We start from the raw sequence: 72,089 nt of genomic DNA, 5'->3' as shown, positions 1-72,089 counted from the left end.
AATTGGCACCCTATTTATTCGGGCGACCGGACTGAGCTTAACGATGACCGTGCTTGCTTATAGGGCCAGGCCTAAGACAATCTCAGACTTTGTGACCTAACTCGCACATCCAAAACACATATCATGGCCAGAACTACATATACCCTTATGATGCTTACCGTACTCTTCGCAAAGTGGATGAGTAAAAACCTTTCCCTTACCACCATGGTCCTTGGAGCCTGGTACCCCATCTCTATAGTCATTTCTTAACTTTGGTACTGGTGCACTAGCTGAAGATGGAACTGGGTTGGAAACTTCTATCTATGCTGAGAGCGGTTACCACCCTATAGCCCTAGCTGAAAAAAACTATAACTACCAGTTCTGGATCTCTTATTTTCCCTCTCCTTATTCTGAAGCTTTTGCTCATCAATTTGTTGTGCAAGGACCATAATCCTAGATATGTCCATCTCCTTAATCAACATCATAGTCTTGCACTCCTTAACCACTCTACCTAATATCCCAAACACAAACTTAGTCATTCTAGATCTACTGTCTGCTACTACATGGGGAGTGTACCTGGCTAACTGAGTGAACTTGAGGGAGTATTTTTGTACACTCATGCTACCTTGTCTGAGGTTGATGAACTCTAACACTTTGGCTTTTTTCTACTCTAGGTAAAATAATCTGCGTAAGAAGGCCATAGCAAACTTGTCCCACTCTATGGGCTTTACATCTGCACCCCTATCTATCTTTCACTACTTAAACTATGTATTGGATACATCTTGTAGCTGATGGGCGGTTAAATCTGCACTCTCACTAGAAGTCACTCCCATAATATCTATGACTTTCTGAACTTGATCGAGAAACTCCTGTGGATCCTCTTTGAACTTAGAACCTGAGAATAAAGGAGGATTCATTCGGGTGAAGTCCCAAATCCTGGTTGCAGCAAATTGACCACCGAGTTAGCCGGAACAGCAGCTGGATGGTCATTCTAAGCTGTGACTAAATTCGTTAGAGTAGTGAATGCAGTCCTGACTTCAGCATGAGAGACATATTCACCTAAAGGGTTAGGCTGATCGGGCTGAGGGGCTGGCTGATCTCCCGTTCTTCTTTCCTGAGTCCTCTTTGGAGGCATGTTCTATAAATGGAGGAGAAGAAGGGATTAAACTGAGAGTTTGGTTGGAGCTCATGCTCACTTGCACGACATGAATACTGAAACAAGGGAAATTATTCCTAAACCATCTCATAGCCTCCTGCACGAAAGTGTGGTGCACAACACATCCATGTACAAGACTCTACTAGATGTGACTTTTCAGAATTTCTAGGACGCTGTTGAACCTTAGGCTCTAATACCAAGTTTGTAACGCCCCAAATCTGGTACCCAGAATACTACACGGTGCTCATAATCTGGAAGGACCATAAGCTAACCCATGACTCATATCTATAACTGAGCACTGAATAATAATAATAATATAGTAAATGTGAAAACATAAGCTGAAAGGACATAAGGTTAAATACTGATACATAACTGAAAATATGGTGAAACAATACCAAAACAACTGAAATAAATGTCTAAACCTACTATAGTCTGAAAGCCTCTAAAACTGAACTGTCTGAATAAAGAGTTGATGGGATAATCCCCCAACTTCTGCTGAAATAAACTAAGTAATGAAAAAATGGAATAATCAAATAATAACATCCTCAAATGATAAGGACTCACTGCTGACTTTGACTGCTAAAACTGGAATGCTACTAATACTCTGGAGCGCGTGCTTCTGAACCATGGTATAAGACACCAAAGCGCAAATGCATTAGTACGATTGAATGTACTAGTATGAAAGTGAGGTAGGCTAAATAAAATGGTTCATATACATGAACAATACTAACTGACTAAATAATATGAATGTGAGAATACATGCATGAATACGTAACTGCAACTGAGATCGTGATAATACTGCCTCATGAATTCTGATAATATGGATTTATTGATATCTGAGTACTAATACTGGGATACTGAATGAATAAGTGAATTGAGTACCAAGGAACTGATGTCATATTAATGATAAAGGAATGACTGTTTCTGATAGTTCTTATTATGAAGAACTGGTCTGATTGACTGTATCTGACAGTCCTGAAATCTGAATACTGGTAATATAAATTTTGTATAACCAATATATTATTAAATGGGTGACTATGTTTGACAATCCTGATTCTGATGAAACTAGCTGAGTTCCGCAATGAGCTGAGCAACTGTATCTGACAGTCCTGAAACAATAGAACTGAACTGAGTTTTACTACTGAGACTGGATCCAAAACTAAGAATATGGGAGGTAGTCATCTAACGACATGCCCCGAAACTAAACTGGTGGGGTCCAACTTGTAACCCCAGCTAGAAGGGTATCAGTACCGTGCCACGGGTAAAGACAAGCTATCAGTAAACCCTCTCTGACAGGAAGCTCTTCCGTTAACCCCTCCTCATAGGAAAACTCGGATGAGGTTTATAATCCCTAAACTCATCGAATATATCTCAACCTATGCTGGCTATATAGTTTTGTAATGCAAGGATTGCTTCTGAGGATTACACCCTCTACTGGCTTATAGATGAGTCCCGATCGTTCGGTTTACTCGGTGTTGAATCCTACTCCAACTTAAGAGACACTGAACTAAATTAAAATGAACTGAACTGTTACTGATAGTATTGTTTAGTTTATTTGAATAGAGTTCACTAAATTTTCAATGAATGTGGAATACTACTAAGATTAGATAATTGACTGAGATTACTGAGATTACTGAGGTTACTAAGATTATCGAAGACACTGAGATTACCGAGTTTTCCTGAGTCATGTAACTAAATGAATTCTAATGATCATGGCTTGACTCAGAGTATCATGAAAACTGATACTGGCTTTAGGCACACAGCTAAATTATCAGGTACAAGTACCCCCAGGAATCAATATCATAAAACGGACAGGACTTGACACTTCTTGAACACGTGACCAATATCAACAATTCATAATACAATAAGTTAGGGATTTCATGAAGCACATGGTTATCATAATGTTGTACATGGATGGAATTACATATAGACATGTCATACTTTCATCAACCTAATCTCATGAACATTCCATCAAATACTCATAATGCACACAATATTATGGAAGTCATTCTTGGTCATAAGGGTAAAGCTAACATTTATGATTTGAGTCACAATTGAGCTATAATACATAATTTCTATCCTCTTAGGCATTTTGTCAAAAACCTTACATGCACAACTTAGGGTATTGGTGCAATCATCAACTTACACATTATAAACAACTCAATTAATGAATTTCAACTTGCATGCTAACGTAGTTTCATAAAAAAAAAGATATAGATTCCAACTTGGGAATCATACAACAAGATAAACATGGTTACAAATAACCCACAACATAAATATCATGTTTTATAATTTGAAAGTTGGACTTCATGGATGAAAGGAATTCAAAAAGCAACACTTGACATAACTTAGTTCTTGATTTTACGAAGATTAATGGAGACATTCTTTAATTTGAGTATTGAATTTGAATCCTTAATTGAAAACCCTAACTTGTTCTTGAGAGAACTTGAGAGGGACACTATATTTTGTTTGAATTGGGGCTAAATCTCATGTTTTAGTCATATATAGGGGTTGAAAATTGACCCTTCTTCCCTTAAAAATACGGATATTTAATGACTAAAATTAGGCATCAATGCTATTATTGAGGTGGCGCGGTGATGACATCGACACAATAGTCGAGCGTCGCACCATCATCATGTCGAGTCTCAGTACTTTGATCCTAACAACCTGCAATAATACCAACCAACGCGATTGGCGATGCGGCATGCTAAAATAGTATCAGTCCACTATTTTAGGCTTCCAAACGTGGTCTAAACGTGGTTCGGAAAACCCAAAACTTGTTCGGGACCACCTATGGATCTCTTTGATCATGAATTAAGAAAAATACAGACCATTAAAGGATGTTAAGGTGGAAAAATAAGATTGCCAACTTTCGAAGGCCAATAATAGGCTAAGTCTGGAAACTTAGTTAGAACCTTCTAAGTATGGGACCCCCTCTTAACTAGCATAAATGGACTAAATTAAGCTTAGATTTTGCAGGGTCTTACAATATATCCCCCTCGGGAATTTATCCTCCAATGAGACTGGCTTAGATGGGGGAAATGATAAGTTGAAGTAAATGTTGAACATGAACAACTGAAATATAAGTACATGACTGACATCACTGATTTGCTGAGATTTGTTCTGAGCATGCATATCTGATGCATGATTTCATGACTAGCATGATTGATAAGCTAAATATATTATACTGAACATGCATATCTGATGCATAAATACATGACTGATCTGACACATGAATGCATGACTGAATATGCAATGGAAATTAATACAAAGTTTATCTTAGAAATTTTAGCATGAAATTGGATAAGTTCAAGGGAGACTATTTCCTTAAACTTAAAATGCTAATGAGCCTAAAATTAATTACTAGATATACATGAGCAGAAATGCGTGAACGTAACTAAGTCTAGAACGTGATAGATGAGCTAGATATCGTGATCTAAACTGAGTACCTTGAATACGTGGCTTACGGCTGAGATTGGAGTTTGAGGGTCAACACATAAGTACCCCCTTACTCCAAACTGGATTTATTATAAGAAGAGATAATGGCATGTTTTATGTCATAAAAGTTTGGGGAGTTATCGTGTATCTCCCTCCTAGGACATTATGTCCCTAGAAGAATATTGACTTGACTGAGATACTAAGGAAAGCTGGGATAATGCACAGGGCACCTATGAACTAAATCGCGGATTAATATCTGGGATCTGAAGCTAAGACATAACATATAAACTGAACTGATCTTGCAACTACTGGTACTTTCTATCTTGGAATAGGTACATTGCAGAGATTTTTTATGTTAGGACTAGGTGGAAAGATGGGAAACTACACCATAAGGATTTGTTGTCTGATTGCTAAACTGAATTACTGGCTTTGCGGACTAACTCATATTGTAAATTTTTACTCGACTATAGCATTTCTATGAAATTCTTTCTATAGAGTTCTAGTGACGATAAGGAGAAAATGAATCTTGGTCTGCCTGAGTAGGACATCTTAATTAGAGATCGCTACATGGCTGGGATTTTTTTGTATTAGGAGGAAAGGCCTATGAAACATCATCTAAGATAAGGTGACTAAACCTTATGCACTGCAACTGAGACTACTAAAGAGATTTACATAGGCGCTGAGCACGAATGCATGGATATACTAATTTATCTGATTAACCGAATGACTGATAGCTGAATACTGGACATGTAAAACTGAACTGCACTTGATTTGGGATAGCTGGACTAAAACTATAGAGTGTTATGCATAGAAGGTAATGACTGACTGGGTAACATACGGTAACCAAACAAGAGTAAGGGAAAATCGTATTACCTTAGGAATGCAAGACGAGGCATCTAACATAATTTGGGAACATTCTGTAAACTGAGGTACTAACATACTAATATTGGAGTAACTGATGGCCATATGCTATGGTCAGGAAATCTTGAAACAAGACTGAGTTTCTGATCTGATTGGACTAGGGTTGGGATTGATATTGTAGTTAAAATGGTAATTGAACCTGTAACCGTAAATAAGACTATAACTGAGACTGAATGCTGGTTTTCTATAACTGAGGGTTATACTAGTATGGGAGTACTAAATTCTTATGACTAAGTAATTGATAACTAAAAGCCATGGTTCTGTAGGACTATCTGAGTCCTTTACTGAATATTAATTACTGAACTGACACTATAACTGAGGCTTGCGGGATGGAACATGAACAGTACGAATTCACTGAGGGATCTAAACTGAGGGTATACGTGGAATAATCTTTATTTGATTGAGCACTAGGAGTGAAGTCATGAATTGTGTGGGATAAGTATACTGTAAAGCATGACATGAGTACACGAGTCATGAGTTGCACAAACTGGGCTTGGAATTTCTAAATTCATGGAACATGATCCACAACATTGGATGAACTTGGACTCCTTATACGAGTAACTTGAACAAATACTATTCCACGAAAAATGCATGGATATAAGTTGTATTCATGGGACTGAAACGTAAAGCATACGTAAGTATTAAGAAGGTTGAAGTACAAAACTTTGCACTAAGGTAGGAATAGGTCAAGAATTATCTTTCCTTATTGATTTTCTACACATACTGGCATTACTACTAGAATCTGAAGGCCTGACTTTCTGAGATATCATAATCGAACAGTTACTGAATACTTTTCGATCTGTGTTAGATTGACTCACTGGGGTAGAGACTATAAAAGGTCCTATTAACATTTGGTCTGACCTTAAAGTTGACTGCTATGAAAAGAGTTACAAAAGAAAAAGAAAGCTCCTGAATCTGAAGAAATGTGAACATGTAAATGAGGGACCTGTACATACCAGTGGCTGCACTAGGAGGACTTTCCTGATCCTGTCAGGACTAAAGTGCATAGAGTCTATTTGGGCATTGTCTAGTAATAGCACTATAACTGGCACCCTACTAATTCGGGCGACCAGACTAAGCTGAAGGACGATCGTGCTTGCTTATAGGGCTAGGCCTAGGATAATATCAGACCTTGTGAGACCTGACTCGCCACATCCGAAACACACATCCACTACCGACTCTACATATAACCTTATGATACTTACCGAACTCTTCCCAAAGCGGATGAGTAAAAAACCATCTCTTACCACCATGGGCCGTGGAGCCTAGTACCCCATCTCTACAGTCATTTCTAAACTTTGGTGCTAGTGAACTAGCTGAAAATAGCACTGGGGTTGGAAACTTCTATCTATGCTAAGAACGGTTACCACCCTGCGGCTCTGGCTAAGAAAAACTATAACTACCAGTACTGGCTCTTTTATTTTCCCTCTTCTTCTTCTTAAGTCTCTACTCCTCAATATGTTGAGCATGGACCATAATCCTAGAAATGTCCATCTCGTTAATCAAGATCACAGTCTTGCATACTTAACCACTCTACCTGATATCCCAGACACAAACTTAGTGATTCTAGATCTACTGTCTGCTACTACATGAGAAGCGTACTGGGCTAACTGAGTGAACTTAAGGGAGTAATTTTTTACACTCATGCTACCTTGTTTGAGGTTGATAAACTCTAACACTTTGTCTTTATCTACTCTCGGGGAAATAATCTACCTAAGAAGGCCGTAGCAAACTATTCCCACTCTATGAGCTCTGTATATGTACCCCTATCTACCCTCCTTTTCTTAAACGTATGGGATATATCTTGTAGCTGATAGGTGGCTAACTCTGCACTCTCACTAAAAGTCACTCCTATGATATCTGTGATTTTCTGAACTTGATTGAGGAACTCCTATGGATCCTCTTCAGACTTAGAACTTGAGAATAAAGGAGGATTCATTCGAGCGAAGTCCCAAATCCTGGTTGCAGCAGATTGGCCACTGGGTTGGCTGGAATAGCAGCTGGCTTGTCATTCTGAGTTGTGACTGAATTGGGTATAGTAGTGAGTGCAGTCTTGAATTCTGCGTGAGAGACATGTTTTCCTAAAGGGTTAGGCTGATCGGGCTGAGGGGCTGGCTGATCTCCCATTCCTCTTTCCTGGGTCCTCTTTGGAGGCATATTCTATTAACGGAGAAGAAGTGATTAAACTGAGATTTTTGTTAGAGCTCATGATCACTCGCACAACATGAATACTGAAAGAAGGGAAAGTGTTCCTAAAACATCTCATAGCCTCTTGCACATAAGTGTGGTGCACAACACACCCATGTATAAGACTCTACTAGATGTGGCTTTCCATACTTTCTAGGACGTTGTTGAACCTTAGGCTCTAATACCAAGTTTGTAATGCCCCAAATTTGGTACCCAGAACGCTACACAGTGCTCATAATCCCAAAGGACCATAAGCTAACCCTTAACTGATATCTGTAACTAAGCAGTGAATAATAATAATAATATCATAAATATGAAAACATGAACTGAAAGACCATAAGGTTCAATATTGATACATAACTGAAAATAGGTATAATAATACCAAAATAACTGAAATAAATATCTGAACATGCTGTAGGCTGAAAGCCTCTAAAACTGAACTGTCTGAATAAAGAGTTGATGGGACAATCCCCCTACTAACTCCATCTGCTGAAATAAACTAAGTACTAAAAAATAGAATAATCAAATAATAACATCCTCGAATGATAAGGACTCCTTACTGACTCTGACTGTTAAAACTGGAATACTACTAATACACTAAAGTGTGTGCTTTTGAACCTATGGTATAAGAAACCATAGTGCAAATGCGTCAGTATAATTGAATATACCGGTATGCAAGTGAGGTAGGCTGAATGCAATGGTTCATATGTATGAAAAATACCAACTGACTGAATAATATAAATATGACAGTACATGCATAAATACGTAACTGTACCTCAGATCATGATAATACTGCCTCATAAATTCTGATAACGTGGATTTACTGATATCTGAGTACTAATACTGGGATAATGAATGACTAAGTCTATTGAGTACCGAGGAGATAATGTTATATTACTGATAAAGGAATGACTATTTTTAACAGTTTAGATTATGAAGAATTGGTCTGATTGACTGTATTTGACAGTCCTAAAATCTGAATACTGGTAACATGAATTTTATATAATTAATACTATTAACTGGGTAACTGTGTCTGACAATCCTAATTCTGATGGAGCTAGATGAGTTCCGTACTAAGCTGAGCTACTGTATCTGACAGTCTTGAAACTGTAGAATTGAACTGAGTTCTATTACTAAGACTAGATCCAAAACTGAGACTATGGGAGGTAATCATCTAACCGACATTCCCCAAAACTGAACTAGTGGGGTCAAACTTATAACCTCAATTGAAAGGGTGTTAGTACCGTGCCATGGGTAAAGACAAATTGTGCGTAAACCCTCTCTAACAGGGAGCCCTTTCGTCAACTCCTCCTAGTAGGAAAACTCGGATGAGGTGTATAATCCCTAAACTAGTAGGGTACATCTCAACCTAAGATAGCTAAGTAGTTCTGGAATGAAAGGATTGTTTTTAAGGATCACACCCTCTACTGGCTAACAGGTGAGTCCCCATCCTTGGGTTCACTTGGTACTGAAACCTACTCCTAAATGAAGAGACACTGAACTAATTAAACTGAACTAAACTATTACTGATAGTATTGTTTAGTTGATTTGAATAGAGCTCACTAAATTTCCATTGACTGATAAAATACTACTCAGATCTGATAACTAACTGAGATTACTGAGATTATTGAGGTTACTGAGATTACCGAGGGTACTGAGATTACTGAGTTTTCCTGAGTCATGTAACTGGCTAAATTCTAATAATCATGTCTTGACTAAGAGTATCGTGAAAACTGACACTGAATCTAGGCACACAGCTAAATTGTTGGGTATAAGTACCCCCAGGACTCGATAGCATGAAAATGACAAGACTTGACACTTCTTGAGCACATGACCAAGATCAACAATTCATAATAAAATAAGTTGGGGATTTCATGAAGTACATGGTTATCATAATATTGTACATGGATGGAATTGCTTAAAGACATGTCATACTTTCATCAACCTAATCTCAAGAACATTCTATCAAATACTCATAATGCACATAATATTATGGAAGTCACTCTTAGTCATAAGGGTAAAGCATGCATTTATTATTTGAGTCACAATTGAGCTATAATACACAATTTCTATCCTCTTAGGCATTTTGTCAAACACCTTACATGCACAACTTAGGGTATAGGTGCAATCATCAACTTACTCATCATAAACAACTCAATTCATGAATTTCAACTTGCATGCTAACGTAATTTCATAAAAAAAAAACATAAAGATTCCAACTTGGGAATCATACAACAAGATAAACATGTTTACAAATAACCCACAACATAAATATCATGTTTAATAATTTAAAAGAGGGTTCTTGGACTTCATGGATGAAAGGAATCCATAAATCAACACTTGACATACCTTAGTTCTTGATTTTACGAAGATTGATGGAGAGATTCTTGAATTTGAGTATTGAATTTGAATCCTTAATTGAAAACCCTAACTTGTTCTTGAGAGAAACTTGAAAGAGACACTATATTTTGGTTGAATTGGGGCTAAATCCCGTGTTTTAGACTTATATAGAGGTGGGAAATTGACCCTTCTGCCCTTAAAAAGGCAGATATTTAATTACTAAAATTGGGCATCGATGCTATTATCGACGCAGTGCGGCAATTGCATCAATGCGATAGTCAATGCGTCATGCCATCATCGTGTTGAGTCTCAGTACTTTGACTCTGGCAACCTGCAATAATATCAACCAATGCAATTGGCGATGCAGCACGCCAAGATCGCACTAGTCCACTATTTTGGGCTTCCAAACGAGGTTTAAACGTGGTCCGAAAAACCCAAAACTTGTCTGGGACCACCTATGGACCTCGCTGATCATGAATTGACAAAAATACGGACCATTAAAGGACATTAAGGTGGCAAAATAAGATTTCCAACTTTCAAAGGCCAATAATAGGCTAAGTCTGGGAAGTTAGTTAGAACCTTCTAAGTATGGGACCCCCTACCTTAACAAGCATAAATGGACTGAATTAACCTTAGGATTTTGCAGGGTCTTACATAACCCATGGCTCTATAACTCCATAGGTTTATCGTGCTCCGTTGAACTAACTCAATATCTTGCATTATGTATCACTAACTGTCTTGTGAACACCTGTGGTGAATTTAACTCTTTAAATTTTGAGTCTCAGAGTGTCTCCTTACTAACCCTTATCTTAGATCCTAAATTAAATATTACCTTTTGAGTGTTAAGTTAATTAGATGCGATAGTGTAATGATAAGGTGGGGTGATGAATCTTAAATTACTATCATGATCTCTTTTTATAATCTCTACCTCTCTTTTGAAGTAAGTGGCGAAAACAAGTAGGTTGTTAATATTTGCAACCATTAAGAAAGCAATTAAAGCAAAGCAAACCACAAAACATGAAAGAATATTGGTTTGGAACACCATTGCACTTTCCCTACTTTGTTATTTTACAAGGGTTGCCACAACCCTAGCTAAGCGAATTAGCCGCTAATAGTAGTGAAACAATCCATGGAACTCAATGAAGAAGACATAGAATTAGTCTCACAATAATAGATGAAGAAAACCAAAAGTTTCAAATTGATAAATCAACCAAAAGCCAAGAACATGAGAATCCCAAGATCAAAAGTCAATACTGGAATCAAAATATGTTTGTAAATAGGATGAGTGCATAAACTAACCAAAAAATGTCAAAAGAGTATTTATATATTACATGGAAACCCTTTGAATCCTCTCCAAAACAAAAAAGGTAAACTTAAGTTGGTTACCTATGGTACCACTTACGGGCCATAGATAGCCATATGTAGGTGACATGGTCTTTAACTTTGCATTATCTCTCTGAATATACAACTTTTTGCACTTACGTTGTGACCTACAGGCCATAGGTGGTACCTACGTGTCGTAGGTGCCCCATCTTAGGTAGCAAGGAAAAAATCTCAACTTATAATTCTCTAAACTTCAAACTTATGACACCTACTCTATTACCTATGCGACATAGGTAGCACCTATGCCATGTAGGTGCCATTGCAGGTGGGCCCAAATCCACCTTTCAACTTTTTTTCTTCTGTTTGGCTCCCAAAACCTGGTTCTCTACAAAACACAACACAAAACACATCACATCTAACAAAATGGCCTAAGTTACTACATATTTTTGTAGTTTTAAGTGTCGAAAGTGCTATGAAACCATAGAACATCAACACTCTCAACTTAGAACATTGCTATGTCCTCATATAGAAAAACACAATAAAATAACACAATGATACTTAACCCAGGAGAAACCTAAGTCACCTATGGCAGTCAATTTAAAATTTAAGCATAAGAATATTACCTCTTCTAGATTTAACTTTTCAAAACCAACTGTATGTATCAATATAGTACAACAATATGACACAAGGGAATCAAGATATGACATTACATTACCAACAAACAATCATGCATATATACAAGCTATACAACCCAAACAAATAAGAAGCTAACAACACAACCCATGTGCCCTTACATCAAAGAAGACCCACTCACTAAATAGAATCATGCATGTTAATGCAGGGATGATCACGAGACATAAACTCTCAAAGAAGTTCCAACATTGTGCATACAATACTATAGGCTTGCACTTATTTTTTATACCTTAGTTTACAAACAGTCAGGTTAGGATCACTATAGGACTTTACTCGACTTGTAATGTAGGCTTGGGTGCTAGTATGGTACATTTGGGATTTTAGTGACTAAGCCTCTTTGACACTACAATTACGTGAGGCGGTCGACTTATTAAAAAACTTTTTCTTTTATTCCACCCTTATTTATCCCTTTTGATTCTTTTATAGATCATTTAAGTTGGATGCGATTACTTTTATTCTTTGATTTTTTATTTCTTTTATTTTCTTTTTCATTTTGCTCTTTTTTTTCTTACTCTGCTTTTTCTACCACACCCAAACCTACTTTATTTTCTCCTATTTACATCCTTCTTCACAACTATTTCTCATCATGCACCCCTAAGATAGCCACACTCAACTTAGGTGATTTGCTTGAGTTAAAGTGCACAATGTCTAAGAGGACTAGGGCAAAAATAGGTTCATTGTAACTAAAATGGGAAGGTGAAAGGTATAATAAGAAAAATGGTCTATCAGGATCTAAATAGGGATAAAAGGATACTTATTCACAGTTGGAAGGTCGTCAGGCCAAAAGTGGACTAATTTTAAGAACGGTCTATGATTCTTTCATAATCGACTATCCTACAACCTAGGCAAGACTAACTGGGAGATTTTTGGATTCAACACACAAAGAGAACAAATTAAGCATCTCACACACACATGGCACAAGGTCGCATCACAGACTACTACCTATCCAGTTCATGCAAATATTAGCTATGTTTATTATGTCCCTAATCCTAATGCCATAACGAGATTCACAATGGTCACATATATATAAATATCACACAGTTCAGAAATATTTTTTTTAAAGGGGTATCAATTTTCCCATTCAATCAAATTCAAATACATCAATTGCTGTAGATACTTATTTTTCCCCTATTTAAACCAAAACACAACACAATACAACACAATATTTCTTAGACATGTTAGTTTTATAACCATACTACAACTGATAAGAAAAGAAACACAATAATTAAAACCTGTGGTAGTTGTGGTATACACCACCTAAAACTAAAAGACTACACACTATCCCTAATATAAGACAATAATATAAAGCAAGGAAATAAGGACATACCTTAGATGCACTAGGCATCCATGTCATGCTCATCTTTATTCAGGGATATCCCGAATGACAGTAGTGGTAGGGAAGTGACTACAAGGAGATGCATATGTCGCAATATCAGCTCGTCGCACTGTAACATCTATGGTGGCTGCCCTAGAATCATGGGTTGCCCATTTTAGGGCCTGATCAAATGGAATAGAGAGTCCTATGGATCCTTCATCCTAGCACTCTTGGTTCTAACAGTTGGGACTGTCTTCTGCTCATTCGCAAAGAAATTAAAATGTCTAGGGCCATGCGGAGGTACCAAATGAGAAAATAAAGGGATAACTAAAGAAATAGTTGGAATCTAACTCTCAATAAGAGAGCGTGCATTTGTTCTCAATGTGGCCATCTCTTCCTGAATCCCACCTAGGTCAGGAGCCTCTATATTATTGAACCAAGCTAATATCCGTCCCTCAAAAGCATCAATGTAAGCATGCAAACTAGCAGTGAACTCCAACATCTCAGCACAGAGTGCAACCCACATCCTAGTCTCAGCAATCTCTAATGTCGTCTAGATCTAAGGTAGGATCTACTCATACAATGATTCCATCTAGATCTCAATATTCTCAAGCTTGGAAATAGTCATATCCTAGTGCTCTACCAAGAGCTATTAAAACTCTCGTGGCACCACTATTAAACCTGTGGTTGTGGATGTGGCAGTAGCGCGAGGGGGCATAGAAGATTACCCAATTGGCTCAAAAGTGGAGGCCAAGGCTATAGTAGAAGTAACTGGGGCCCCCTTTCTCTATGTATCAGTCTTGAGTATATCTCTATGCTTGTCCTTATCAAAATCGATACTAGTGTCAAAATCCACATCCAGCCTATCACCATGCACTGCTAGAATTGAAGGCCCATCAAACTAGGTTGGGATCTCTGTCAAAGGTGCACAAGCTCTTTGGGAAATGACAGAGTTTGCCAGATTCTTTATCATACTTATTTGTACAATGCTCGACATATCTAACTCTTACCAATATTTGGGATCTCAGGAACTCCTACCTCATCTCATAATTTCTAAATAAGGAGAGGGAAAGAAAAAGTGGTCAAGTCCCCAAATGCTCTCTCATGAAACTCATACCAGATAAAAGTTACAATTTCAATCTCATATCCCTCTACTAAACTCGTAATCTATATAGCTCAGTCCTATGTCAATATATTATCTGCAACAGTCGACCATAACAAAAAATGAACCATGGTACGCCTTCTTATTCTCCCTCTTTCCCTCGATCTAGAGGGCATCATTTTTTAAATAAAAAATATGGTTAGCGATAAATCTAGATAAATCTATCCTCTATTTCCTATAATTTGGATCTATCATTACATATTTTTCCTGCATAAGTTGCAATTTATGATCATATTTAACGTTAGATGACAAAGCTACATAATTAGTCCAAGAAAGAACCCTATAGATTGCCATTGCTGAAAGGTCAACTTGAACCCCTCTCACCAAAGTGGACTCTAGATGGGGCTTTGTTATGCCTCTATCGCCTCTAGGTATGGTCAAAAGAACTGTGGCAGTATAAGATGCATAGAACTCACAGATTAAAACCTAAAGAAACCCTGGGGTTTAGTCATCTACCCCAATTGGTATCCAATAATATACGGTTTGTATGTTCGGTGACCCTACTATACCTTCTAACTCAATTATTCTCTCATCCTGAATAAATCTCATGGGTCGACCCACCTCAGTAATAAAGTTATCTTGCTCATAAATTACCTGTATCCCTACTACATACCATCTCAGGTTTACGTCAGCTATTGGTAAAACTGAGGTATGTGTCGACTCAAAAGTTGGGTCAGCCTGTGGTGAGTTGGGTGGTTGAGGGTCTTATGTAAAGAGTTCAATGGATAGTGCTAAAGATGATGACACCTGATGTGATGCTTGAGTTAAACCCTTCTCATATTGGGGTACTACGGATGCTAACTCAGTAGCTAATGTTGCGGACTCTTCCTACGACCCTTCCTCGAAATGAGGGTCCTGCGTAGCCTCCTCTCCCTTCTTAGTTTGTGAGAGTATGGGGGAGAAATCCTTGCCAATTTCATCCTCGGCCTAGGAACTGGTATAGTTGCGGCTATCTGGGCCCTAGCTTGTGTAGATATGGGAAGAGTGCCCCACTGTGTCCGTGCTGCTAGCTACATACCCAGGGTGGCTGAAATAATGTATTTGGCTGTAGCCTATCTCTGGCCCCTATTCCGTAGGGCTATTGGTTTTTTTGAGATGATCGGGTACTCCTTTACTGAGCCACTATGCTCAGGAACTCGTCCCAACATCTCAACCTTTCTGCCATGTTTATTGAAGCCTTTGGTTCCATAGTACTTGAAAAATTAAGTGTGAATGACTAAAAGAAGATAAGGGACTGCAAAATTTGAAGAAAAATAAAAAAATTATTAAAATTCATACTGCCCCAAAATTTTACATCCCTAAATAGCGTAGAAAACCCATCCCTATCCAATTTTACGCACACAACTTGTATCAATTTTTCAAAACATAGGTAAGGCACACTAGATTTTTGGATTTCAACAAGATTTTCAACTTTTACTTCCATTTAAGGCTTGATCATAGAGTTTTAATTCAAGAATAGTGCACCAATTTCACTTTTTGATTATTCTAGGCTCCTACAATTAAGATTTTGAGTTTCACATAATTTTCAGGCATATTCAAGTACCAACTCATTTATCCCTTGTCAGTATCACACTTTAATACTCATAGGAGTCGAGTAATTACCTTGATTTTGAAAGATGGACGTAGAAACTTGAAGAAGTGTTGAAACCTTAGCCTTAGAAGATGTTTACGCATGCAGGTGATGAACTGAGGGATGAGTCTTGCCTTTTATAACTTTGGAGAGGAAGTTGGAGAGTTTGAATTTTAAAGGGAGTTGGAAATTTGGAGATTATGGGGCTAATAAATTAGTTTCTAATCTTTTAAAAATGTTGGTAGGCCGGTTTTGGGTCGGGTCCCCTTAGGGTGGGCCTAAAATTTTTTTATAAATTAGGCCCATAAAACTACCACCTACGAAGCCACTTATGGCCAGTAAGTGCTACCTACGGCCCATAGGTGGCATGGCATAGGTAGCAGACAATTTTTTGTCTCTTTGATCTTTATGTTCTAACACCTAAGACACCATTTACTAGGTCATAAGTGGTACTTAAGACACCATAAGTAGGTTCGTAGGTAAAAGTTAGAAGACCCCTAAATCCTCCAAATTTCCCTTTAACATTTATTGCATTACTTACCTAGCTTAAGTGGGACTTATGACCCCCTTAAGTGGGTCAATAAGTCCCCTTACCTGGAATATACTGAATAGAGCAGTTTTTACCATGTTCTACGTGGTTCCTCATGTTGTATACCTAAAAAAATAAAACAATGTAAACTCTAAAATAGAGGGTTTCCCCCACCCAGTGCTTTATTAAACATCACATCATGACGTGGCTATGTTGGTTACTCAGACTTCACCAACGAGCCTATTGATTTCCTCCCATGCAGATCTTGATTTTATGTCGCGGCATGACATGGGTACCTTGATTAATTAGAATTCATCAAGGTAACCATAGAAGTGTCCTCCAGGGTTATCAACATAGTTTATTACCGAAACCACCCTCATGTCAGTCGGCTGCTTTGTGGTTTTACGAACATTGAATGTGACCTCCTCATTATTTAGCTTGAACTTAAGCTCCCCTTTCTCCATATCCACCAATGCTCTACCCGTGGCCAAAATTGGTCTCCCCAACGTTATGGGCACCTCAAAGTCTACTTCAAAATCTAAGACAACAAGGTCAACTGGAAAGATGAAGTTGTCTACCTTGACCAAAACATCAAACGATATGTCCACGGGCTTCAACACCATATGATCCGTCATCAATAACTGCATCGATGTTAGCTTAGGAGGTCTCAAGCATAACTATTTTAACACTGCAAGTGTCATCAAGTTAATTCTAACACACTAGTCACACAACTCTCCGACGAACCTACATGCTCTAATGGTGTAAGGAATCGTGAAAGCTTCGGGATCACCTTTCTTTTGTGACAGAGATTGCAAAGTGATTTCACTACAATGATGAAATCCACCGATGTACTCATAATTTATAGCTCTCTTCTTTTTTATCAAATACTATAAAATTTTCACATACCTAAGCATCTGCTTAAGAGCTTCAAGAAGAGAGGCACTCAAACACAACTCTTTCAACATAACAATGAACTTCTTGAACTTCCCTTCTTATTTCTTCTTCTTCTTCAACCTCTAAAGAAAATTTGGGTGGGTGGGGGGTCATGGAATAATATTCATAACTAGCTTATCTACCTTTTCCTTACCTTTATCCTTCTCAACACTATAATTAACACCTGTCAATTTTTCTGACTCCACTTTAGGTGCCTCACCAATATCAACACTTCAATCCTTGACTCATCAACTGTGGGCATGGGGGGATCAATGGTATCCTTACCACTGGTAGTGGTGATGGCTAAACAATGACCGTCGTTCTTAGGATTTTGGATTGTCTTGCTTGGAAGGGTGGTCTATGTCGTTGATTCAAGGTGGATGACATCTGGCCAAATAGCTGCTCTAATTTCTTGATCGTAGTATCATGCGATTCTACCTTATAGGTTAACCTTGAAATGTCTACCCTAACCTCGTTAAGGCAATTTTCTTGACTTTCCTGACCCTTTACCAGCTTGGACAAAATCTCCTCCATCCTTGATTCGCTGTCATGGCTGCCTAGTGGAACATTTGCACCACCCTTCTCTTTATACTCATCCTTCCTTCTCCAGTTACCGTCCCTCTCTCTGCTCTAATCTCTGTACCTATTCCCATAATAGTTTTAACCTTAATTCTCTTGCCTAGAGTTCCAATTGTCTTGAGCAGATGATTGGCCCTTGGCTTAGAAACCCACCACTTCCCTATCAGATATTTAGCCTTTTCATTCACATATGAATCATACGCTTTAAAGGCCCTACCTTGAGTACTCACTGCATTCACCTTCTTAGAATTCTTCCTCACGAACTACTTTGTCAGTAACCTAACCTCCATCCTTAGCTCAGCAACCTCTTGGACACTATGTTATCAGTAACTTTGTGCTTGCTATATTTCCCAAAAATAAATACCAACGTCTATCTCTACCTCTTGAGTATGACACGCTCGATTAGTGAGAGAGATCTAATGTAATATCTCTGATATTGCCTCCCAATGTAGGTGAATAAATGCTCTACTAGTAATAGTGTCTACCATAGCTTTCTAACTAGTGTTAAGGGCTCAATAGAATATTTCAAGCAACTTGTTTCCTGTAATTCTTTGATTTGGCTCCATCATCAACTTCATCTTAAACCAAAACAATGCCTCATGCATTGATTCATATTGAAACTGCCTAAACTTATATATCTTTATCTTCAAATATAGACTTTGAGACAGAGGGAAGAAACGGTCTAAAAATTACCTCAGCAACTTATTCCAAGTATTAATTGATCCTTCCGAAAAAGCTTTACCAATTAGAAAGAAAAAGAATTATCTGAGTCTCAGAGCTTCCTGTTCTACCCCAAGTATAGTGTATGATGTGCCAATCCTAATAAAATTAATAAGGTGTATTTTTTCCCGATCAGTGGGAAAACGCACAAACATTCAATAGCTGGATCATAACACTAGTAATATCAAGCTTCACACCTGATGAAAATGCAGGAGAATGAAATTTTCTTGCTTGGTAGGATCAACATATACTGATAAGCTGGGAGTACTTCAGCTCTAAACCTTCTACTTCTACTTGGTTTTCATCGATTTCTGCTCAACGATCATCTGTCAGTCTCTGTGTCGCTCTCTATATCTTGAGTTGTACGCTGGGCAACCTCAATTTCTCTCCTTTACTTTTCCTATATTAGTAACCGTGCAATGGTTTTCTCTACTGTTTCCTTAAAAGGTGGGTTAGGCAAGACCTATGGATTATCTTAAGGAAACTTATGATGAGCTTCACGATCGTGCTGTGAAATCCTATGATTCTACTATAGGAATCTTTCCGGTTCAGGATCAAGTGGGAGTAAGGGATTGTCATGACTCCTCGTGCTAGGCATAAATCGTGTATGCCTCAAGAAGAATAGAAAAATAAAACCCAAAAACTTCAACAACTTCAATTAATAACATGCAACCATATTCCCCAAAAACAGCGCAAAAATTTTAATGTCACCCAAAACTGCACCTCTAAAAAGTATAAAGTGGTCGATGTCAAAATACAGTAACCCAACTAGGTTGGGATCGAACCAAAAGGGAATAGGCCAACTATATCTCTTGAACTTGTTGAAATCACCGGGCAGTACAAGAAATTATATGGGGGGGATTTGTAGTAATTAGTAAAAATTAACAAACTTGAATGCTTTTGGTTGTAAACTATCTGAAACAAGAACTAGGACTATGTTTCCCATGGCTTCCTAACATAGTAGGTTTATCGTGCTCCATTGAACTAACCCAATATCTTGCATGAAGAATCTGATAAGTTATGTTTCTCTAACCATTTTGTGAACACCTTTAGTTAATTTTACTCTTTGACTTTTCAGTCTCAGAGTATCGCCTTACTAACCCATATCCTAGATCCCAGATTAAATATTACCTTTTTAGTGTCAAGTTAATTAGATGAGATAGTGGAATAATGAGATGGGGTGCTAAATCTCAAATTGCAGTCGTGATCTCATTTAATTATCTCTACCTCTCTTTTGCAGTAAATAGTGAAGAAAGAAACTAAAGCAAGGAAAACCACAATACATGTAAGAATATTGGTTTGGAAAAATATTGCACTTCACCTAATTTGTTATTTTGCTAGGGTTTCCACAACACTAGCTAAGGGAATTAGCCTCTCATAGTTGTGAAATAGTCCGTGGAACTCAATAAAGAAGACATAAAATCAATCTGACAATAATAGATGAAGAAAACCCAAAGTATCAAATCGATAAATAAACCAAAAACCAAGAATACGAGAACCCAAAGATTAAGTCTATCTTGGAATCAAAATATGTTTTTAAATAGTACGAGTGCTTTAAAAACTAAAATGCATTAAAAGAGTATTTATAGATTGCATGAAAACCCTAGGAATCTTTTTCAGAACAAAATTAGAAAACTTGAGGCAGTGTCCAATCACGGCGTAACTTATGAGCTATAGGAGGCACCTACGAGCCGTAGGTCGCCCCACATAGGTTACAGGGTCCTCAACTTTTCAGTATCTCTCTGAATCTTCAACTTCTACTATATACTTGGGCACCTACGGGCTGTAGGTGGTACCTACGAGAAATAGGTGCCACCTCCAGAAAAACTACCTATTAGGAAGGGAAATCTGGTCCCAAAAAGTCCGTATCTTGTCCCAAGTAGTCATTTAGAACAGGAATAAACTAGTCGCATCCCGTCCTACCAAGATCCGCCGCAAATGGTCAACTGTGGTGACTCTAATAAGTTGGTCCTTAAAAGTCATTTGAGACGGTAAAAAATCCGATCACAATTATCTTTTAGCGATGGTATATCTTGTCCCAAATACACTAACTACCTTTCCGTAATTAGCTTTTAGCAACGGTATATCTTGTCCCAAATACACTAACTACCTGTCTTAATTAGCTTTTAGCGATGGTATATCTTATCCCAAATAGACTAACTACCTAGTCTTAATTAGCTTTTAGCGATGGTATATCTGATCCCAAATAAGCTAATTACTAGGTCGTTACCTTTCTTTTCGACCAATGATTAATTGGTTCTAGATTATCCTTCAGGGATGAGAAATACTTGTTCCTAAATTATCTATTAGAGACGAGCAACATCCTGATCCTAGATCAACTTTTAAGGACGACGAACACTCTAGTCCTAGATCAACCTTTAAAGACGAGCTACATCTTTGGTCCTAGACAAACATTTAAAGACGAGAAATATTTCTAGTCTCTAATTGAGACCACACATGAGCCTAATATCATAAAATAATAAATTTCATAAAATAAATATCACATTGCTATCAAGAATCTCGATACAAAAATAGAATATAATTAGAGACCAGAAAACTTAGTTAACATCCCATGATATTATTTAATTTCAATATTTGTCTCACGAAAAACCTATAATTTATCATACCGGTCGAGCTAGAGTATGATATCAATTTTTCATAACATTTGAATACATAACAAAATAATAATGAGTTTGTGCATCTCCAAAGCTTGCATCTTGACTTGTCTTCAGTAATCTTCAGAATCTGTAAGTGTAAGATTTTGAAAAAAGATAAATAACTAATGTTACAATAGAATAATCTATGTAAAGTTTACACTAGAATTAGTTAAACCTCTCACCACAAAAGTCAACGAACGCTGCAACTAAATTAAAAAAAAAACTAATTAGAAAAGCGATGAGATACATTACATCATTTATAGTTTAAAAAGGCATTCTAAATGAGTAAGTAGAGTCAGCCTATGCCAAACTCTAATAGCATTATTCAGTCCTCGCTTTCGAGTTTTCAAACACTTCTAATTGAAAGAGGTAAGTGTTTCCTGCAAAGAACTAAATTTTCTGGTTTGATAAGGCTACTGACTCTGGGATTTCAGCTGTGAGGCTATTGAAAGAAAGATCAATTGTAGCATTTGGTGGTATTTTCTTGGAAAATTGTGATGACACTAAACCAGACAAGCTTGTTTGAAAAGAGGTTAAGTATTTCAAGCTATCGCCACCAAACTCAGCAGGCAATGTTCCATTCAAAAAGTTGGAAGAAAGATCCAACACTTCAATAAACTGAAATCCACTTGGTACTATGCCAGAAAAATGGTTGTTCCTTAAAGAAACAACTGCTAAATTCTGCAAAGAACTCTTTTGTGGAAGATTTCCAACAAAGGCAGATTTCCAACAAATGCACTGACAGAAAGATTTAGAACCTTTAGGCTCTTTAACCCCCCCAACAGACTCTGGAAGTACTCCATTAACATCATTGTTTGATAGCGAAAGAACTTGAATTATCATGTCTGGTGCATAAGTGACACCATTCCACAAACACGGGGTTGCATCATTATATTCCCAATTATCAAGAACTGATAAAGGATCATCAAGAATAGAGTATTTGAAAGACAATAAAAGAGTACCATCTATGTTGAGACCAAATGAAGGACACCAAAGAAGAAAGAAAAAGACCCCAAATGAAAGGACGCAGAGAGTAAAGTTGTCTACATTGTGGCAGAGGTGGCATTGAACTGGAGAATGGATGAACCAATTTTTTTGGAGTCGTAGTACCAATTTTTTCTCTATCGGCTGCATCTGACATTCATTCCTGAAGCATTGGAAGCTCTGGACCCTGTAGTGGATTTTGGCAAACAAAAGTGGAGGAACGGTCCATCCAGAAAACTTAGAAATTCCAGGAAAAAAAAGTTGACTTAAAAAGTTTTTTGAGAACATTCTTTTACTTGTATAGTAGTAGGCAAAGGAAGTGTAAAATAAACTCGTGATCCTAAGAGATACTGACTTTGACTTGAGTAAATTGGACTCATATTGTTTTTTTTTTAACTGAAAATTGGACTCATATTGTAAGATATGCAAGTTATAAATTGAATAAATTTATGGTGCCGATGCAAAGATACCATGCCCCTTCTGGTTTTGGCATTCTGTCAAATGTTCAGAATCTGCAATCAAACCTGCTATCTCTAGCCCCCAAACTTTCAAGAATAAGGAACTAGAACAAAGATAATATAAATGAGCAAACATAGCAGCTCCGGGTACATATGCTTTTGGCTCAGACAAGAGAACCTATAGAGACTCATCATCATCATCACAAGCACTATAAATCAACCTATAGAAAGATCATACAGACTATCAAGATGTGTCTTATTTATTAGAACTTTTGTAACAAAGAGCTATTTAATTACATACCAAAATAATGATATAAAGAGGAGAAGGATGATATAGCCTAGTTTGAAAAGTCTCTATTTCTTTTCCCAATTAAGCAGATTAAAAATCTCTGTCACGTCTACAAGGTGCTGCCTTTTTATGTACCTAGAGCATGAAGCAAACATAAGAAATTTTGTTTGATGATACATATCACAAATATTAGAGAGGTTTGATATCTAATTATATCTCAAGCACTAACAAGTTCCCTCAAATAAATAAATACAATAAATGAGGCATTTTTAATGCATTGGAAGAGAGGGTAATGGGAGGATGAAAGGGGATGGTTTCAGTTTCACTTTCAACTGTAGTACAGATCCTTTAACCACTTAGTATTGGTTATATATTATATATAAATAATGTCAGCATATAAGTGCCAGCATTTTTGTGGACATCCACTGTTCTGCCAAACAACGATTCAAGCCAGCCTTTAAGACTACCTTTCTGGTCCACCCTAACAAAAACTTTAAGTGTCTTTCCTCTAGTTTCATATAACAAATATCCCCTGGACTTTCTTTCATCATTAAACTGTATGCAATAATAAAAGACACTAGCAATACTTTAAGCAACTTTACCATTTGTTTTGCCAACTTGTGAAAGGCTGAATGGAAACCTTTTATTAAAGAGATAGACAAAGAAACGAAAGAAATTATCAACAAATTCAGCCAAGCACATGAAAACTTGCTAGTTTAATCTATGAATTAATCAATTTAAGTGGTATCACTAAAAAATCCTCCATTTTCAAATAAGAAACTGACTTCTCTATATCCATTTCCCTCCATTTGGACCCATTCCATTTAAATACTCAATAATTTTGTTAGCTTTCTAGAACTAGAGGTTCTCTAAGTCGTAAATTCTAGCAAATAGGGGTGCACACTCAGTAATTGGGTTTGATTTTTAAGAGCTTCAGTTCATTTCTTTGATTTTCAATTTTTAATGGTATATATCAAACACTGAACTGGACAATAACCATAAATTACTGGAGCATGTTCCACTGTATTTTTGGTTTAAAATAGGCTATTCAACAGACCGCAAAAGAGGCACACATAAGCTGGAGCTTGTGGATAGTTGATAAAGCCATCAAAAGGATATGAAGGATGATCCCTGCTGCTATCTTCTGGTCCATATGGAATGAGACGAACATGAGGTGCTTTGATGGAATCTCAACTCCAAACCACTCCCTCAATACATAGTGATCTTTTTTGTTGGACTAATATGACTACTGTAATTAGCATAGATCAGTCGTTGCAAATTTATTTTGACAATTAAAAAAATCCAACAACTGATGAGTTGTTGGATTTTGTTAGTTTCCTTTTCTTAGATCGACAATGAAAAGGGGATTTTATTAGTTCTTTTGTTTATGACTATTCCTTTCCTTGTAACTATGCATCTACTTGATGCTCTTTTGTGAATGAAACATTTTACTCATAAAAAAAGACTAAAGTTAGTTCGGTTCTATTCAGTTTTTCTATTTCTGTTTTGGTTCAGCCCTTCAGTATGTGCTTGGTACGTTAGACTATTTTTCTGCTTAAAAGATAAATGTATTTTCTACCTAAAATGGACTTTACTTAAATGTGCATCAACTTTTTATTCAAGAGATCTATGGAGATTAATAATTTAACTAAAGGCTGCCAGTTAAAGAAATTAGTAAAATAGATACCAAGTGTCTATTAGTTATCCTAAGAGATCTATAATGTATCAACAACTAAGGAACACACACAATATGCATAGCAGCAGTAGTTTTCAGCAAAGCAGCATCTGTAAGCTTGGAAAACACACTTATTTGAAAACGAACATTAGATATTCCATATATTTACTGGAGTAATAATTCTCAAGACATTCAAAAAGCTAAACATCTCAATAATGGTTTCCTCCACATTTCCAATGCATTCCAGCTCCATTGATATAATGTTAATCCCGTTGGACTATAAAACTCAACTACATTTTTCAACTAAAGCAGCAGTAATAGTTTGGTAATTCGGTTAAACTGAATACCGAAATACCAACACTTTATAACACAAAAACTGAACAGAAGACTAAACTTTTCAAAAATCAAAACAAAAAACCGACCAAAGAACTGAATTAATTTGGTTTGGTCTAGTTTTGCATTTTTATGCCACCCCTACTAGAAAACACCCCACCTAATGTAAGTATGTCAATGATGAATAAACCATAACCATTGATATCACATAGTCTGTAAGGTATATAAGTCATTTGTTTCCATTATTTTATTGTTCCTATCTAAGTTCGTATGAATTTCAAGAAACAGGCTTTTGGGATCACCAACGGTGTGCGATAAAATTTGAGACTTACTTTTCCTAACATTTACAGAATCTCGCACTAAAAGAGATGATAGTCCAACACGGAGGATACAAGATAATTTTGGTGATTTGAGTTTTAGGAGGAACTTGCAAGATTGGAAAGAGCTACTGGACAAAAGCCCAATTGTTTGTTGCATTTTCTCAAGCACCTGCAGCACAGAGACTTAGAAAACCTGCTAGCTTATACTTGAACAAATAGTAGTAATAGTAAAATTGTAAGAACAAATCAAGTCAGCGAAGAACATCTTCATACACCTACTGGACAAAAGCCCAGTTGTCTAAAGCATTTTCTCAAGAACCTGCAGGACCGATGATAAAACCTATGTTGCTCACACTCCTTGCTCACACCTCTTCAAAAATTTCTATGGGTGCATGTGAGATTCTCTAAAAGTATTGAACTTTTGAAGAATCCGACACTAATGTAGCATTGACAATGAAGAGTTTGTGCAACTTAGGTTAAAATAGAACACCAACAGAAAGCATAGGAAAATTAATCATTCACCTGTTACGGAAACACTATAATGTATATGTTAGGATATGTTACGATACCTCAGGAAAATTAAGCATTCACTGATTTGGGCAACACTATGTTAAGCATTCACTGATTAGGAAAATTAAACAAAACACCAACAGAAAGCGTTGAAATCATACCTCAGTTGTTAGGATGGAAACATTATAATGTAGTAATTTCTTCGTTATTTGATGAAGCTGCGATGGAAAACAATGAGATTAGGGCAAAACGAAATTGAGCATTCACTAAGAAAAAAACATGGAAAACTAATTATGTTGGAGCAACAATTGGGTGTGAATGACCTAATTTTAGAGAATACGCATAGTTTTAATTTTCTTGCGCCTTATGTTTTATTAATTACTAATTAGCATTTTTTATTAAAATTTTTATTAGACTAATTTGGCGGTACTTTTCTCAAGGTTCTAAATTATTAATAGGGACCAATTAATAATTTACTTAGGATTAGATTTTGTACCTTCACAATAAAATACACAATTAGAGAACAGAATATAATCTCGTCCTAATAAGTATACTTTTAGAGACGAAATTATTGACTCATCCCTGAATGTTGGTCTTAAATAGACTTTTTTGTTGTATTGTGCCCCATCATAGGTAGTAGGGCCAAAATCTTAACTTTTGATTCTCTAAACTTTAACCTTCGGATACCTACTCTATTACCTATACCATATAGGTGTCATCGTAGATGGGTCCAAATCCATCTTTCAAGTTCTTTTCTTTTGTTTAGCTCCCAAAACCTAGTTTCTTAAAAAATACAACACAAAAACACATCATGTCTAACAAAATGGGCTAAGTAATTTCTTATTTTCTTAGTTTAAAGATTTAAAAGTCTTATGAAACCATAGCACATCAGCGAACATGAGGATCTTCCTGTAACGCCTCGATTCCCGAGAACCGGAACGCGACAAGGTGCTTATGATCCCGAAGGACCACAAGCTAACCCCTTTTCTGATGTCTGTACCTGTTCACTGCATAATATAATAAAATGCATACGAAAACTGGCTAACACTTGCCATAAGGTTCAAACATCTACAAATATACAATACCTTAAACCACACTCTAATACATCTGTCTGAAAAGCCTCTACACTGCCTGAACTGTGGAGTTGAAAGGACAATTTTCCCAACTAACTCCGTCTACTAAAATCAAATACTGTAATAACAACATCCTCGAATGATGAGGACTCACTGTTGCACCCACTGCTGCTATACAAGTGACTTCTAAGATGCTCCAAGTTTCACTCCTCTAAACCTATGGTGCCCCAAAATAAAAGAACACCATAGCGCGAATGCGTCATTACTAAGATGTACTGAGTATGTAAGCAGGGAAGGCTAAATGCAAGGGCTTATGCATGAACATTTAATCAACAGAATAATCATGAGAATAACGAACGAGTACACATAAATGAATGCACAGTTCACAACCACTATAACAATTATAACGACTCCAGATACCACAGCTCGGATACTACTTTACTGTCCTCAAAACTCACTACTGTACTGGGATACTGCATTACTGAATCACAGGATATCAACATTGATCAATCGAATACACTCACACCCCTGACTCCTGAAGATTTATATTGACACAGAAACTGTGGGAAATAGTTACATAACTCACCATGACTCCTCATAAGCAACTGAATATGTGGGGGTGCACGAAATAATTTGAATAGTATCTTTGATTTCATAAAAAATGCGTACGGAAAATGAAGACTCACATGGCTTGAATTTCATTATCCATACTTCTCATAATATTATAGAGAGGAAAACATAAGTAAAATCCCATAAATCATCATAAAATCATCAATATTCATCATAAATTCTCATGACTCATCATAGACAACCAAACTCATCAACTCAAGACTCGGAGCGACTCGATAGTTCAAGAAACATACTCTTATGGACAGGGAAGTTTTCTATAACTGACAACCCTACGTGAACCATGTGAAATACCAACGTTTTCCCTCCTAGGGAGAGCACTCCCATTGGCGGGAGTGTTGTACTCTTGCCAGGGAGTACAACTTTAAAGCTTTCATAATCACAATTCGGCTCTCTGGCCAACGATATCATCATCAACAACCCTACGGTAGAACATAAGTTTGGAGAAATACCAAATTTCCCTCTCGGTGCTAAGTAATACTCTCCGACTAGCTCAGAACGCGTTAGGAAATCCACCACAACATCACAAGGGTCTATTATAAAGACCAAATCAAATCTCTTTGGAAATCTACCACAACATCGCAAGGGTCTATCATAAAGACCATATCAAATCTCTTTCTCATTTATCAAATCATATCAATTTGTGGATTCCTAACTCAACACATTTTAGCTCAAAATATTTTAATTTTCCTCAACATCAACATTGTATCAATAACACAGCATTTCATCTCTGCGAGCTTAAAATCAATATAAATCATCCCGACTCTGCGGATGCAAATCAATATTCTCAAATGATTATTCTTTTATTCCAATATTCAAATCATAACAATAGCTTTTGAAAAGCTTTTAAGATCTTCAAATCATAGTAAGATTTTGTATGTCGTAATGTAACTCAAATCATGGCTCTTATATCAAGAATCCTCAAAAAAATAATTTCATAGTGGTGGTATGCAATTTATGGTATAAAATCTTAATTCAAGAAAATAAGATAATAAGGTTATTATGTATACCAATATTGGACGATTCAAAGGTCCATAAATCATATCTTGAAAACACTTGAAATATCAACTCATGGTAGAAATATGAAATTCACCATATCAAATCATAACTTGGGAATAATAAAGTAATTATGTACATCAAAGCTTAAACAATTTATATTTTTCATATCCTCATAATTCGTCATTAAAACATCTTGGGTATTTACCCACTTTACAAAATCATGAAATTCCGATGATAAAATCAATTCTTTGGGCACAAGAATGAAAAGATATTCTTGTTCAAGACCCCACATACTAAGTTCTCACGAAATTCATGTTAAGTTCTCAAATCATCAAAAATTTATCGATCGTAGTACGACTAAGATTATCGCGGAACTGACTCAGCTCTAAACCAACAGACTATTTCGGGCATACGTACCCCCAGCAATCAATAACAAAAGTAATACATAGTATACAACAATGTATACTCATATGCCCAAGGACCATCATACACCATGCATTCATTAACACCTCACACCAATCATTTGAAGATCATGTTCATATACAAGTATTGGGATCTCATGCCATTACATCGTAGATCATTCAACAAGGATGCATATGATTAAGGAAGAATACAACATAACATAGTTCATCCAATCGGGATACACACAAATAACATACATTCAACACATCATGGTTCACTTCTCAAGGTTCTTTCCTTTAAGATCTTGATATATGCAATTCGACCCATAATTAGAAATTTCACACTTAGCGTGGCCTAATGGCCTTACCATTTACCTCAAGGATCATAGTAAATATGTAGCATGCAAGTATGGTATGAACTCATCACTTTAATCACAAGGGGTCATACAATCCATTCTTCTTCAACTAGGCATTTCTATAATTACCTTGCATGCACCATTTAGGCATAGGTCAGTATGAACAATTAGATGTGCTGCAACACCAACATTCATCTTAATTCCACCAACTAAATCCCTCGTCCGCACTTACAACCATATCATAAGCCTTCCACACAACATCCCCAATTTTAGATAATAACATGGAGTTCATGTTGAACGTATACATAGAAAGTAATCTAGTCATTTAGAACTTATTATATCCTAAGAATGTAAATTTATAGCCTCTTAGACAATTCACAAACACCTTACATGCACTTTCAGGCATTGGTGAATTCGTCAAATTCTCATGTTTTCCGCCACCCTTTATATCTCATCCAACACACATAATCATCACATGCATGTATCAACCAACATACACCATCACCGCACACATATATATATCAACCAACATGCATAATCATCATATATATATATATATCAAGTAACATACATAATCCTCATATATATCTCAACTATCAAATGTCAATCAACATATATATATATATACACACACACATCATCAAAGTCTAGAATATATATATATATATATATATATATATATATATATACACGTAACTTGAGCTTTCAAAAAGGGATTCGTGGACTCTATGGACGAAAGGAGTCCATAGATAAACACTTGCATACCTTAGATTTCATGTCTAGAAGAGATTGACGGAAGGAATTCTTGAATCAAAGCCTCGAATTAATTTCCCCCAATTCAAAACCAGGACCTTAACTGGATATATATATATATATATATATATATATATATATACATATAAGAGAAATGAGAGGAAAATAATACAAGTTCTAAGCTGAATGGGGTATTTATAGAGGTTTAAAAGAGTGGTTAAAGACCAAAATACCCCTAAGAAATAAATAAAACTCGAATCTGTCCTTCCGTGATCTATCCGATAGGCTGAAGTAAATTGGTCATAACTTTTTAGTCCAATGTCCAAATTGGATGAAACCAATTTTATTGGAAATAAGACTCTCAGGGCTTTCCGTTAATATATAGCAGCTCACACAGTTCATTATGTACAAGGATTTATGATATTTTGAAGTTGACCAAAAAAATTGCCTGGCTGCAGTATTTTTTTTCCTGCACATTTTACTATTCACAGTTCGATCGGAATGGTCGTAGTTTGATCGGAATGATCGTAACTCATCGCTTGAGTGTTCATTTTGGTTTATCCACATATCGTTGGAAAGATTATTCGATGCTCTATGAAATGGTGGGTCAAATCCAAGAAATGACACACAGAAAAATTATAAATCATTCTCGAAGATAGGATCCAATACGTTTACGCATAAAATTTCGACGAAAAATTTTCTCGGGTATTACACTTCCCCTTCCAAAGATATTATTTTGGGGATCTCCCCTAAGCCTCAGGTGGAGTTTTCTGGAAATATGAAGCCTACTCGGATTCCACAGAGTTTTTCTACCCCAATTTTGGTGGGTGCAATGATTGGTTTGCCGACTCATTTTGAGAGTGATCCTTTAAGTGCATTCGATGTCCCTCTGATTCTAGGTATAGCTCCTCCAATTGTACCTCCATCTACTTATGGTACTTCATAGACTATGAGCATGTTTCCTCCAGTTCCTAGATCTAATATAGTATTATGAGATCTGGAGTTCATTATTCATCTGTGTTACCTCCTCAGGTAGGATCTCATCCAATCAGATTTATTGCCTTCTATTATTGCGAGTATAGTTATTTCATATGTTTATTAGAATAGGTTTGAGAGATTTACTTATTTGGTTTGTCATAGGTTCAATGGTTTTATAGGCAAGGACACCTATGAATTCTTTAATGATTGTCGTGAGAAGATGAATAATCTTGGATCACTTGAGTGACATGAGGTTACTTACACTTTTTACCAGTTGAGATATACATCCAGGGATTTATGAGGTCACTTGTTAGTTACAAATCATTTAGTTCTCCAAAGATGACTCGGATCAATTTGTTGACCCCTTTTTTGATAGGTTTATGCCATACAATTTAAGGGATTAGATAAAAGATGAGTTTTATCATTTAAAGTAGAGCTCCATGACTGTTTTAGAGTATGAATAACATTGACATACTTTATTTAGATATTTAATGAGTATTGCCACTATGTCTGAGAAAATTTAAAAGTATTTAAAGAGGATGAACATTTTTCTTCAGCTAGCTACTTCCCAGAAGTAGTGTCAGGGGCATCATTTTAGAGTATAGTAGATCATGCTTAGATGGTTGAGTCTATTCATTGAGCATCTCATAGAGGCACCAAAAGAGTTCATCGTCAGAAAAAGTTTAGAGGTCATACTTCTTGAGGTAGAGAAGGCTTCTGTGGGTATCACAGTAAGTTCGTGTAGGTTGCCTTGTAAGGTTCAGGTAGTGAGTCTTCTAGTTCATAAGCTTTAGGTGGTCGTTCTATCTCAATCGTACCTCCATATTTTTAGTCGAGTTGTAGCAACTACTTTGCGTTTGATGTGGTTGGCCATTTGGCTAAAGATTGTCCCCATTGTATTTTTAGGCCTACTTCTATATCGGTAGTAAGAGATGAAGATTATACTAGAGATGCACAAGGCAGAGGTAGTGGTGCCTGTAGTGGTGGTTATGGGGCTACTCCGTCGAGTGGTGGTCGTGGACAATGCTATGCTATATGCACCAGATTAAAAACAGAGGCTTTTGATGCTAGTATCATAGGTATCTTCCCTTTTTGTTTTAGGTCTGCATCTATGTTATTTAACCCCAAATCAACTTTTTCCTATATGTTTTTGTATTTTCTTTTGGGTTTTGAATATGCTAGTGAGCCTCTTACCATGCCTATCTATGTATCTACCCCTGTAGGAGACACTTTAGTGGTTTGGGTTTACCGATCTTACGTTATGATCTTTTTTCAACGTGGGACTTGGGTAGATCTTATTATCCTAGATATGGTAGATATTGATTTCAGCTTAGTTATGGATTGGTTAACTTCTTATAATGCTTTCCTATAATTTTATACTATGACTATGACTTTATCTTCGCTGGGTGTGCGAACGATAGCTTGGAAGGGTGTGCTTCATACTGGTCCAAAGAGAGTTATATCTTTTCTTTAGTCTGGTCACTTAGTTGAGAGGGGATGTTTGTCTCATATTCGTGATAATAGTGTTTCTTTGCCAACTCTTTTGGATTCTATCCATATTGTTCGTGAGTTCATGGATATGAGACCTATTAATTTTCCTTTTATACCTCTGGATCGTGATTTTTATTTTGCTATTGATGTTGAGCCGGGAACCAAGCCAATTTCTATTCCTCCTTATAGGATACCCTCGATAGAGTTGAAAAAATTAAAGAAGTTGTTGCATATGTTATTAGATAATGGATTTATTTAACCTAGTTTATCATGTTGGGGTATGCCTATCTTGTTTGTGAAGAAAAAGGATGGGTCTATGTATAATATGTATTGATTATCGATAGTTAATAAGGTTATATTTAAGAATAAGTATCCTCATTCTCATATTGAAGATATATTTGATCAGCTTTAGGGTGTTTTGATGTTTTTGAGGATTGATTTGAGATTTGGGTATCACCAGTCAAGGATTAGAGCTTTGGATATTCGAAAAATTGCTTTTCAAACTTGGTACAATCATTATGAGTTCTTGGTCATGTTTTTCAGGTTGACGAATGCTCTGTTGTGTTCATGGAGTCAATGACTAGGTATTTCTACTGTATCTTAGCTCTTTTTTCATTGTATTTATAAATAATAATTTTTTTAATTCCAAGAGTGAGCCCGACCATGAGGAACATTAATGAATTTTGCTTTAGAGATTGAGCATAAGAAATTTTATGCCAAATTCACCAAGTGTGAGTTTTGGTTGTAGTCTATATTTTTCTTGTGTCATATGGCGAGTAAGGATGGTATTATGGTCAATCCGACCAAGATAGCAGTTGTTCGTGATTGGGCTAGGCCTATTTCTCCTACTGAGAATCAAAATTTCATTGGTTTGGAAAGTTACTATCAACACTTTGTTGAGGTTTTTTCCATCTATTGTGGCTTCTTTGACTAGTTTGACTAAGAAGAAGATTTTTTTAGTGGTTTGATGCTTTAGTGGTGACTTTCAAAAGCTCAAGGATATTTTAACATCAGCTCATATCTTGACCTTGGGGTTTACCGTCTTTTGTGATTCTTTAGGTGTTGGGTTAAGTCTTGTGTTGATGCAGAAGGGTAAGGTAATTGCATGTGTTTCTTGTAAGTTAAAGCCCCATGAGAGGAATTACCTTAACCGTGATTTGGAGTTTTGCCTGATTGTATTTGCTTTGAGTTATGAAGGAACTACTTGTATAGAGTTCGTTGTGAGATTTTGTCAGATCATTGTAGCTTCAATATTTCTTCACACATCAAGATATTAATATAAGGCAGTGCCGTTGGCTAAAATATCTTAAGGATTATGATTTTACTATCCTCTATTATCAAGGTATGGCTAATATAGTTGCGGATGCCTTGAGCAGAAAGTCGACTAGTATGGGTAGCTTGGCACATCTTTTGACCCAAGAGAGGCCCTTGGCTTTAGAGTTTTAGTCTTTGGCTAACTAGATAGTTAGTCTTGATATTTTGACACCTGGGTGTGTTTTGGCATTTTTTGATGCCATATCCTCCTTGATGGAATAGATTCAGACTCATCAGTTCGATGATATTGGTTTTAGAGTGATTCAGGATAAGGTGTTGAGTGGAGCAGCTAATGAAGTCTCACTTTATTTAGGATGTATTTTGATGATTGGAGGCCGGTTTGTGTGCTGAGACTGGGAGATTAGATTAGATTGATTTCGGAGGAGGCTCATTGATTAATGTATTCTATCCATTCGAGAGTTACCAAGCAACCATTACCAAGCAACCAACCAATCGATTAACCATTTATTAACCAAGGCCATTAGTAGTGGTATTGTCATACCAACTATACTTGCAAGTACTATCCATAGACAACCACGTATAGGTTTAAGGGATTCCATTTACCCTTCCATTAACTATATTAAACCACTTGGGGGACTCTCATGTACCCCATAAGCATAACTAATTTCATAGCCACCAAGGCTTTACCATTTAATCCTAACAAACCATGTAAACCATTTATACTATTTAAAACCATTCCAAACCATTTATGACCATGCCAAACATTTAAAGCATTTATATTATTTAAACCTTGCATAACAATCCAAATCCATTTAGGGTTTTATAACGAAACCAAACCATGCAAGAAATTCAATGAAAGTTCAACAAAAGACAGAAAACATTCTTTTAGGCATTTTATCAAACACGTTTACCGCATACCTTTACAAAGACCAAAACCAACGCATAAACCACCATAATTAGGGTTACTCAAGACCCATATGTTAAACCATAGCAAAAAAGTACCAACAAATGCAAACCATTACCAAAAATATGTAAAAACATAGTCTAAATCAATACCAAAACATATGTATCAAGACACTAAACATATATTTCAAAAATCACCATTCATGATTCATAAACCATTATTTAAAACACAATACCCATGTATTTAGTTGGAACAAATAATGAGGGCAGGAGTACATTCCTTATACAAGAAGATTCCTAAGCAAAACACGACTCTTAAGTCCTTTGAAGAACATATGAAGAAACCCTAGCCTCCAATCTTCAATAGTAAGTTTGAGAGAGTATTAAAAGTGCTTCCATCCTTTAATAAGTGCTATGAGAGGCCACCAAGGGTAATATAACGTGATAACATAAGGGCTATGAAGTAGGAAATGTTCGAAATACCCTTAACTTTAAATTAAAATAAGCCAGGATTTAGGGTATGACTCATCTTACCATCTATATCCTAGGATACGAGTGGTACCCCAACTAGTACCCAAGACCATGACAAGACCATACACACTAGTTACTATATGACTCACACCTCCTTAACTCTAAGGGTATGAGTGGTACACTTAATTTTACCCACCAACCATACCATGGGAAGACTCCATAAGACAACTTAATCAAGCACCATACGACTTGCCTTGCACCACTCATATCTTTAGATATGACTCGTACCTTGATGAGTCATATCTTAGGCAGTAACTAAGACAAGCCCACTGCCTAAAATATGATTGAACCCTCAATCCATCCCACAAGTCATATTCAACGGCCTGATTGGTACCCTTGAGTCGTACCAAGTCCAGTAAGTCCATAACCAAGGAAGTTTTTCAAGGGTCAAAAACTTAGGGCGTTTTACCCCATTGGCGAATAACTGAAACCTTCTATCCAATCACTAGGAAAACCTTTATTCTTTGATCTAGCTTGCAATGCTCAAAATATACATCGCTACCGTCTATACACTCACCCTTGTGGCTCTTACTATACCTCACGCAGAATGGGTTAGTACGGAAATTATTCACACTACACTAGGACTTAGAACTTGGTTCTCTATCCCAATTATCCTATTTGAATTTAGGCACTAGAGAACTGGTAGAAGATGGGACTGGGGCTAAAGATTTTTGGAAGAATTGAGAACTGTTCCTGCTATCTAGCCCTCTTATTCTCCCTTTTCTAAAACATTTCATAGCCTCTCACCCACAAGTATGGCGTGTTTCACACCCATGAACAAGACTCTAATTAACATGAATTTCATACATACTAATATACTTTAAACCTTGTGCATTAATACCAATTTTTTCATGACCCGAGACTACACCCTAGTCGCAACATGGTACCTAGAGTCATAAGTGACCCAAAGATAATCCATGATCTAGCACAAGCTATAAATAGATAAAAGAAGGTAAAAAAATTACTATGTTAAAGACATTTAAAAGTATCTAAAAATAAAAACAATATTGATGAAGTCTGAGATACATCAATTGCAAAACATGTCTAACTAGCTAACTAGTTGAAAGTATCTAACCATGATGAGTTGTTGGGATAGGTCTCCAACTAACTCTGACCAACTTAAGTAGCATGCAATAAAATACTAAGATGAATAACTATAATATAACTAGTCCTCAACTGATGAGGACTCACCAATGATGAAGCAGACTGGTATAGGAACATACTAGAAGCAAACTAGGAATTGAGTGTTTGAACCTATGTTATAAGACAACACAACATAGGAGGAGAGAATGTGATCAGTAGTTTGAATATAATGGTATTTGAGATAGGAACTAGCTGATATACATATAGGTATTGAGCATGAATGTATGAACATGTAAAATAAATGCAAGACTAAGCATAAACATGTACGTAAATGATTAGAATAACTAAATAAATAGTTTATGGACATTTGGTCATGCAAACCTAAACTTATATGTTCTGAATAATGATCTAAATCTGTAGATCTAATAATTAACTAACATTCCCCATTCTAAGCTAATTGGGGTTCAACTTGTAACCTGAGTTGAAAGGGTGTCAGTACCTTGCAAAGGGTACCAATACTAACTGTGTGGATTCACTAAACTAATGTCCCGAAGGACTAGGGTGTCCACCCTACACTGGCATGTGACCCCTAAGAGAGTTTCAGTCCTCCATTGGCTGGTGATTCAAACTCAAAAAAATTGAGAGGAGATTTATAAACTTCATGGTTAACTTGGAACCTCGTAAAAGAGAAAAGAGTTTTACACTTGAAAGCTTAAACTGTTCTTTGAACTCAATGGGTTGAAGGGAACCACTGATTAATATTTCACCTACCTGAAGTAAAATATTCTGGTGAAATCCTTGAAGATGATCTTATTCTTAAGAAAGCCTAATTTGCTCTTTAAGGAGAAGAGAATCGCTTTTATTTTGTGTAGGAGAATTGATTTTGATATTATGAGGGATTAGTGTAATGTTTATCCTTGATAACTGAAATTTTTTAGAGCTCAAATGACATATGTTTATGTTAATAAGGGGTGGAAATTATAAAAAATCCCATGTTAAAATATTCAAAGATTCTGGGTCCCCAGTTATTACAACTCATAATGTCAGGTTGTGAGTCATAGTCTAAGTTTTAACCTGGGGTCCTGGGACCTTGGGTTCTTTCTATTTGTACTATAACTCCCCCTTATTACTCATCATAAATTCCCATGAGTCATCGGGTGATGTTGTAGTCTAAATAGTGGCTTTTGGTCGTATACTATTATGACTACGACTGTCGTCGTAATGACTCATATAGTCTAACCAAGAGTTATATGTAGGACTCGTGATCAAAGGACTGGGTTCCTTGATGGACACTAGAGTGACTAAGACTCACTTGCGATGAATCATCACATATGTTAATGACTCCCTACTTGAGTCGTTGTAACGGCAGTGTGTCCAGCCCTAAAAGGAAATTTTCCACAACTTTTTGCCACGACATTGGACTAAGGTGAGACTTGAAACATTGTAAAGCCGACTTAGTGGTCTATATTAGAGCTTGAAAATTTGGAGTATTACAATATATCTCCCTTGGGATCATTCATCCCCGAATGAATACTTTTTGAGCTAAGATACTAGGAAAAACCTGAGATCATGCACTAAACACTTTTTGAGCTAGGATACTAGGGAAAACCTGAGATCATGCACTTAAAACTTATGAGTTTAATCATGACTTAATATCTGAACCTGAAACATGATACATGGACTCAATTGAATTCATGATTGAATTCTATGACATTAGGATGGTTTGATAGTAGAGATAGAAAGTGAGAGAATTAATTTAAGAAAACCATTTCCTCAAGATGAATTTGAATTCATAGAGAAGAGATATGGAAAGTTAGTTCGCATATCAGCTTCTACTTCCCAAGTAGTTCCCTCAACGGCATGATTCCTCCACAAAAACTTTACTAAGGAGACCTCTTTACTACTCAACCTATAAATCTAGCAGTCAAGGATTTCAACTGGGACTTCCTGATAAGAGAGGCTATGTACCATACCCACACTCTCTAACGGAGTAATGGAAACTGGATCGCCAATGCATTTCTTTAAAAAGAGATATAGAACACCAGATGCACTAATACTATCTATGCAAGCAACTCTAACTCATAGGATACCTTCCCAAAATATCATAAAATCCTATAGGGAACAACATAGAAGAGACTGAGCTTTCCTTTCTTACTAAGTCTCTTCACCCCTTTCATGGGTGAAATTTTTAGATACACAAAATCACTAACATCAAATTCAGGCTCTCTTCTTCTCACATCTACATAGGCTTTTTGATAACTTTGGGATATCTTTTTCCTTTCTCTAATCAACTAAACATTTTTCATTGCCTCAAATACTTAATCTTGCCTTAACACACTAGCCTCACCTACCTCAAAATAACCAATAGGAGATCTACACCACAAACAATTGAGAGCATCAAATGGATCTATCTGAATACTGGAGTGCTAGCAATTGTTGTAGGCAAACTCAATCAAAGGTAAGCAGTCATCCTAACTACACTTTAAATTAATAACACAAGCCATCAACATATCCTGGATGGTCCTCTCTGCCTAACCATACATCTGCGGGTAAAAATTTGTACTAAGATTAACTTGGGTACCATGACCTTTCTAAAAATCCTTCCAAAAATTAGAGGTAAACTTAGTACCTCTAGCTTAAATAAAAGTCAATGCGACCCTATTCAAATTTACCAATTTTTTGAGATAGAGTCTAGCATAATCCTCAGCTGAATATAAAGTATGGACTGGTAGAAAATGAGACGACTTGGTTATTCTATCCACAATGACCTAAATAGAATCATGTTGACGACACGTATGGGATAACCCAATAAAAAAATCCATACTCATGACTTTCCAATTCCATGTGGAAATTTAGTACTCCTGAAACATATCACTAGGTCTCTAGTTCTTAACCTTGACTTGCTGATAATTCAAACACTTGGCCATAAATTTCATAATATCTATCTTCATACCATTCCACTAATAGACTTTCTGCAAATAACGGTACATCTTAGTGGCTCCTGGATGAATAGAATGTCATGAACCATATGTTTCTACTAACATTCGCTACCTCAAATCATCCACATTCGAAACCCATAATCTTCCCTAAAAATGAAGCACATCATCTTTCCTTTGGGAGAAAACCTCTACTTTCTGATCTTGAATTGTATCTTTCAACTTGAATTAAATAGGATCTTGATCTTGCATTTTTTTTACCTTGAAAACTAAAGAATATTTCAAACCATTCATAACCCATACATTTTTTTTGACCGAATCCACCAATCGAACACCTAATTTAGCCAGCTAATGAGCCTCGCAAACTAACTCTAAGGGCATCGGCCACAACATTCACCTACCCAAGTGATACAAACCACTCATATAATAATCTTTTAACAATGTGAGCCACCTTCTCTATTGAATATTTAGTGCATCTTAATTGTTAAGGCAAAAATAGTTGTTGTCAACTCGTGATCATGAGTTGGGTAGTTCTTCTAATAAGGTTTGAGCTATCAAGTAGCGTAGGCTATAACCTTACCTCACTACATCAAGACACAACCAAAACCAACTCTAGAAGTATTATAATAAATGAAAAAACCATCTGGACCCTCGGGTAAAGTCAAAACCAAAGAGGAAGTGAGTCGAGTCTTCAACTCCTGAAAAAACTCTTCTCGCAAGGATTAAACCTTCAAAACTTGACCTTCTTTTGAGTAAGTCTGGACATAAAACAAGCAATAGAAGAAAATCCCTCAATAAACTATCGTGATTTGTGATAACATTATTAGTGGGGTGTTATAAGAAGGGATATAGCAGATTTTGCAGCTCATTGCCTAACTTTGAGGGTAGGTGCAGACTGAGTATTTGAGTCCTAGTGGTTTGCTTCAGAGGTTACCCATTCTCGAGTAGAAATGTGAAGGGATCACTATGGACTTTATGACTGAATTGCCTCGTACTTCTTGTGGTTTTGATAGTGTTTGGGTCATTATGGATTGATTGACCAAATCTTATTATCTTATTTTGATTCAAGTTTCTTTCAGTTTTGAGAGGTTGGCCTGTATCTATATTTGTTAGATCTTTTGGAAGACTTTTTAAGAAGAGTTGGGTACTCGTATTGATCTTAGTACAACCTTTCACTACCAGGCCAATGGTGAGTTGGAGAGAACTATTCAGGTTTTGGAGGATATTTTTTTTATTTGTGCGATGGACTTTTTAGGTTAATAAGAGCAATATCTAACTTTTGCTGAGTTTACATAAAATAATAGCTACCAATCCACTATTGAGATGGCTTCTTTCAAGGCTTTATATAGTAGGAATTATCGCTATCTAGTTAGTTGGTTTGAAGTTTTTAAGATTACACCTTGAGGTATGGACTTTCTTTATGAGTCCTTAGAGAGTTCAGATCAAGCAAGATAGATTTTGAGCATCTTAGAGTAGGCCGAAGTGCTATACAGATAGTAGACTTCGTGCCTTGAGATTTAGTATTCGTGATCGAGTTCTCCTTCGTATGTCACCCATGAAGGGGATGATATGGTTTTGGAAGAGAGGAAATCTTAGACCCAGGTTAACTTTGTGAAAATGACATTTTTCAAAAATATGATATTTCCACTAAGTTTGGGGCATTTAATTTTGTCTATTAGCATACTTTGTTTGCATTGTCAGGATTTCAAATGAATTTCTAGGGATTCGTGGAGACTTGAAGTTCTGGTGAACCACTCAATTGGTGCATCTGCTTAAGTAACTAGCCGATCGCTTAAGCAATTTAGCAGCTAGCTGCGGCTATCACTTAAGTGACTCCTTATCGTGTAAGCGACTGTTGTTTAAGTAATATTGAGTTGCTTACACAATACTCATGGGCCAGTCAGGTATTATGAAAGTGAAACCTAGTCAGTTAAGTGATTCAGTGTTCACTTAACCGATGCCGGGGTGGGTTATATACCTCCTTTTACAATTTTTAACTATTTTAGACAGTTTGAGCTTGGGTTTTTTGAATTTCCGGGTGATTTCTTCCATTTTCAATCTTGGATAACCTCCAAATCCCTCTTTCAAATATTTTTTTAGATTCTTATCATTTGAATATTTTAAAAACTTTATTTCAAAAGAGGAATTTAAAAATTTAGGCTCGAAAGGCCTAAATTAATAATTCTTCAATTTAAACCCATTTTCACTTGGATTTTCTTCTGTGGGTTCCTTTAATTATGGGTAATATATTTTTGGACTAAAATTTAAGGCTTACCTTTCTCTTTTGAAAATCCATTTCGGAGGTTTATTTTGACCCTGATTGAAAATGGGTAATATGGGTATCATTGGCTTCCATTTAACGTATAGATTCCATATTTGTATCTTTTAGCTGATTTTGAGGATGCTCATAATAGCAAGGCTTTGTAGTTGGAGCTTTTGAATTGGGATTCCATCATTCGAGGAAGCTCACGGCTTAAATTTCTTTAGACGGGGTTGGGTAGTTAATATTGGTAAAATAATCATGTTATGGGTGTAGGGACTAATAATGGAAATAGCTTTATTATTTTGTTATACCCTTGTGGGGGCCTATGTTGTTGTTATTTGGTGGTTTTGAGACATTATTTGCCACATGTGACTGTGTGGGTTTTTATATGATGTCGTTGGCCTTATGTATGTATATTTGGTTGTATCTTTTCTGGTGAAAAAGCCTAAATTAGAATTTACGTAGTATTTATGTCATATTGTTGTGTATTTTACCCTACTGGAATAAGGATTATACTGGGTTCATGGATGGTTGGAATATTGAGTGGATTTTGGCTCACACGAATGGTATATTGGTTGGATTTGGAAATTTTCTATCTTGACCAGAACCAGGGCCTGGCCGTGATAGGTATCTCAAGTCCCACATGGACCGGAGATCATCCCCTACACCAAACCAAATGAAACACAAATCCCCCAATGTCGGATAAATTCCGTATACATAAGAAGATAACATATAAGAAGCATAAAAAAAGTCAAAACATGTCTCTAATCGGGGAACGATGACCAGTAAAACAACCGACCAACATAACCCAATATCCATAGTAATCTAAACAAAGCCTTCTAAACAATGAACAAAAACCAGTATTGGTCAGGACATGTCCCCAACTCTGACAGAGGACAATAAGAATGAAAGTATGTATCAACTCAAATCTAAGAATGAAAGCTCGTGAAATGCCTAATCCTTCTGGGGAATGGTAGCTTACTGCTTCACCACAACACCACAAACCAACAGACCAAAGCGATCAGCCTAACTCTGTGCAGGAAAAGTAAAAGAAGCCCCGATGCATACATCTCGTGGGATACAATGTTCAGAGACGGTTAGTGGGGTGAACACTAGCATGTTACTCAGGGTAAGGATAAGATAGTGCCAGTATTAATAGTTTAAAATCATTATAAATCAAAGAACATAATCAAATGCATATACATATAGATATATCACATATCAGGATAGGGAATAACGCTTAAAATACACTAAAAAACTTTAGCATCTATTATACACCTCAACCGTCTTAACATGTACCCATAGGATATATAGGACCCAACTCTCACCCCCTGTCTGTGCCCCAGCGCGTGTAGCTGCACAAACTAAAAAATAATCTCATATATATGCATGAGGGGCTTAAACCTCCCAATTATATAATAAGGTGACATAAACACCCGATCATGTAATGATATGCGGGGGACATGAACCTCCCTAGTCATGCAATAATAAAGAGTGGAACTCAAACCCTCTTAGTCACTTTTACCCCTACATCGGCAAATCCAGTTTCCAAGATCGGTCACTTGAACCTCCACTTTCACGACTCAATTACAAAAACCCGATTAAATACCAATTAAAAACATTCATCACACATTCCCATTCATTTAATCATATTTAACATTAAAGCATACATTGTTGGTATCGTCAAACCAACTACACTTGCAAGGTAACAACAACATGCCAAAAGAGTTACATCTCTTGGGGGAATTCACAACCCTTTTGGTTCAATTTTACAAATTCCCGCATTTCTCATAATTAAAAACTAATTTCACAAAATGGAGTTGGGGTCATAACCACTTCAAAAGTCACAAGTTTGGGAAACTAACAATTCCCTAGTTCATTCACTATTCCCATGCACCCATAAGTTCAAAACCTTGACTAAAGCATGAATAATCATATGTAAGCCATGGGAAAACATTGTTAAACAAGAAGCATTAAAAATCCTCAACCCTTGATTTCAAACCAACATAAATATCTCATTAACAATACTTTAAAATGTATGCTTTTAACAAATTATCAATGACGAAGGAGTAAGATGCCTGGAAAAATAAGTTTCACCGAAGGAATTCAACCTTAAGCCCTTGGATGACCTACTTCTGAAAAACCCTAAGTATGGCAGCTAGAGAGAATTTTAAGAGATCTTTTGAAAGTGTTTTTATGAGTTTAAAATGCTAATGGGGTCCCCATTAGGTTATAGGTCATGGGTTATAATTGGGGTAGAGGGGAAATGTCTAAAGTGCCCTTAATGAAAAGACTGAAAATTATCACAAGTGACTATGGGTTACTATACGACTCATATAGACACTCATCATAGAACCACCAAGACCACATACTGTTCTGGCTACAATTCATACCAGCAACTCGTAACCATATTTAACGACTTGTAACCACTTCTTATAGTCAAGACAACAACAATTTGGAGTGACACACTGGGAATACTACGATTGGTACATAATGACTTGTCATGATTCTTTATAATGTGGCCTCAAGTCGTAATATAGATAGTGTCTTTGGCCAAACTTTTCTGGACACCTTAAGACTTTGTCCTTACTACCCGTACGAAGTCTTGACGACTAGTTGAGAGCTACTCATACTCAGAGAAAAATTTCAAGCCATTTGTTTTGATTAAGCTGTGACCAAGTCCCTACAACCCGTCATGACTACCTACTACTTGTAGTCAGGACAATGAGGATAAATTTTAGAAATTTTCAAAGACTAAAAACCTGGGGCATTACATTCTCCCCTCTAGGATCATTCATCCTTGAATGATAGGATAAGATATTTATTACCACAATTTGACTCCACATACCACTACTCTTACCTTTAACAAATAAAAAAATAAAGATACCAAATCACCATTTCCTTTAACAAAGTCAGAAAACAAAGATGTTAAGGAATCCACATAACTCAAGCATGATTATCTAGAATGAAAAACAAGAATTGATACGTGGAATTTATATCCTCCTCGGCATCCCAAGTAGCTTTCTCAACATTTTGGTTCCTCCGAAGAACCTTTATCGATGCCATATTATTTGTCTGCAGTCGATGGATTTACCGATCCAAAATCTCAATCGGAACATCCTTATAGGACAAGGAATCTGAAATACCCACCTCCTCCAAGGTAAAAACCGTCGAAGGATCACCCATGCACTTCCTCAACATTGAAAAATAAAGCACCAAATGAGTTGAGCTCAAATTACACTACTATAAATGAGGGCTAAAGGAACGCTTATGTAGCGGTGGTTCTTGAATCGTTACTAAAAACTACATATAGCGACGGTTTTAACCGTCGCATAAAATTGTCTAGTCTATTAGCACAAAAATTAATAAAACCATCGCAATATACTTGACAACCATCGCAATAGGGTATTCTATGGTAACAGTTTTAAGAACTGTTGCCATAGATAATTTTTAGCCACGGTTATTTTTGACAAAAAATTATATTTGCTGCGAATTTTTCCTCCAATATTTTATTTACCCGCTTATTTTAGTTATATTAATTAAAAAAATTTCTATATTTTGGCTCTAGTTAGGGTTTAGAAAGGCCCCAAATTGATACTACACTAACAATTTCTTCATTCATCCTCTCGTAAATTCTTCAACATCGGGGACTTCATTTCTTCTCTTCGTTAATTCTTCAAGGAATCATTACATTAAGAAACAATTCTTCGTCTATTAAAAAAATTGTTCAAGTGAAAGACACTTCGTTGTTCTATTGAGAAATTCATTATATTAATTATTGTTCTACTCATCTTCTTCTTCGCTCAATTCGGTGTGAATCATTCAACCTCGGTGTCTTCCCTGCAACAACCTCTTTGTCAAGGCCAGCAAATTGTTTATAGCTGACATCGGTAATTCCTTGCACTGCAGTTTAAGTTAGTTTGGGGGTTGTGCTGGGATTAAAAGTTGTAAGTAATGAAAATGGTATTTAGGGTTCTCTTCGGATTGTTTGAGTTTAATGATGGTTGTCTAATTTCATTGAATTTTTGACTGTTAGTTTAATTTAGATATAGTACATGGCCTATTTTGTTTGGATTTCAATCTTATATGGTCAATTTTGCATTTATATAGAATTGATTTGCCTCTATTTTTGGAACTATTATGTGGTGTATACGGGTTAAATGTTAGCTATTTCAAGTGCAACAGATCTATGGTTTTCAAACTCTGTAGATTATGCTCTAAACTCTATTAGATTGATTCATCTGTTTTTCTTACAAATCTCACTTTTGTTGTACTAGGGAGGTTGGGAAAAGGATGAAACAATTGAAGTTGCTGCAAGGCACAAGACAATAGAGGAAGCTGGTGTTTGTGGTGATATCGAGGTTAGTTATGGCCAAAAGCCATTCGAAATTTCTTTGATATATAACTTTTCGCTCTTGTATAGGTCATTAGAGGTAGTTCTAACAAGACGTTGAAAACCATATTGTAGGAAAAACTAGAACCATGGTAGTTCGAGAATAAAAGTGGTGACACTGTTTACGAAGGGAACCTGTTTCCCTTAGTTGTGATGAAGGAACTAGATTTATGGTCGGATAAAGACATCTGCGAAAGATCTGTTGTACATTCTCTATACATTTACATATACATAATGTAACTGCATCACATATTCGTATTTGCTTACTGGTATTTTCATACATTCAATTGGAGATGAGCGTGTGGTAAGCAAGAAAGCTCTGCCAATAGAGGTTGATGAAAGAAGCCTTGGATTCGTTAGTTAGTCGCCTTACATCATAATGTAGGTGAACTAAATTGGACCTATTTTTAAGAATCAACCGTAGCTCAGTTTGGCCATGGAACTATTTTGCAGTTAGGAGGCAGGGCTCAAGTACTCACTCAACCACCATCACCTACTCCAAAAGACGAGGCCTAGTCTCTATCAGCCAAGGTAAAAGTAGCTTGTAAATAGAGAAATTAGAATAGTACATGATGTGTGGATTGGGCGTTAACCGGTTGTGAAACAACCATGACTAATCACTAAGGAATTATATCATGTTGTTGAATATTGCATTAATGGTGCAAAATCTTGAATTTTGAAGGTGGTCGTCCCCAGAATAGACCAATATGGTGGTGAATTATTATGCCTAAAATTTAAATAGGCCTGCAGCATCATTAAGAAAAATTTTAAGATTTTATAGTTTCTTTACATGCTACGGTGCTCGAACTCTTCGAAAATGTAACCGCAATCATATTGAATCCTCCAAAAATGTTCTACTTTTGGAGGATCCATCTTGCGCTCCCTCGACTCTTTTGAATAGTCTGAGCAACATAATTGACATGAGAATTCTTTTTCCTTAATTTTTTTTAATTCCTTCCTTCATGAATCCTTTTTCTCGTCATGATTTCAGCTTTATTTTCTATAGTCTCCTTTTGCCATTCTTATATACAGCAGTTAGTAAGAGGTTTAATACAAAAATTTCTTAGGTAGATAATTTACATTTTAACTATTAAGTAAACATAGGTTACCTGGTGATTAGTTTTAAGAACAATGCAATGAGAAACAAATAGCACTACCGACCATAATATCCTTATATTATTAGTAATGTTCCTTAACGGTTTTCAGTAGTTCAGAAATCTCAATCTTCTTACTATTTAGGATGCAGAAAGTGAATATTTAGTTTTTGATTTAGATAGGTGTATTGTTTAATCCACTTGTAAAATTCATTTATGTAGATCTCTAAGGTTCAAGTATTAGTACCATGACATCTGTTCCTTTAGCATTTTTCAAGTGACTCTCCGGACAACTGAATTTAGAAAATCTTGCATTGCTTGACTGGCGATGGTAAGTCCTATTGAGGCCTGAAGTATAAAACAATCATGTGTAACACTCTAGTCATGTTATGGAGCTTAAGTTATATACACCATCCGTAAAAATAAAATACTTTTATTTGGTCATTAATGTACTCCCAATTAATTCATATGCTATGCAGGGCCACTTCCAAAGGCAGAATGTGAAAGAGTCTTTAAGGAATGAGGATGTGATTTTTGTTTGACAATCCTTGGCAGCCGGAGTTCCCTACGGGTTCATAGAGAATCCTGCATATCGCATCCAAATAATAGTGTATGTAAAATTAATTTTAGCTATGACAGACTCAAGTCCCTCGTATTTGTCTCATCTAGTAAATAAAACCAGATGATAGCCTTACTTTCTTCCTCAAATCTACAAAGCTATCTCTTCTCTTTAGCTACTCAAAACTATAGAGTCTCAAATCTACAATTGCTGAAATTATTACAAAAAGAGTTATCGACCACTTTTAAAAGAAAATGGCTTTGTCTGCATTTTAATGTTGGTGATGCTACCTCTCTACTCATTTGTACTAGTTTTGAATTTTTTAATTGTTCCATGATCATGTCTCTACACATTAGCTTCCATAGTCTGTTCTTTTTATAACGGTGGTGTTCAGTCCCACGTGTGTGTAGCTTGACTTTTCGCTGAGTACCTCCTATCTCCCACCAGCATAGTTATCAGGTAACTCCAACTTCTAGATATATTTAGTTGTCTTTAAATGTATTTAGTGATTTATTGAATATTGAATCATGTTGACGCTATAATATAGGAGTAACATTTATCTATTTTCTTTTAAGTATAGTTTATCCATGTGATCATGTTCTATCACAAATTTAACCTCCTCTACAGAATCATCTGAATGCCAGTTGTTATTTTTTTTCTTCCTCATTAACATAAGCACTTGATGTTTATGAATGTCGTGCTTATACTTTCTTGTTTGCGTTCACTTGCATGTCTTGTCTATGTGAAGGGAAGCCTTATAGAATAAGGAATCTCACCACTGAAGATTACTGGGGTATTCAGTGGCAATGTGATAATTCCCTGAGTGTCCGTATAAGAATTTGTATTTGTTGCACATTCTGCTTTGGGGAAAGAAATGAATACACAAACAATTGCTAGGCTAAAGGGTTTCGAATCTCCATTTTTTGCTCTATAGTATTTTCAAGATCATAGTTGGATGCAAATTTACTGCCAAATGATTTTTGTTCTTCTCCTTATTTTTTTCCCTTCTCCCCTCTCTTATTAACTCTGTTAGACTAGATTATCTCAGGAAAATCATAGTTGAAGATCATCCAAGTCAACCAAAGTTGAAATTATGATAGAAGAGGTAATATCAAAAACCTTTTCTTGCTATTATCTTAAATACTCTGCAACACATTAGAGCAATTTACTTGTTTGTTGAGAAGTGGAAGTTCCACATAAGTTGGGATACAACGTCTTTAGAAGGTTTATATGTGGAGGTTAACCAGGTGTCTGTGAATAACTGAGTGACATGCTTGATATATATGGACATATATGGTAATGGATTTGACCACAACATCAAACCATTCCCTTACCATATTGATCATTATAACTACTACGACTTGCAATTGCAGTGTCATTTTGTGCATGACAGATTCCAATTGCAATTGCAACGATTATAGTTCCACCCTCTACCTATCTTCAAAATTAGTACTCTTATTTCATAAATATTTGTCCTTCTAATTAGTTTTGTGGTTGGAAAGGCTACCTGTTCTCCAGAATTACAGTTACTGCCTCTTGCCAGCATAATTTACTAATAGATGGTTGCCTAGGACAAAGCTAAAAGGAAAAGCTACTACTACACATATGGTCCCATACATTGGTCTTTCCATAATGTCCCCAACATTTTTTTACCAAGGTGTCGGCATCATCAGTGTGCTTAATTAGAGATTTTACTTTAAAAATTCACGATGAAATTTGAACTCTTTTGAACTCCCTCAGTCACTGAGTTATCTCTAATCTTATGTGCAGGGGTTACCTTATATATATGTGTAATTTTTGTCGAGAGAATTTGAGCGAACCCCTTGCTAGATAGTTGCTACGCTCTAGTTTGTTGGATAACAGTACATTGTTAATGTTAAGCAAAGTCCACAAAATTGGTGCTCTTCTATTTTTCTGAAGAGAGATAATGTTACTTGTTGCATTTAACCCCTGAGTTACAATCATTATGCTGGGGTTTTAGTAAATATTCCTTTTTATCTAGTAAAGTTACTCATTTTATTTGTGTACCATGCATATGCCTTGTTCAGTGCAGTGTGTTGATATCCAACTTTACCAGACTAGAGCTATAGCTTTGTGGTTGTTTAATGTTTAGGCTGTCCTATTTACTGTAACTTGATCTTTTCCAACTTTTGTTGTTGTTGTGTAATTTATTGTTCAACTTTAATTTTGTTTTTCTTATTGTTATAGGTGATCATGACATAGAAGATGGCGGGAACAAAATTGATGAACTATACCTGACTTAAGCGATTGATCACATTGGCTTCACATCACACTAGTAGTTTAAAAACTTGTGTATGTTCTGATTGAGATCGATCACATTTGATCGAATAGATTCAAACATCTTTTATTTTTTAACATTCAAAACTACTTGTGTATGTTTTATTTTATGTTATGCATATGGTAGCTTTATAAAATTATTGCAATAGTATAATATATTGTTGAATAGTGTAATAATAATTGTCCTAATAGAGTAATATAACTGTCCCAGTAGCCAAAATTAACCGTTGCTATAGCTCACGTTTAACTATTGCAATGGCCTACAAAATAACCTTCCTATAAAGGTTAAAAATCGTCCCAAAAAGTTCTATAATCAAACCATTGCAATAGCTTAAAAACCATCCCAAAAAGTTTTATAATCAAACCGTCGCAATAACTTAAAAATTGTCCCAATAGGTTTTATTGGAACGGTTGAAAACCGTCCCAACATATAGTAAACCATCACAATATTAGATATATAGGGACGATTTTGAACTATTCCAATAACCTATAAATCGTTGCCATATGTTAAATGCAATAACTGTCGCTAAAGATATAGCTGTAGGGACGGTTAGCAAAAACCATCGCGAAAGTCAGGATATAGCTAAATGCAATAACCATTGCTATATATCTAATGTAACGCCTTCAGTTGTATCGGGTCCTCTAACCATCGCTATATATCTATTGGAACAGTTTTGGTTCCTATGAAGACGGTATGAGAACCGTTGCCATAGCCCATTTTTCTAGTAGTGCTAGAAGGAAACTCCAATTCATAAGCGACATTACCAATCCTCTTTAAAACAAAGTATGGACTAGCATAATGGTGGCTGAGCTTTCCCTTCTTACCAAAACACATCACTCCCTTCATAGGGACACCTTCAGAAAAACCAATCACCAATACTAAACTCTAACCCCTCTGCCTCACATCCGCATGGGACTTTTAACGACTTTAGGCGGCCTTAAGTCTATCCCAAATAACCTTCATCATCCCCATGGGTTATTGAACTAATTCGGACCATATAACTTATTTTCACCAACCTCAAACCACCCAATAGGATATCTACACCTACTACCATATAAGGCCTCAAAAAGAGCCATACCAACGCTAGAGTGAAAACTATTGTTGTAGGAAAAGTCTATAAGAGGCAAGTGGTTAACCCAACTACCACCAAAATCAGAAACTCATCCCTGAAGCATATCTTCCAAAACTTGAATTATCCTTTCCTCTTACCCATTCATCTATGGGTGGAAACCAGTACTAAGGGATACCTTAGTCCCCAAAGCTTACTAGAACCATGTCCAAGAGTGAGATGGGAATTGGGTACCCCAATCAGATATGATGGAAATTGGAGTACCATGTAACTTCACAATCTTCTCAATGAGCAGCTTGGCATAATCTTCAGAAGAGAAATTAGTCCTCACTTGATAGAAGTGAGCAGATTGAGTCATCTTATCTATGATTACCCAAATTAAATCAGATTGCTGGTGAGACTGAGGAAGACCCGTAACAAAATCCATATTAATTCCCTTCCATTTCCACACTAGCAGTTCAATCTTTTGAGTCAATCCATCGGGCCTCAAGTGTTGTACCTTCAGTTGCAGACACACCATGTTTAGAGCCACAAAATTGGCCACATCCCTCTTCATATTATTCCACCATCAAATATCCTTAAGATCATGATACATTTTTGTTGAACTAGGATGAATAGTATAACGCGACTCATGAGCTTCTAACATAATTCTTCCTTGCAACCCATCAACATCAGGAATGCATAATCTACCTTGGTACCTTAAGATACCATAACTACCAATCCTAAAAACCATCACTTTCTGCCTACCTATATTATTCTTGATTGTATCAGAATAGGATCCAAGACTTGCTTCTCCTTTACTTTGGTACCAAGAGATGACCTTTCCACCTCTTGAAAATTAACACCACTATTCTCAAAATCTACGAGATAAACTCCAAGATTATCCAAACGGTGAATATCCTTCACCAAATCTCACTTCTCCTCACTACATGAAACAAGCTTCCCATGGACAACCTGCTAAGAGCATCAGCAACCATGTTAGCTTTACTTGGATGATAATGAAGACTCATGTCATAGTTCTTAGGCAACTCAAGCCATCTCCTTTTCCTGAGATTCAATTCTTTCTCAGTGAACACGTATTTCAGGATCTTATAATTAGAATAAATATCACATGGACCCCATAAAAATAATGCCACTAAATCTTTAATGCAAACACCACAGCTAAAAATTCCTATTCATGGGTCGGATAATTCTTCTCATGAAATTTAAACTGTCTAGAAGCATAAAAAACTACCTTGCCACGCCGCATCAACTGATGGTAACTGGACCAAAGATCAATCTTAGAAAAGAACTTATCACCTTGAAGCTGATCGAATTGATCATTAATCCTCGGGAGTAAATACTTGTTCTTCACGGTCACCTTATTCAATTAGTAGTAATCCATACACATTCGAAAGGAACCATCCTTCTTATGTATGAAGAGCATAGGAGAACCCCATAAAGATACACTAAGGTAAATTAAAACCTTGTAAAGAAGATCCTTCAACTACTTCTTGAGTTCCCTCAACTCAGCTGAAGCCATTATATAAGGACGGATATAAATAAGACGAGTGTCCAAAAGAAGATCAATCCGAAAATTAATTTCCCAATTGGAAGGTACAGCAGGAAGATCATTAGGGAACACCTCGAGGAAATTCACAAACAATAGATATAGCCTATAAGGAAGGATCTTCGAATCTAGAATCCTTAAGATACACTAAGTGATAGAGGCACCCTTTAGAACCCAATTTTTAAGCTCTAAGATACGAAATTAACTTTTCCTTAGGCACTAGGGAGCTACCTTCCCACTCGATCATTGTCTTATTTGGAAAATGGAAACTGAACCTTCAGGTCTGACAATCAAGAGACTTATAGAACGAATGCAACCAATCCATTAACAAAATCATATCAAAGTCTAACATGTCCAACTCTATTATATCCACCAAGGTCTCCCTGCCATGAACTGACATCACACAACCCCTATAGACCCTCCTAGCCACAATGGTGTCACCTACAGGGGTGGACACAAAAAAAGGATCCGTAATACTTTCAGGATGAAAACCAAAATAAATAGCCATATAAGGGGTCACATAAGGGAGATTAGACCCGAGATCAAGTAGAAAATATACATCACAAGAGAATAATTTAAGCATACCAGTAACAATATCAGAGGAAGCCTCAAAATCTTGGTGAATGGAAAGAGCATACAAATAGTTTTATCCAGCGTTGGAGCCAAAATAAGAAGTAGCACCTTTTGGTGTAAGCAGACGAAGTAGCTACATGAATCTTATTTGACCCAGAATCAACCTTAGAAGGACAATTCCTCTGTATATGACCAATCTATCAATATTTAAAGCATTTGTTCCTTTCTTCTTCGCAAACACCATGGTGAACCTGACTAAAAAATCTACAAGGAGGATACGATATAGCTGATTGAGCCCCACTAGCCTGCTGTTGGTCTCCCAGTGCTCTAAACCCACTATCATACTGAGAACAGCGATCACTCGATGACTTCATATAAGGTACACTAGCTGTAGAGTAGGAACATGAATTGACCCACTTCTTCTTAGGACACTTTCTACTATTTCTTCCACTTTGCTGCTCACCTCCACCCTGATTTGAATACAAAATATTCTTAATCTTTCTTTCACTCATCTCTACTTGTTTCTTCCTTTATTCTTCCACTTGCTTCATATACACCATAAGTCTAGCGATGTCGATATCCTAGTTCAAAAAGGTAGGATTGCACTCTAAAATCAACTTACGATATAACCTAGAGGAAAACATCCTTATTCTAGCCCTTATACTAGACACCAACTCAGGAGTATAATGCAACAACTGATGAATTTTCAAGGCTCTTCTATGAATGTCCTTCCTTATTTCAAATTCACAAATTCCTTGGCATTTACCTCCCTTAACTCCTAAGAAAAGAAACAAACAAAAAAAGTACTCAAGAAATCATCCTACAAAGTGGACTCAACATCATCACCACTAGACTAGTCCTACTTCTCATACCATTGGTATGCTACATCCTTAAACTTATAAGTATCGAACTCTACACCCTCCACATCAGTAACATGCATCATACATAAGATCTTTTCTATATTATCATTAAAGTTTTAAGGATCTTCCTTAACCTTAAAACCAGTGCCAACAGGAGGACTCAACGTAGTAAATTGGCAAACCCTAGTGACCTCATATGATGGAGAAATAAAAGCAACATGCTTAGTCTGGGAGGCCACTAACTGGGTAAACAAATAAATTACTGTTAAAACTCAGCATTAGATACTCTATCTTGGGGTTCTTGGGGAGGGATAGGGGTAACCAATATAGCTCCTTAAGGCAATTAGAAGCAGCGGCCCTAGACCGAGTTTGAACTCCTGTAGTAGGAAGAGCTCCATCAGTATTGTCCTTAGACAGGACAAAAGAGTTTTCACAAATATCAAATCTTTTGGAAGGCATGATCTGAAAAGTAAATATACGAAAATTTGAGGAGATTAAAGACCTTAGACTTTATAACTTGAAATAAAACAACAAGAAAGGGAAATATTCCTAAATGCCTCGTAGCCTGTCCCTTATAAGTGTGGCGCTCTACATACTGATAAACAAGACTCTAATTAACATGACTTTGTTAGACACCTAATAACAACAAACCTAGGCTATGATACCATCTCTGTCACAACTCAAACTAGGGCTTGGCCATGATAGGTATCCCAAGTCCTACATGGATCGGATATCACCCTCTTCACCTAACCATACCAAACACAACATCCCCTAATGTCAGATAAATTCCAAATATATAAAAAGATAATATGCAACAAGCTTAAAGAAAGTCAAAAAATGTACATAACCAATGATCGATAATTGGCCAAACAACTGACCAATATCACCCAATAACCACAGTAATCCAAATAAAGCCTTCTAAATAAAGAACCAAAAGCATTCTTGATTGGGACATATCTTCAACTCTGATATATGACAATGAGAATGAAAATGATAATGCTAATGATAGTGAAATTATCTATCAACTCAAATCTAAGAGTGAAATATGGTGAAATACCTAAGCCATTCGGGGAATGAAAGCTCACTACAATACCACAACACCACGAACCAATGCCCTGAACTAATTGACTTAACTCTGCACATGAAAAGTAGAAGAAGTTATGGTTCCTACACCACATAGGGATATAGCATTCTGAGAAGCGAACACTAGTATGTAACTCAGGGTAGGGATAACATAATGCCAGGATTAATAGTTCAAAATCATTCTATACTAATGCATATAATCAAATACATATACATATTGATATTTCATAGGTCGGGATAGGAACAAGGATTAACTTGTACTTAAAAATGTTAGCCTAGATTGTGTAGCTCAATTGTCGTAATATGTACCCATGGAATATATAGTCCCCAACTCTCACCCCCTGGTCGGGCCCTAGTGCGTGTAGCCGCATAAGCCAGAGAATAATCTCATGTATATGTACAGGGGACTCAAACCTCCCAATCATATATTAAGGTTACTTAAACACCCAATCATGTAATGATATGCAGAGGACTTAAACCTCCTTAATCATGTAATAGTAATAAGGGGGACTCGAACTTCCTTAATCATGTAATAATAATAAGAGGGACTCAAACCTCCCTGGTCACTTTGATCCCCATATCAACAAATGCGGTTTCCAGTATCGATCACTCGATTCTTCACTTTCATGACTCAGCTACACTACCCCTATTAAAGCCTAATTAAAAATATTCATTAGACATTCTCATATAATGAACCATATTTATCATTAAGGAAAACATTATTGGTATTGCCATACCAACAGCACTTGTAAGATAAAAACATGCCAAAACAATTACATTTCTTGGGGGAATTCACAACCCCCTTGGTTTAATTTTACAAATTCCAACATTTCTCATAATTAAAAACCAATTTATAATATAGGGGTGGAGTCATAACCACTTCAAATGTCACAAGTTTTGGATGATCACATTTTTCTAGTTCATTCACCATACCCATCCACCCATAAGTTCAAAACCATAATTAAATCTTGAATAATCATATATAAGACATGGAAAAATATTGTTCAATAATAAGTATTCAAAACCCTCAAACTTTGATTTCAAACCAACATAAATATCTCATGAACCATACTTTAAAATATATGATTTTAACAAATTAACAATGTTTGTAGAGTAACATGCTTGAAATAACAAGTTTCACAAAAGGAATTCAACCCTTAAACCCTTGGATGTCCTTTTTCTTGAAAACCCTATGGAAGGATACTTGAGAGAATTTTAAGAGACATTGTGAGAGTGTTTTTGTAAGTTAACAATGCTAATGAGGTCCCTAAGAGGGTTTTATGTCGTGGATTACAATTGGGGTATAGGGGAAATATTCAAAGTTCCCTTAGTAAAAATACAGAAGTTGCAAAACAAAGCAACCATTCTAAAACACCTGTGGGCTATTTCAAAAAAGAAGAACACACTATGGATTAAATAGGTGCACTACTACTATGTCAAGTAGAGGGATTTAAACATTATGCCTATACCAAAAAATGTAGCTTGGGTGGTGAGAAAGATTATTGATAGTAGAAAGGTGATACAACTACACATGCAGAGCTAGGAGGTATTGATGCAAACACTGGATAAGCTAGTACAAGGTGATAAGTTTTTTTATTAGGTAGGCTTATATGACTTTGAAACCACATTATACAAAAGTAGCCTGGAAGGGTATTACATTACATAGACACATCTATCCCAGGTTCAAGTTTAATATATGGCAACCAGTAAACAAGAGATTAACAATAGTTAAAAGACTTCAAAAAATTAGAATCTAAGTAACCCCTAAATGTATTTTTACAATAAAACTATGGAGAAATTTGAAAGCCTTTTACTTGAATGAATTATAGTAAGTAGATGTGGAGTACCTTGGTAGAATGGCTAGGCTTTAACAGAAATATAATACCCTGGACTCAGGAATTGGATTAGATCTTCAAAATAGCCTAAAGAAAGACTGGATATGCTCCTATTATGTGTTCTACTTTTGAAATGACTATGTATTGCATTTCTAAACATAGAAACATGATGAGATTTCAGAAGGGTCGACTCATCCTGGCAAGAATGTAAAGATATTGTAATGCATATGCATATTCAAGGGAGGAATGTAGTTGTATGGCAAAGAACATCGAGGATGTTGAATCATTTCCTCTAGATGTAGGATCCCACTATAATGTCCCTTGATTATTTGAGTAATATTTGCAAGTCTAGTTAGCAGAGAATGTAATTCTTGAATAGTTTGATGATAGGTGATAGGAGGTAGATGGTTAGCTTCTACTAGGGTTTGTATTGACAATTTTTATTAATAAAGAAGTTATTGACCAAAAAAAGTTATTGAGCTAAATTTTTTTTTACAAAAAAGTACTAAAAATTGTTGCAAGTGACTATGGATCACTATATGACTCGTATAGACACATTCTGACTCATCATAAGGAGTAGTAGACAAGAAAGAACCACCAAGATCCCATACTAGTCTAACTATAATTCTTACCACCAACTCGTAACCATACTTAATGACTCATAACCACTTCTTGTACTCAGGACAATAATAATTTGGGGTAACATATTGGACTCCCTAATATTGGGACATAACCCCTCATAATAAGTTTTATGACTTGTGGCATCAAGTTATAATGAAAACAATGTCTTAGGCCAAATATTTTTGGACACCTTACGACATGGTTCTTATGACCCGTAAGAAGTCTTAACGGCTATTAAGATCCACTTGCTCTTAGAGCAGAATACCAAGCCACTTGTTTTGATTAAATTATGACCAAGTCCCTATGACCCATTATGAATCCCTACGACACATTAGGGTTTTCGTAGTATAGATAAAAAGGATAAAATTTTAGAAATTTTCAATGACCAAAAAACTAAGGTGCTACATTCTCATTCTGGTTGGTTGTGAGAATTACATCCTCATATCATATATATTTATAAAACATCGGTACCACCAGAGAAATACTGGCTCTATCTGATAGAAAATATGATATCTTTAAAAATTTTGTACTAATTTATATGCCAGAGAGGAGTTATTGATATTAGATTGGTATTGGATAGTACATTGTATATGGGTTGACGAACCCCTCATGCTCCAACCTTGGGAGCACAACTTGTTAGGTGTATATGGAGGTTGTGTAATAACCTCATGATTACATCATCTTCATTATCATCTTTATTGCATTTCATACACTTTGTACATTCTGTGTTGTATTATCATTCTTGATGTGATTCCTATCTATTTGTGCTTTTTTCTTACATAAACATTTTGGTATATGTGTATATTGTAGAATTGTTTGTAGAGATGGTGTGAGCTACTGTTTGAGACAATTTCTTATTATAGGTGACATACCCATAGTGTTTGTTTCATATGCTTTATTTTCTACTTTGCTTAGTTTTCCTATGATACCTACTGAGTACAAGTGAATCATACTCACCCCTACTGCTCCCTTTAGGTATAGATCTAGGTACGATTTTGCTACATAGTAGCTGATTTCGGGTGGTATTTAGAGTACTTTTGGTAACAGTTGGTCAATGCTTCCAGAGTTAATCTATCACCTCCTCTTATTTAGATTATATCTTGTTTTCATATTCATATGTATGAATAGAAAACATTATTAGATAAACTATTAGATATATTTTTTTGATAGTCATATGTATTTAGGTGCTTCCTACACTGTTCCCCCCGGTTTTGGGATATTCTTATAGTATCTTTGGTTATGGAATTATTGTTATTTATTGGACTTATGTGGTTCAACTCCGCTTTAGAAGTCTTGCCTTAGGTTTTGGTATTATTCTCTCATTTTATATCAGTTTGAGTGATAGACTTACTTTTCAAGGCATGCTGCCATCATGACCCTTATTTTTTGGGGCTTGATAGTTTGGTGTTTAGAGCCATTTTCCTGTTTAGGAGCTTCTAAAGTCAAAAATTAGATCTTGAGCCAAAAAATCTGGTGAATAGCCTCAGATGCCATTTCTAACAATCTCAATAGCTTTGAAACATTGATATTAGGCTAAGCGACCCTTGGTTTAAGTCCCGAGGCTTTTAGACTTATTTTAGGCTATTTAAAATTTGGCAAAAATTGCTCCTTGAGGTGTGGGTTCCATTTTTTACTGAAATGACTATAGATGAAAATTTTAATAGCACCTTTAAGTTGAGAATGTCAAATTTTGTAGGGTAGTATAGTTCATTTTCATTAACAAGATTTTAAAATAATTCTTTGGGCCCTATTGGGGTATTCACAACATTAAAAGTTGTCGATGCATCAGCACCTAGTGCAGACCAAGAATGGCATTTAGATTTGCATGGGCCAAGATTTTAGACCTCTATATTCACTGGCTTTCCTTTGCATTCACTAAAAGGAGGTTGGCCAGGCTTAATCATCTTTCTTATTTGTAATCACAGTTGATCAACTATGTTTGCAAATGTCTGATTAGGCTAATACCCACGTTTCCAACAAGGGTTCCCTATTCATGAAAAAAGTACCCCTTGGAAGTATATATAGCTTTCTTATTTATTTTCCTTTATTTTTCCATGTTGGAAATACAATTTAAGACCTATTGCAATTGGAATTCAAGACAGGATCACACTATTGAACTGGGTTTAGCCGGGGAGCATATTTATGGCCCCCATGTTGTTGATATTTCATAAGTTTCCCCACTTAATTTCTTTTGATTCCGCATTTTAGTTGGTTATTTTTTATTTTTGTTGGGGCTGGTTCAAAACTAATTTGAGCTTAGGATTGGCTATATTTTAGTGGATTCTGATGCTTGAGCTGTGTGAGACACTACGACAGTTTAAATTTTGCAATTTTGCAAACCAATGCGATGTGGAATTGTTAGTTAAATTTTTAACCTAGAGAATTTATGTGCAATATGGGTATTATTTTACTCATCTTGATACATCGATTAGTGTTTTGATTGCACGACATCTATTGGAGGCCTCTCGAAAGGGAAAAGCTCTGGTTTTGAGAAATCAATGAGCAATCATGTTTGTTAGGATTATCCTATCTTTAGATTGAGATTATTATGATATTAGTGTACTATTAGTATAGGTTGTGTGGATAGTTTTAGCCTAGTTATCGATTTATTATTTTATGCCTTGTTTAGCTAATTAGGGTCCCATTTTGGTAGATTTTGGGCCCATTATCCCCTATATAGTGTAGAACCACCCTTTAGGGATATGATTAGGCTTCGACTTAGGTTTTTATTTTAGTACCTTATAGTGGGCCCCACTATCTTTTTTGCTAGTACACTTGGCTTGAAGACTCCTTAGGCCCAGTTAAACTCTTCAATACCGTTAGACTCTTACCTTAGGTCGAGTTTGACCTAGACTTGATTTTTTCCCTATTAGTATCCCTTTTCACATGGTAGAGTAGTATTTGACCTTGTCCGCTCCTAGTTGACCTAGTAATTAGGGACCCACCTTGCCATAGTGGACTTATTCATCCAAGATTGATATTTATGATCTTATGGTCTACAAATAGGATTAAAAACCTTGGATTTATTCCCTTTATCTAGTTACGTGTATATTTCTATAAATGTATTTTAGTTCTAGTTCAGCACCGATATATACTTTATTTCTATAATTTATTTTGAGTTTTAGAATGACTCTGGCATTGGTTACAGTATAATTTTGGTATTGGTTTTACAATTGAGACTGGCTATTTATGGATCACTGGTTTTTAGTTATAGTATTAGTACTGTCTTCTAGTTTGAGTCTGGCATCTGGTTATGATATGATAAGTGTGTTCTGGTGTTGGTTACAATTGTTTTGGGAGTATTGTCAGTGGTACTATGTTCTATCATACAAATTTATATGGCCTCTCATTATTACCCACTATTTTTATTTCAAACATGGCATATGGACTCTCTTTATTATGCACTATTTTTAGTTTGATCCTAGTGTATGGCCTATCATTACTATCGATTGGTGTCGTGTAATAACCCTTCAGGTCATTCTCTATATTTTTGCCTATTATAATTGTTAGAGCTTTTATATAGCTTCCCCAAGTAAATTATCACTTGCTGGGAATGACAATTTGGTCACTAGATGGTTTATTTAATTTCTAGAGCCAATTCCTTATTTAGAATTTTTTACTAGTTCCAAATGGTCATCGGGTAAAACCATTAGTAAAATGATTTTGTATGAAAATTCTAACTGTGCTAGCAACTCCAGAATATCAATTTTAGTCTAGGTGGATGGTTGGTACAGGTCTCGAGTCACCCGAGCTTATTTTGACCTATTGGTTGGAAAGTGAAATTAAATATAAGTGTGGGAACCATATTTGGTCAAAATGACTTTATATGGAAAATTTGAATAAGCCTTTGCATCTAGAATATTGGATTTTGTATGTATACATTGTTCGTTAGCATATATGGGATTCTGAATGAATATCAAGCACTCGATTGAGTCCATTTTGAGTTTGAAATTCTTGTGCACCAGGTTTCTCATGCATTGTGATAGCGACGCTTTGGATCGTAATTAAAACTCAATTGCAGTGGAGATACCATAGCTGCAAAGTGGTGTCGTTATTGCAACTCATGTTATAGCAAAAAGATACCGTAATCATGAGGCCTCATGTTGCTATAGCGACTACCGAGGGCCTAGACTGGGAATAAAAGAACCCTATTTCCATGAATTTTATAACACCCCAATTTGTTAGACCAGAATGCTACACGGTGCTCATGACCCTGAGGGACCATAAGCTAACCCATGACTGATATCTATACCTGTATACTACAAATCATAATATAATAATGCGGAATAAATGGAACTGTAAGGCCATAAGGTTCAACTGAATACAATCATGTGGGAAAAATACCCAAAACAACTAAATCTGAACGTAATTCTGAAAGTAAATCCGAAAGCCTCTAAACTGTCTGAATGAGGAGTTGAAGGAACATGTCTCCAACTAACTCCGTAAAACTGAATTGAAGGATAAATAAATGAATCAAATCATATTATCCTCGAATCAATGAGGACTCACTGTGTCTCTGCGACTGGAATGCTAACGCTACTGCTGGGCTGGAGCTCGTGTCTCGGAACCTATGGTGTAACATGGAAAGAAAGCACCATAGCGCAAATGCATCAGTACAACTGGAGTACTGAGTATACGAGGAAGATAGGCTGAACATAAAGGGTTTCATGCATGAACAACACTGACTGATTAATATGAACGTGGGAGTGCAAACACACATATAGAGAAATTGGAACCGTGAATACATGATAGCATGACCTGTAAGCTAATACATGGTTTACTGATAACTGTCATGACTGATACTAAAACTGATAATATGGACGACTATATTTGACAGTCCTATATATACTGAAATCTGAAGAATGCTCTGAGTTTTGTTACTGAGACTGATACTGAAACTAATAAAATGGATGACTGTATCTGACAGTCCTGTATATATTGAAATCTAAAGAACGCTCTGAGTTCTTTTACTGAGACTGTTACTGAAATAGATAACATGGATGACTATATCCGACAGTCCTGTATATACTGAAATCTGAAGAATGCTTTGAGTTTTTTTGCTGAGACTGTTACTGAAATTGTGGGAAGTAGTGTTTAACCGACATGCCCCACGTATACCATTATGGTTAAGCTGGGGTCCAATCTCTGCCCCGACTGGAGGGGTGTCAATACCGCGCCACTAGTAAGGACAACTGTGAGTGACCCTTATCTGGCGGGTACTCGATGAGAATGGTGGGAACCCTAAACTGAGGGGTTAAGCCACCTCATTAACCCTAAGTTGACGGGTTAAGATGACTCAACCTACACTGGATACGTAGTTTGGAACACAAGGATTGCTACTAAGAATCGCACCCTAAACTGGCGGGTGAGCTCCCATCCTTGGGTTCACTCGGTGCTAGCCTCTACTCCCATCTTGAGGGACTGAACATGAATAACTGACTGTGTATGATTTAATCTTACTGAATTCTGTTGACTGGTGGAATGTTACTGATATCTGACAACTGACTAAGATCATGAGGTTTTCCTGAGTCACATGACTGACTGAAGTCTATGGAATCATAGCTTGATTTCAGATATCGTGAAACATGACATGGATCTAGGCACACAGCTATAGTTTTCGGCTACAAGTACCCCCAGGACTCGATGAAAGGAAACTGACGCACATGACTGACTTGATCATAAGAGTAGAGTCCATAATTTATAGTATCATAAGTAAGGATCTCATACTAAGCATAGTTATCAACAATGTATTGCATGGAAAGGATTTCATATCACATGGAAGTACTTGCACAATCTTAATATCATGTTCCTTGCATAATCATATTGGCAACACATACCAATATCATGGAAGTTCATGTGGATTGTGTGGTTATCATACATCTTGTTCATAAGTAGGATTTGCAAGTAAACATAGCATAATCTCATAAGAATAGTTCATGAGTATTCCAACAACATTTACAAGGCACATTATCAACATAGAAGTCGTTAGAACGTAAGGGCATATCATGAATCCTTCACTTAGTCACAATTTAGCTATATTGCATGATTTTTAGTTCCTTAGGGATTTTATCAGACACTTACATGCACATCTTAAGCATAGGTGAATTCATCAAATTATACATCATGAACAACCAACTTTACATGTTTCCAACTCATATGATATCATGAATTCACAAAACATATAAAAATTCCATCTTTGAAATCACCCAATATCAACAACATAATCATCAACACCCAATAATATAGAAATCATACTTTATAATAAAAAAGAGGAAAATAAACAAGCATCAACATGGGTATGATCATATCACCACAATCAACCAAGCTTTTGTATTTTAAAGATTGATTCTTGAACTCCACGGACAAAAGAAATTTGTGGATGAACACCACGCATACCTTAGAAGGAAGATTCTTGATGATTGACGGAGGAATTTTCTTGAAATCGGATCTTCAAGCTTAATTATACAACCCTAGTTGTTTTTCTCCTTTAGTGCTCTTGGATGATGATCTTTGAGATGAAAATAGGGTTGCAGTATGTTTAGAAGATATATATTTTGTAGGGTTAAGTTTAGGGACGTGTAAGGAGTATTTAAAGACTTAATTACCTTTAAAATAACTCAAGACGGAGTGTTTTTGACACCTGGAATTGACTTAGGTGGTGCCCAAGTGATCGCCTATGCTTGGGTTGGCTGGCGCCTAACCAATCGCCTATGCTTACTGTCTCTCACGGAATTGGACATAACTTTTTGCTCGGGTATTGGATTAAGGAGAAATTGGTATCGTTGGACAGCTAATTCGATTCTCTAAAATTTGGTGGGTCTAAATCAGCCAAAATACCATATTAACATCGAATTATACTCATTTAAATATGACCCTTGCAAAATCGAACACTAAAACTTAACGGATTCAAAAATTCTTAGCTTGTATTACCTTAAGTGACTCATATGAACATGCTTAATGCATTATAGGCTATCCTATTACTAGGATATTCATTGTAATTCATGTACTCAAGTATGAATCAAAGGATTAGAAACATGCAGGTTATTATAATATCTTTCATTTGGGAACATTCGTCCTCGAATGAGAATTTACTGAGAAGGGATACAAGACAATAGAACCTGAACCGAACATGAAAAATTGAAACTTGATCTCATGACTGACACACTAAACATACTGAACTTTTGCATATCTGATGCACGGACAACTTATACATGAATGCATGACTGAGTATGAAACGGTTAATAGGTACCAAGTTTAGACTGGAAACATGAACATGAAACTTAATAAGCTTAAGAAGAACTGTTACCTTGAGCTTGATATAAATTGATGGGGAAGAGGTGAGGATACTTGGTATGCATATCTTCTTCTGCTTCCTAAGTAGCTCCCTCATGAGACTGATTTCACCAAAGAACCTTGACTAGAAGGACTTCTTTGTTCCTCAATCTACGAGTCTGATAATCTAAGATTTCGACTGGAATATATTCATAAGAGAGGCTGTTCTGAATGTTGATGCTCTAAATAAGGACAACAACTGCTGAGTCACCTATGCACTTCTTTAGCAAAGAGACAAAGAAGACTGGATGGACTAAGGATAGATCTGAAGGCAACTCAAGCTCATAAGCTACCTTGCCGAAGCGACAAAGAATTCTGAAGGGACCGACATACCGGGGACTGAGTTTCCCTTTCTTGCCAAACCTCTTCACTCCCTTCATGGGAGAGATCTTAAGATAGTCATTGACCTCAAACTTGAGATACTTTCTACGAACATTTGCATAGGACTTCTGTCGGCTCTGAGCAGCCCAAAGTCTCTCTCTGATCAACTAAATTTTTTCTAAGGCACCAAATACTAAGTCAGGACCTATGATTGAGGCCTCACTAACTTCGAACCAACCAATCGGAGATCTACATCTCCTACAATAGAGAGCTTCGAATGGAGCCATCTGAATACGAGAATGATAGCTATTGTTGTATACAAAAGTGGTCATCCCAACTTCCCTTGAAGTCAATTGCACACGCCCTTAGAATATCTTCAAGAGTCTGAATGGTCCTCTCTGCTTAACCATCTGTCTAAGGATGAAATGCTGTGCTAAGATGGACTTGGGTACCGAGACCCTTTTGGAATGCTTTCCAAAAGTGAGAAGTGAACTGGGTACCTCTGTCTGAGATGATAGATTATGGAACACCGTGTAACCTGACTAACTCTCTAATATAGAGTTTGGCATAATCCTCGGCAGAATAAGAAGTACGAACAGGAAGGAAATAAGCTAACTTGGTCATTCTATCTATAATGACCCAGACTGAATTATGCTGATGAAGATTTCTAGGAAAACCCATCATGAAGTCTATGTTAACTTCTTCCTACTTCCAAGTAGGAATGGTGAACTTTTGCATGGAACCACTAGGTTTCTGATGCTCTATCTTAATCTACTGACATGTAGAGCACTTAGCCATAAACTCTGCAACATCTCTCTTTATCCCACTCCACCAATAGATCTCCTATATATCGCGGTACATCTTAGTGGCCCCTGGATGAATAGAGTATAGTGCACCATGCACTTCTGCAAGAATTCACTGCCTTAATTCATCTACACCTGGAACATATAGATGACCCTAATAATGAAGAACACCATCTCCCCCTTGGGAGAAAACCTTAACTTTCTAATTTTGAACTGACTCTTTGAGCTTGACAAGGCTAGGATCCCTGTCTTGTTTCTCTTTCACCTCGGAAACTAGAGATGACTTTGAACTACTATGAACACATAGACCAACCTTTGAAGAATCGACTAAGAGAACGCCTAGTCTGGCAAGATGATGGATCTCTTGATCCATCTTTTTCTTAATATCCTCAACATGAGAAATACTACCCATGGAGAGTCTACTGAGAGCATCGGCCACAACATTGGCCTTGCCCGAATGATAAAGAACACTTATGTCGTAATCCTTCAAGAGCTCTAACCACCTTCTCTGGCGAAGATTGAGATCTTTCTAGGAAAAGACATACTGGAGGCTTTTATGGTCTGTGAAAACATCTGCATGAACTCCATATAGATAATGCCTTTAAATCTTCAAGGTAAAAACTACCGCTACTAACTCAAGATCATGAGTAGGATAATTCTTCTCATATGGATATAACTGTATGGAGGCATAGGCTATGACCTAACCATGCTGCATGAGGACACAACCTAAACCCAACTCTGGATGCATCACAATAGACTGCAAAACCGTCTGAACCATCTGGAATAGCTAGAACTGGAGCGGAGGTGAGTTGAGTCTTCAACTCTTGAAACCTCTTCTCGCATGAATCTGACCACTGAAACTTAATCTTCTTCTGAGTTAATCTGGACATGGGAGATGCAATAGAAGAAAATCCCTCGACAAATCATCTGTAATAGCCAGCCAAACCTAAGAAACTCCTAATATCTGATGGAGGTATGGGTCTGGGCCAGTTTCTTACTGCCTTGGTTTTCTGAGGATCTACTCTAATACCATCATCGGAAATAATATGGCAAAGTAATGCTACTGATCTTTACCAAAATTCACACTTGCTGAACTTAGCAAATAACTGGTGATCCCTGAGAGTCTGAAGAACAATCCTGAGATGGTCTGCATGATCATGCTCTATGCGAGAATAGACCAGAATATCATCTATAAAGACTATGACAAACATGTCCAAGTACTGCTTGAACACACGATTCATCAAATCCATAAAAGCTACTGGAGAATTGGTAAGACCAAATGACATGACTAAAAATTTGAAGTGACCATACCGAGTACGGAAAGCTATCTTCGGAATCTCACATTCTCTAACTCTGAGCTGATGATAGCCTGATCTAAGGTCTATCTTGGAGAAGTAGCTGGCACCCTAAAGTTGGTCGAATAGATCATCAATCTTGGGAAGAGAATATCTGTTCTTGACCGTGACCTTATTGAGTTGACGATAATCAATACATATCTTGAGAGAACAATATTTCTTGTGCACGAATAATATTGGCGTACCCCATGGGGAAACGCTGGGTCTAATGAATCCCTTATCTAAGAGATCCTTTAACTGATCTTTTAGTTCCTTGAGTTTTTCAAGTGCTATTCCATATGGCGGAATAGAAATAGATTGAGTATTCAGAAGAAGGTCTATACCGAAGCCTATTTCCCTTTCGGGAGGAATGCCTAGAAGATCTTCGGGAAAGACATTTGAGTATTCATTAACAACAGGGACTGTTTTGAGGCTGGGATATTCAGAACTAAAATCTTTAACATGCACGAGATAATACACACACCCCTTAGAAATCATTTTCCTTGCTCGAAGGTAGGAAATAAGTTGACCCCTAAATGCTGAAATGCTACCCTTCCACTCTAGGATGGGCTCATTCGGGAACTGAAATTGAACTATCCTATTTTTGCAGTTGATTGTGGCATAGCAGGAATGAAGCCAATCCATGTCGAGAATGATATCAAAATCACTTATCTCTAACTCTACTAAATCTGCTGACGTGGATTTTTGAGATATCATAATCGAGCAATTACTGTATACCTGTCGGGCTATGATGGTTTTACCCACTGGGGTAGAGATTGAGAAGGGCTCTTCTAGGACTTCGAGGCTGATTCTGAAATCGCCTGCTATGTATGGAGTAACAAAAGATAAAGATGCACCTGGGTCTAGCAAAGAATAAACATAAACATGGAAAATCTATAACGTACCAGTAACGATATCAGGAGAATTTTCCTGATCCTGCCGGGACTGAAGAGCATAGAGTCTATTTGGGCGTTGCCCACTGGTAGCACTGGAAATGGCACCCTGCTGGTTCGGGCAACTAGACTAAGCTGTAGAATGATTTTACTGACCCTGAAGACTTGACTGCAGACACTCCTTAATCCTGTGGCTTGGCTTGCCACAACCAAAACAGACATCACTACCGGCTCTGCAAATACCCTTGTGGTTCTTACCATAAGTCTGATAAAGGGGATTTGTTCAGGCACTGCTAACATTGCTCTGAGATTTAGAGCCTGGCGCTTTGTTTTTATTGCTGTCTTTGAACTTCGGCACTGGAGCGCTGGAAGAAGAAGAAGCTGGAACGGCTGACTTGGAGTGAAACTGTGAACGGTTTCCTCTATCTGACTTGGGGTGAGCAAAGTTGAAATTACCTGACCTTGCTATCTTGTTCTGCCTCTCCCTGGTCTTAAACTTCTGCTCTTCTACTTACTGGGAATGGTTCATGAGTCTTGCTAAGGTCATAACACCGATCAGCATCGCAGACCCATACTTATTTACCATACTATCATTGACCCCTGACACGAACTTGCTCATCTTAGCTCTATTATCTGCAACCATATGAGGAGCATACCTGGCTAGCTGAGTAAATCTGATCAATACTCCCTAACTGTCATATTCCCCTGCCTAAGGTTGATGAACTTAAGAACTTTGGCTTTCCTCAGCTCTTGGGGAAAGAATTATTTAAGAAGGCCGTGACAAATTCCTTCCACTCGATAGGGACTGTATCATCTAACCTCTCAAACTTCCACTGTTTATACCAATCATGAGCAACATCCTATAACTGGTAGGCGGCTAATTCAGCACTCTTAAAAGAAGTAACACCCATGATGTCAATGACCTTCTGGACTTGGTTAATGAACTCCTGAGGGTCCTCATCAAACTTAGACCCATGGAAAAATAGAGGGTTCATCCGAGTGAAGTCCCAAACCCTAGCTACTTTGGGAGTAGCCACTGGGTTGGCTGAAATGACTGGTGGCCATTCATTCTGTGCAGCCATAGACTGAGCAAGTATGGTAAATGCGGCTCTAAACTCTGCATGGGAAATATGTTTGCCCAAAGGATCTTCAGGATGAGGAGCTGGCTGGTTTCTTCTCTTTGGGGCCATGGTATGGAATAAGAGAAGAATGGATTAGACTGAGAGTTTAACTTGTGATTATGCTCACTAGCATGACATGAATAATGAAGAAAGAAGACTGTTCATAAAACATCTTATAGCCTCCCGCACATAAATTGGTGCGCAACTCACCCATGTACAAGACTCTACTAGATGCGACTTTCAGACTTTCTAGGACTCTATTAAAACCTGGCTCTGATACCAAGTTTGTAACACCTCGATTTGCTGAACCGGAATGCTACACGGTGCTTACGACCTCGAGGGACCACAAGCTAACCTATGACTGATATCTGTACCAATATATTGCAAATCATAATATAATAATGTGGAATACATGGAACTATAAGGCCATAAGGTTCAACTGAATATAATTATATAAGCGAAAATACCCAAAACAACTAAATCTGAACGTAAATCTGAAAGTAAATCCGAAAGCCTCTAAACTGTCTGAATAAGGAGTTGAAGGAACATGTCTCCAACTAACTCCGTAAAACTGAACTGAAGAATAAATAAATGAATCAAATCATATTGTCCTCGAATCAATGAGGACTCACTGTGTCTCTGCGACTGGAATGTTACCGCTACTGCTGGGCGGGAGCTTGTGTCTCAGAACTTATGGTGTAACATGAAAAAAAGCACAATAGCACAAATATGTCGGTACAACGGAGTACTGAGTATACGAGGAAGGTAGGCTGAACATAAAGGGTTTCATGTATAAACAACACTGACTGACTAATATGAACGTGGGAGTACAAATACACATATATTAGAAACTGGGATTGTGAATATATGATAGCATGACCTGTAAGCTAATACATGGTTTACTGGTAACTGTCATGACTGATACTGAAATTGATAACATGGATGACTATATCTGACAGTCCTGTATATACTAAAATCTGAAGAGCGCTCTGAGTTCTGTTACTGAGACTGATACTGAAACTGATAACATGGATGACTGTATCTGACAGTCTTGTATATACTAAAATTTGAAGAACACTCTGAGTTCTTTTACTGAGACTGTTACTGAAACTGATAACATGGATGACTGTATCCGACAGTCCTGTATATACTGAAATTTGAAAAATACTCTAAGTTCTTTTACTGAGACTATTACTGAAACTGTGGGAAGTAGTGTTAACCAACATTCCCCAAATATGCTGTTATGGCTAAGCTGTGGTCCAATCTCTGCCCTGACTGGAGGGGTGTTAATACCGTGCCACTGGTAAGGATAGCTGTAAGTGACCCTTATCTGGCGGGTACTCAATGAGAATGGTGGGAACCCTAAACTAATGGTTTAAGACACCTCATCAACCCTAAGCTGACGGGTTAAGATGTCTCAACCTACGCTGGCTACGTAGTTCTGAAACACAAGGATTGCTACTAAGAATCACACCCTAAACTGGCGGGTGAGCTCCCATTCTTGGGTTCACTCGGTGCTAACCTCTACTCCCATCTGGAGGGACTGAATATGAATAACTGACTGTGTATGATTTAATCTTACTGAATTCCATTGACTGGCGGAATGTTACTGATATCTGACAACTGACTAAGATCATAAGGTTTTCCTGAGTCACATGACTAACTGAAGTCTATGAATCATAGCTTGATTTCAGATATCGTGAAACATGACATGGATCTAGGCACACAGCTATAGTTTTTGGGTACAAGTACCCCCAGGACTCGATGGAAAGAAACTGACGCACATGACTGACTTGATCATAAGAGTAGAGTCCATAATTTATAGTATCATAAGTAAGGATCTCATACTAAGCATGGTTATCAATAATGTATTGCATGGAAAGGATTTCATATCACATGGAAGTACTTGCACAATCTTAATATCATGTTCCTTGCATAATCATATTGGCAACACATACCAATATTATGGAAGTTCATGTGGATTGTGTGGTTATCATACATCTTGTTCATAAGTAGGATTTGCAAGTAAACATAGCATAATCTCATAAGAATAGTTCATAAGTATTCCAACAACATTTACAAGGCACATTATCAACATAGAAGTCGTTAGAACGTAAGGGCATATCATGAATCCTTCACTTAGTCACAATTTAGCTATATTGCATGATTTTTAGTTCCTTAGGGATTTTATCAGACACTTACATGCACATCTTAAGCATAGGTGAATTCATCAAATTTTACATCATGAACAACCAACTTTACATGTTTCCAACTCATATGATATCATGAATTCACAAAACATGTAAAAATTCCATCTTTGGAATCACCCAATATCAACAACATGATCATCAACACCCAATAATATAGAAATCATACTTTATAATGAAAAAGACAAAATCAAACAAGAATCAACATGGGTATGATCATATCACCACAATCAACCAAGCTTTTGTATTTTAAAGATTGATTCTTGAACTCCACGGACAAAAGAAATTTGTGGATGAACACCAAGCATAACTTAGAAGGAAGATTCTTGATGATTGATGGAGGAATTTCCTTGAAATTGGATCTTCAAGCTTAATTATACAACCCTAGTTGTTTTTCTCCTTT

The 72,089-nt window shown here is 36.6% G+C and overlaps 1 protein-coding gene across 6 annotated transcripts; it reads right to left on the bottom strand.

Annotated features, from left to right (window-relative positions):
- Positions 1 to 21,315: 21,315 nt before the first annotated feature.
- On the bottom strand, positions 21,316 to 26,456 carry LOC107838927 (receptor protein kinase-like protein At4g34220). 6 transcript variants are annotated; one of them, XR_007044089.1, is made up of 4 exons: positions 26,233 to 26,453; positions 23,246 to 23,368; positions 21,685 to 23,165; positions 21,316 to 21,590 (listed from the first exon to the last, which is right to left on the bottom strand). XR_007044089.1 is itself a non-coding variant. In XM_016682214.2 (3 exons), exon 3 carries the CDS (start codon positions 22,772 to 22,774, stop codon positions 21,893 to 21,895), a length of 882 nt encoding a protein of 293 aa, XP_016537700.1. In that variant the 5' UTR covers positions 22,775 to 23,368; positions 25,574 to 25,730; positions 26,233 to 26,456; the 3' UTR covers positions 21,715 to 21,892. The 6 variants fall into 6 exon arrangements, 2 of the variants coding, with proteins under 2 accessions (XP_016537700.1, XP_016537699.1); XR_001664887.2 differs by having other exon boundaries at positions 21,685 to 21,708; positions 26,233 to 26,442; XR_001664884.2 differs by having other exon boundaries at positions 22,550 to 23,368; positions 26,233 to 26,450.
- Between the last annotated feature and the right edge of the window lie 45,633 nt (positions 26,457 to 72,089).

Source organism: Capsicum annuum, chromosome 8 (genome assembly GCF_002878395.1).
Source record: "Capsicum annuum cultivar UCD-10X-F1 chromosome 8, UCD10Xv1.1, whole genome shotgun sequence".
Classification (NCBI taxonomy): domain Eukaryota; kingdom Viridiplantae; phylum Streptophyta; class Magnoliopsida; order Solanales; family Solanaceae; genus Capsicum; species Capsicum annuum.
This window is presented reverse-complemented; position numbering and strand designations above follow the sequence as displayed.

Excerpts from the sequence above, each read along its gene's own strand:
- LOC107838927 (XM_016682214.2), bottom strand. The coding sequence starts at position 22,774 with ATGTTCTCAAAAAACTTTTTAAGTCAACTTTTTTTTCCTGGAATTTCT.